At 35.4% G+C, this 72089-nt stretch overlaps 5 protein-coding genes across 7 annotated transcripts; 2 read left to right on the top strand and 3 right to left on the bottom strand.

Annotated features, from left to right (window-relative positions):
- Positions 1–12191: 12191 nt before the first annotated feature.
- LOC110442894 (melanoma-associated antigen C1-like) lies at positions 12192–13886 on the bottom strand. The gene is made up of 2 exons (XM_021486755.1): positions 13854–13886; positions 12192–13346 (listed from the first exon to the last, which is right to left on the bottom strand). The coding sequence occupies exons 1-2, from the start codon at positions 13884–13886 to the stop codon at positions 12192–12194; spliced, it is 1188 nt and encodes a 395-aa protein (XP_021342430.1).
- Positions 13887–15217: 1331 nt separating this feature from the next.
- Positions 15218–23449, top strand: LOC110442890 (guanylate kinase-like). Its single transcript, XM_021486750.1, has 8 exons — positions 15218–15294; positions 16603–16740; positions 17271–17312; positions 17916–18012; positions 18747–18885; positions 19689–19773; positions 20395–20480; positions 21392–23449. Exons 1-8 carry the CDS (start codon positions 15240–15242, stop codon positions 21419–21421), a joined length of 672 nt encoding a protein of 223 aa, XP_021342425.1. The 5' UTR covers positions 15218–15239; the 3' UTR covers positions 21422–23449.
- A 4374-nt stretch (positions 23450–27823) lies between these two features.
- Positions 27824–42867, bottom strand: LOC110442892 (elongation factor Ts, mitochondrial-like). Of its 3 annotated transcripts, none has more exons than XM_021486754.1 (6): positions 42796–42867; positions 41547–41707; positions 40473–40601; positions 38800–38910; positions 29920–30091; positions 27824–28701 (listed from the first exon to the last, which is right to left on the bottom strand). In XM_021486754.1, exons 1-6 carry the CDS (start codon positions 42803–42805, stop codon positions 28184–28186), a joined length of 1101 nt encoding a protein of 366 aa, XP_021342429.1. In that variant the 5' UTR covers positions 42806–42867; the 3' UTR covers positions 27824–28183. The 3 variants fall into 3 exon arrangements, with proteins under 3 accessions (XP_021342429.1, XP_021342427.1, XP_021342428.1); XM_021486752.1 differs by lacking the exons at positions 27824–28701; positions 29920–30091 and adding exons at positions 33761–34864; positions 35490–35763; XM_021486753.1 differs by lacking the exons at positions 27824–28701; positions 29920–30091; positions 42796–42867 and adding exons at positions 33761–34864; positions 35490–35763; positions 42533–42771.
- Positions 42868–42920: 53 nt separating this feature from the next.
- LOC110442891 (angio-associated migratory cell protein-like) lies at positions 42921–60568 on the top strand. The gene is made up of 11 exons (XM_021486751.1): positions 42921–43098; positions 44046–44177; positions 45784–45903; positions 51678–51817; positions 52423–52567; positions 53089–53172; positions 54211–54326; positions 54734–54807; positions 58539–58629; positions 58919–59073; positions 59987–60568. The coding sequence occupies exons 1-11, from the start codon at positions 42999–43001 to the stop codon at positions 60060–60062; spliced, it is 1233 nt and encodes a 410-aa protein (XP_021342426.1). The 5' UTR covers positions 42921–42998; the 3' UTR covers positions 60063–60568.
- Positions 60569–65164: 4596 nt separating this feature from the next.
- LOC110442896 (tripartite motif-containing protein 3-like) lies at positions 65165–67814 on the bottom strand. Its single transcript, XM_021486757.1, has one exon. It carries the CDS (start codon positions 67354–67356, stop codon positions 65791–65793), a length of 1566 nt encoding a protein of 521 aa, XP_021342432.1. The 5' UTR covers positions 67357–67814; the 3' UTR covers positions 65165–65790.
- Positions 67815–72089: the final 4275 nt, after the last annotated feature.

The raw sequence follows: 72089 nt of genomic DNA, 5'->3' as shown, positions 1-72089 counted from the left end.
TTAATTAAGCTTGAAAACACATGAATTACCTCCCTTTATCCCTCCTATCCCTGATGTCCCAGATTGCTAACAACTTGCAATGTTTTGTGATAACGCTATCTGATGGTACAGAATCTGAGGAACTGCTCATTACAGTGCACAAACTTCAGAGAAATCCCAGTATTGGTCAATTATCACTGTGATATGACTTACCCTCAAACAAGCTTACACTGAGGAATAAAGAATTGTATAAAACAAACAGGGCTGCACTAAGAGATAAAGAATTCTTAAAAATAAACGAGTCAGTATCCAGGAATAAAGCAGGATTTAAACTGAATTAGTCTGCATCAAGGAATAAAGAATTGTTTAAACAAGTCTGACTCAAGGAATAAAGAATTGTTTAAACAAGTCTGACCCAAGGAATGAAGAATTGTTTAAACAAGTCTGACCCAAGGAATAATGAATATTGTTCAAACAATTCTTCACCAATCCTCGAAACTCCAGGGTTTTACGCTCACTTTCACTCTCTGCACCCCTGGAATATGTCAGCTGACAGACAGCTGTTTGATTGGTCTCAGGTAAAATAACCTGACCAATTGCTAGGCACACAGCAATTATACAAAAACTGGAGAAGAAAAAAAAGATCTGGAGAAGAAAAGTCAAAGAAGTGGCCAATTTCATGTCTATAAGATTGTTTCATCATAATATGTTTCTCTGAGATGTAACTTTTACAACACATCATACACACTGCACTGTACACAGTGTTAAAATGAGTGCAATATTGTTTTATTTGCAAATAAAAGTGTCTTTTGACATCCTATTAAAGTCCTATAATGTAATTCTAGTGTGTGTTCGATACAGAGTCAAGACCTAGTTGTTCAAAGTCTGTGTAAAAGAAAAATGCACAGCCAGACTGGGATTTGAACACATGACCTCCAAACTCTGGACGGACTTCTAACCATTTGAGCTACTTATACTATGTAGCTACCAGTATAACTCTATATTCTAGTACAGCCAGTGACTCCCCTGTCCCCCTATCTCCCAACTCCATTGAATCACACCTGAACCCATGACCTACCTCCAACATCAAGGTTAAGACTACCAGGGATAAAGGACTTTCAGTATCGTAATTGTCACTGGTTATTTCTCACTTCCAAAATAAATTTTTGTTGTCAACATTTCATCTTAAGATTTTTCTTGTAAATTCTCGTCTTCAGATGAAATCCCGAATACTGTTGAGATATAGATATCAGCTTATCTGAAAATATTTCTGTCTTTGTCATTAATTCATCTCAATACTGAGGGTCGTATTGAGGGTCAGGTGTACTTTTATGCATCATGTGTGAAACATCACCCCTACCACCGAGCCATCATGTCTGATCACATGACCTCCAATGTCAAGGTGTGTAGTCCATTAGGCCCCATATGATTCAAAATATGGTTAGTTTGACAGGATTTTTCAATATTGAATACTTCCATCCTATTGAAATTCTTTATTAAATCTGCATATAGTAACATGATTTAGTTTGTACAATTTCAATTAACTTTATAATAAATTTTGAAAATTTGAATAACCAACAACCCAGCACATGTCTATTAATTAGTATAGGTCAGTTAAATTAATGCTTGTGACTACTTATTAAAACAGCTTTTTTAGCTTCACACATTGTAAACTATAAACAAAATTCATTTTTTTCTGGCAGATTGTGAAATGGCTAGATTACAATACCTGCTGAGTCTCTCTTGGATCAGGACTCCCAATCTTTCTTACTAATTTTCAACATATTGTAATTTGAAATCAACAATATTCTCTACATCTTGAATTCCTTGCATAAAAGAGCAAGTTTTTGTTTATTTAATTATAGCGTTTTACACTAAAATTTTGTCAAAGAATGGTGTAATTGCCTAACTTGGACAATTCTGGAAAAATAGGATAAGAAACACCAAAAAAACAGCAAGAAAAATGGTGGCTGGATTTCGGATATTTGACTGTGTAGCTCAAAGCTAACAAGGAGCTGGGACCATACTTAGACCTGATTAAGTCTATTGCAAACAGGCAATGAGAGAAACAGCCCCCTTCAAAATTCGTAGCTGCCAGGAGGCCAAACCTTAATGATAATTGGCTACAATTGACCATGTCCACATGATTTGTTCTAATACACTTACCATACATAGTTCTGAAATTGTTTCCTTCCTGCAGTTATAATTATATATATAGGTAATCTGTGCTGTGTGGGTTCCATTCTGTACAGTTCTAATTATATATAGGTAATCTGTGCTGTGTTGGTTCCATTCTGTAGTTCTAATTATATATAGGTAATCTGTGCTGTGTGGGTTCCATTCTGTACAGTTCTAATTATATTTAGGTAATCTGTGATGTGTGGGTTCCATTCTGTGCAGTTCTAATTATATATAGGTAATCTGTGCTGTGTGTGTTCCATTCTGTACAGTTCTAATTATATATAGGTAATCTGTGCTGTGTGTGTTCCATTCTGTACAGTTCTAATTATATATATAGGTAATCTGTGCTGTGTGGGTTCCATTCTGTAGTTCTAATTATATATAGGTAATCTGTGCTGTGCGGGTTCCATTCTGTACAGTTCTAATTATATATAGGTAATCTGTGCTGTGTGTGTTCCATTCTGTACAGTTCTAATTATATATAGGTAATCTGTGCTGTGTGTGTTCCATTCTGTACAGTTCTAATTATATATAGGTAATCTGTGCTGTGTGTGTTCCATTCTGTACAGTTCTAATTATATATAGGTAATCTGTGCTGTGTGTGTTCCATTCTGTACAGTTCTAATTATATATAGGTAATCTGTGCTGTGTGTGTTCCATTCTGTACAGTTCTAATTATATATAGGTAATCTGTGCTGTGTGTGTTCCATTCTGTACAGTTCTAATTATATATAGGTAATCTGTGCTGTGTGTGTTCCATTCTGTACAGTTCTAATTATATATAGGTAATCTGTGCTGTGTGTGTTCCATTCTGTACAGTTCTAATTATATATAGGTAATCTGTGCTGTGTGTGTTCCATTCTGTACAGTTCTAATTATATATAGGTAATCTGTGCTGTGTGTGTTCCATTCTGTACAGTTCTAATTATATATAGGTAATCTGTGCTGTGTGTGTTCCATTCTGTACAGTTCTAATTATATATAGGTAATCTGTGCTGTGTGTGTTCCATTCTGTACAGTTCTAATTATATATAGGTAATCTGTGCTGTGTGTGTTCCATTCTGTACAGTTCTAATTATATATAGGTAATCTGTGCTGTGTGTGTTCCATTCTGTACAGTTCTAATTATATATAGGTAATCTGTGCTGTGTGTGTTCCATTCTGTACAGTTCTAATTATATATAGGTAATCTGTGCTGTGTGTGTTCCATTCTGTACAGTTCTAATTATATATAGGTAATCTGTGCTGTGTGTGTTCCATTCTGTACAGTTCTAATTATATATAGGTAATCTGTGCTGTGTGTGTTCCATTCTGTACAGTTCTAATTATATATAGGTAATCTGTGCTGTGTGTGTTCCATTCTGTACAGTTCTAATTATATATAGGTAATCTGTGCTGTGTGTGTTCCATTCTGTACAGTTCTAATTATATATAGGTAATCTGTGCTGTGTGTGTTCCATTCTGTACAGTTCTAATTATATATAGGTAATCTGTGCTGTGTGTGTTCCATTCTGTACAGTTCTAATTATATATAGGTAATCTGTGCTGTGTGTGTTCCATTCTGTACAGTTCTAATTATATATAGGTAATCTGTGCTGTGTGTGTTCCATTCTGTACAGTTCTAATTATATATAGGTAATCTGTGCTGTGTGTGTTCCATTCTGTACAGTTCTAATTATATATAGGTAATCTGTGCTGTGTGTGTTCCATTCTGTACAGTTCTAATTATATATAGGTAATCTGTGCTGTGTGTGTTCCATTCTGTACAGTTCTAATTATATATAGGTAATCTGTGCTGTGTGTGTTCCATTCTGTACAGTTCTAATTATATATAGGTAATCTGTGCTGTGTGTGTTCCATTCTGTACAGTTCTAATTATATATAGGTAATCTGTGCTGTGTGGGTTCCATTCTGTACAGTTCTAATTATATATAGGTAATCTGTGCTGTGTGGGTTCCATTCTGTATAGTTCTAATTATTTATATAGGTAATCTGTCCTGTGTGGGTTCTATTCTGTACAGTTCTAATTATATATAGGTAATCTGTGCTGTGTGGGTTCCATTCTGTACAGTTATAATTATATATAGGTAATCTGTGCTGTGTGCCTTCCATTCTGTACAGTTGGGGGGGGGGGGGGACATTTTACATTTTAGATAGGGTATAAAAAGTATTCGGAGGTTGGGAAGTTGTAGAGGGGTTGGGTAATGACTATAACATAACTGTAAACATTTCTTCACGCCTACTGAAACCGTTTTGTTGCCAGTGATTGAAAATTATTGTTGCATAATTTCCTGGCCCTAGGAGAGAGAATTTCGTGGGTCAGGTGATTGACAAATATTCCCCTGTAATGTCCAGTTCAGGAATTCTGAACTCTTGAAATATTTGATTTTTCATAGGGGGGTTCTTTTTATACAAGGGGGGTGGGGGTTACTTTTTGGTAGGGGTATAAAAAGATACCTAACACTTGCTAGTTTGTATCAGTTCAAACTTTGTGGCTCTAGATTTGTTTCTACAATGTTATATATATCCTTTACCAACAAGAAATCTTGGAAAGACACCAAGTTGGCTGATGATATTTCCCCACCTTAGATACCACCTTTGCTCCGAACAAATCTAATTCTATATGACACGCTTTCAACAGCACAGCAGCACAGCCAGATAACTAGTTGCCAAATTTTTCAATAGTGATACCTTCATTCATCAATTAGGCTGTATACTGGTTATATATTGTGCCTCCTTTTAACTTTCTATATGGTCGTCAGGTTTCCCTGGATTCCTGATGAATTTTAACTTCGAAACAAACTACAAATGTAGCACCATCACATCTTCACATTCTTTTATCTGATTGATTCAGTTGTATCAGGTTCTGATTGAGTTGAATGACACAGCCTACAAAGAGAGTATCTAATTGATGACACAGCCTACAAAGAGAGTATCTAATTGATGACACAGCCTACAAAGAGAGTATCTAATTGATGACACAGCCTACAAAGAGAGTATCTAATTGATGACACAGCCTACAAAGAGAGTATCTAATTGATGACACAGCCTACAAAGAGAGTATCTAATTGATGACACAGCCTACAAAGAGAGTATCTAATTGATGACACAGCCTACAAAGAGAGTATCTAATTGATGACACAGCCTACAAAGAGAGTATCTAATTGATGACACAGCCTACAAAGAGAGTATCTAATTGATGACACAGCCTACAAAGAGAGTATCTAATTGATGACACAGCCTACAAAGAGAGTATCTAATTGATGACACAGCCTACAAAGAGAGTATCTAATTGATAACACAGCCTACAAAGAGAGACAATGACTACAGAAACTTAATGATGACACCGCAAGACATGACTTATAAAATTGATGCCACAGCCAAACGTTACTTGTTTCAATTTCATTGAACAAAGCCGAGCGTAACGTATTCAGTTCATGGCACAGCTAATGTTAATTAACTTGTTTCATTGATGACACAGCCTTTAGTAACTATTAATTGATGACACAGCCTATAGTAATTTATTATTTAATTGATGACACAGCCTATAGTAATTTATTATTTAATTGATGACACAGCCTATAGTAATTTATTATTTAATTGATTACACAGTCTATAGTAATTTATTATTTAATTGATGTCACAGCCTATGGTAACTTATTATTTAATTGATGACACAGCCTATGGTAACTTATTATGGAATTGATGACACAGCCTATAGTAATTTATTATTTAATTGATGCCCCAGCCTATAGTAATTTATTATTTAATTGATGCCCCAGCCTATAGTAATTTATTATTTAATTGATGGCACAGCCTATAGTAATTTATTATTTAATTGATGTCACAGCCTATAGTAATTTATTATTTAATTGATGCCCCAGCCTATAGTAATTTATTATTTAATTGATGCCCCAGCCTATAGTAATTTATTATTTAATTGATGGCACAGCCTATAGTAATTTATTATTTAATTGATGCCCCAGCCTATAGTAATTTATTATTTAATTGATGCCCCAGCCTATAGTAATTTATTATTTAATTGATGACACAGCCTTTAGTAACTATTAATTGATGACACAGCCTATGGTAACTTATTATGGAATTGATGACACAGCCTATAGTAATTTATTATTTAATTGATGCCCCAGCCTATAGTAATTTATTATTTAATTGATGACACAGCCTATAGCAATTTATTATTTAATTGATGACACAGAATATGGGAACTTATTATTTAATTGATGACACAGCCTATAGTAATTTGTTATTTAATTGATGACACAGCCTATGGTAACTTATGATTTAATTGATGACACAGCCTATAGTAATTTATCATTTAATTGATGACACATCCTATAGTAATTTATGATTTAATTGATGACACAGCCTATGGTAACTTATTATGGAATTGATGACACAGCCTATAGTAATTTATTATTTTAATGATGACACAGCCTATAGTAATTTATTATTTAAATGATGACACAGCCTATAGTAATTTATTATTTAATTGATGCCCCAGCCTATAGTAATTTATTATTTAATTGATGGCACAGCCTATAGTAATTTATTATTTAATTGATGGCACAGCCTATAGTAATTTATTATTTAATTGATGACACAGCCTATAGTAATTTATCATTTAATTGATGACACAGCCTATAGTAATTTTTTATTTAATTGATTACACAGTCTATAGTAATGTATTATTTAATTGATGTCACAGCCTATGGTAATTTATTATTTAATTGATGACACAGCCTTTAGTAACTATTAATTGATGACACAGCCTATAGTACTTTATTATTTAATTGATGACACAGCCTATAGCAATTTATTATTTAATTGATGACACAGAATATGGTAACTTATTATTTAATTGATGACACAGCCTTTAGTAACTATTAATTGATGACACAGCCTATGGTAACTTATTGTTTAATTGATGACACAGCCTATAGTAATTTATCATTTAATTGATGACACAGCCTATAGTAATTTATGATTTAATTGATGACACAGCCTATGGTAGCTTATTATTTAATTGATGACACAGCCTATGGTAACTTATTATTTAATTGATGACACAGCCTATAGTAATTTATGATTTAATTGATGACACAGCGTATGGTAGCTTATTATTTAATTGATGACACAGCCTATGGTAACTTATTTTTTAATTGATGACACAGCCTATAGTAATTTATCATTTAATTGATAACACAGCCTATAGTAATTTATTATTTAATTGATGGCACAGCCTATAGTAATTTATTATTTAATTGATGAAACAGCCTATAGTAATTTATTATTTAATTGATGAAACAGCCTATAGTAATTTATTATTTAATTGATGACACAGCCTATGGTAGCTTATTATTTAATTGATGACACAGCCTATGGTAACTTATCTAAATGATGATACATACTTTAGTAATTTAGTTGACGACATAGCTCTCAGTAACTTATTTAATTGATGACACAGCCTTCAATAACTTATTTCATTGATGACACAGACAATGGTTACTTATTTAAACAAGAGGCCCAATGGGCTACATCGCTCACCTGGTATTAATCTCACACTTGTCATCTTAAAAGTGGACTAAAATACAGCTACAGGCAGAATATCAGGGTTTGATTCATAAGAAGCTATTAAAAGAATTAAACATATGATGCCTGTGACCTTTAATGTTGAAAAAGGACATTAGGTTGGAAAGAGTTTATAGTCTTCCAACCCAGCATGCTTCTGGCAAAATATCATTACCCTGGACCTTTTGGTTATACAGAACAAATCATTTAAAGATTTAAACATATATTGACCACTGTGACCTTGAATATGGGTGAAGGTTATTCACTGTAGTCCTTCATCCCAGCATGTTAATATGGCCAAATATCATCACCCTTGGCCTTTTGCTTATTAAGAAGAAATCGTTTAAAGTTTTTTTAATATATTTGACCCCTGTGACCTTGAATATATGTCAAGGTCATTCATTTGAACACAAACTTGGTAGTCCTTCATCCCAGCATATTACTAGCATTCCTAGGCCTCTAGGTTATTCATCAGAAGTTGTTCAAAGGTTTAAAACATATTTGACCCCTGTGACCTTGAAAAAAGATGAAGGTCATTCATTTGAACAAATTTTATAGCCCTTCATCCCAGCATGCTACTAGCCAAATATCATCACCTTGTACCTCTTGCTTATTCAGAAGAAGTTGTTAAAAGGTTTTTTCATTTGGACAAACTCGGTAGTCCTTTATTCCAGCATGCTACTGGCGAAATATCACAATCATCCTAGGCATTTTGGTTATTCAGAAGAAGTTGTATTACAAGTTTTTAACATATTTGACCCCTGTGACCTTGAATATAAGTCAAGTTCATTCATTTGAACAAACTTGGTAGTCCTTCATCCTAGCATGTAACAGACCCAATATCAGTACCCTGGGCCTTCTGGTTATTGAGAAGTTGTCTGAAGATTTTAACATCTTTGACCCCTGTGACCTAGAAAGTTGGTCAAGGTAATTAATTTGAACAAACTTGGTAGTCCTTTATCCCAGCATGCTACAGGCCCAATTTCCGTACCCTTGGTCTTTTGGTTATTGAGAAGTGGTTTGAAGATTTTACGATATTTGACCCCTGTGACCTTTAAAGTTAGTCAAGGTCATTAATTTGAACAAACTTGTTAGTTTTTTATCCAAGCATACTACAGGCCAAATTTCAGTACCCTGGGCCTCTTGGTTATTGAGAAGAAGTTGTTTGAAGATTTAAGGACATTTGACCCCTGTGACCTTAAAAGTTGGTCGAGGTCATTCATTAGAACAAACTTGGTAGCCCTTCATCCCAGCATGCTACAGGCCCAATATCAGTACCCTGGGCCTTTGGGTTATTGAGAAGTTATTTTAAGATTTTAAGATATTTGACCCCTGTGACCTTTAAAGTGGGTCAAGGTCATTCATTTGTACAAACTTGTTAGTTTTTTATCCAAGCATACTACAGGCCCAATTTCAGTACCCTGGGCCTCTTGGTTATTGAGAAGAAGTTGTTTGAAGGTTTTAAGACATTTGACCCCTGTGACCTTAAAAGTGGGTCGAGGTCATATTAGAACAAACTTGGTAGCCCTTCATCCCAGCATGCTACAGGCCCAATATCAGTACCCTGGGCCTTTTGGTTATTGAGAAGAGGTTGTTTGAAGATTTTAACATATTTGATCCATGTGACCTTGAAAAAAGGTCAAGGTCATTCATTTTAACAAACTAGGTAGCCCTTCATCCTAGCATGATACAGGTTCAATATCAGTACCCTAGGCCTTTTGGTTATTTAGAAGAAGCTGTTAAAAGTAAAATTTTGCTCAAAATGACACAGCCTTCAGAACTTTATTTAAATGATGACACAGACTATGGTAACTTATTAAAATGGTCACACAGACTTCAGTTACTTATTTAATTAGTGACACATCCTTCAGTTACTTATTCAATTGATGACACGGCCTATGGAAACTTATTAAATTGATGACACAGACTTAAATATCTTAGTTAATTGATGGCACAGCCTTCAGTAACTTATTCAATTGATGACACACACTATGGTAACTTTTTTAATTGATGACACAGCATTCAGTTTTTTATCTAATTGAGGACACAGCCTTCAGTAACTTATATAAACGATAACACATACTATGGTTACCTATTTCATTGATGACACGTACAGCCGTCACTCACTTATTTCATTAATGACACCTCCTATGGTTACTTATTTAATTGATGACAGATTCATCAGTAACCTTTTCAATTGATGACACAGACTATGGTAAAAATAATAATTGATGACACAGCATTCAGTTTTTTTATTTAATTGATGACAGATTCATCAGTAACTTATTTAATTGATGACACAGACTATGGTTACTTTTTTAATTGATGACAAAGCATTCAGTTTTTTAATTTAATTGATGACACAGACTTCAGTAACTTATTTAATGACACAGCCTACAGTAACTTATTTAATTGATGACACAGACTATGGTAACTTATTTAAATGATGACACAGACTATCGTAACTTATTTCAATGATGGCACAGACTTTAGTAATTTATTTAGATGATGACACAGACTTCAGTCATTTATTTAATTGATGACACAGACTATGGTAACTTATTTAATTGTGACACAGGCTATGGTTACGTATTTAATTGATGACACAGCCTTCAGTAACTTATTCAATTGATGACACAGCCTATGGTTACTTATTAAAATGATGGCACAGACTATAGTAACTTATTTTATTGATGACATAGACTATATTTACTTTTTTAAATGATGACACAGCCTATGGTTACTTATTTGATTGATGAAATAGACTATGGCAACTTATTTAATTGTTGACACAGCCTATATTTACTTATTTAAATGATGACACAGCCTATATTTACTTACTTAAATGATGACACAGCCTATGGTTACTTACTTAATTGATGGCAATTATTGGTCATGTATTTACTTGTTTCAGTTTGCATGGCATTCTATTACTTTTGAAACATAAAACATTCATTTAACTATGATTGTTAATTTTTAATTATTTGACAGACCGGGAAACCTTATTTTGCTATATCTGCCTGAAAATTCTGAACAATGTATACCACAAAAGAAATTCCAGTTCGTCACATCTTTCTGTGTACAAAAGTGCACCATGAACTCTAGTCTTAGTTTTTTTCTCTCTTTTTTTGTTTGTTCATTATTTACTATCAACTATATACCACAACTCAAACTAGTATATAGATAAGGTAAACAAAACAACTTACCTGTACACTCGATCTCTGTTATTCAACTTATTGCACGGCAATATTTCCCCGGGCACAAAGTGAGGTTTAACTCAAAAGACACTTGGAGTACTGTTGCAATTCACGGAAGTTGAGTTTTCATACTTATTTAAAACAAAAACAAACAAAAACACGAGCACATGGAATTGGGACTGGCTAATCCATGGACGATATGGGGGAACACTCCCGAGATAGCAGGCGAGCAGACGACAGCTGATCACAGGGATGCACATAACAGTCACAGCCTGGGAAAGGTACACGGGAGTACTATATTTGGTAGAGCAACTACGCAGTCACAGTGTGGGACGCTATATCAGACTTCTTCATTTGCCTGATGTAGATGTAAAGTAAAACAATAGATGAAAAGGTGGAAAACAAGAGATGATGAGGAGGCAAAGAAGAAAATCATGGAGATCCATGATAAGTGAAAAATTGAGGATAAAGAAGAGGATAAAATAGAGTCAGAGAAGGAAGGTATAGACGTAGATAAAAAGAAGCAGGGGAGGGTGAGGACGGTAAGGAGGAGGATCAAAGCAGAGGACGGTGAGGAGGGGGATCGAAGCAGAGGACGGTGAGGAGGGGGATCGAAGGTGTGGATGAAGCTAGGAACATGGAGGACTGCATGGTAGGTGTAGAGGAAAATAAGGAGGAAGAGGACTGCATGGTAGATGAAGGTAGGAATGTAGAGGACTGGTAAGTGTAGAGGGAGATAGGGAGGCAGAGGACTGGAAGGTGTAGAGGAAGATCGGGAGGTTGAGGACTAGAGGGTGTAGAGGAAGATAAGGAGGTAGAGGACTGGAGGGTGTAGAGGAAAATAAGGAGGGAGAGGACTGGAAGGTGTAGATGAAGGTAGGGAGGTAGAGGACTGGAAGGTGTAGATGAAGATAGGGAAGTAGAGGACTGGAGGGTGTAGAGGAAAATAAGGAGTTAGAGGACTGGGGGGAGTGGAGGAAGATAGGGAGATAGAGGACTGGAGGGTGTAAATGAAGATAAGGAGGCAGATGACTTGAAAGTGTAGAGGAAGATAGGGAGGTAGAAGACTGGAAGGTGTAGATGAAGATAGGGAGGTAGAGGACTGGAAGGTGTAGAGGAAGATAAGGAGGCAGAGGACTGGAAGGTGCAGAGGAAGATAAGGAGGCAGAGGACTGGAAGGTGTTGATGAAGATAGGGAAGTAGAGGACTGGAAGGTGTAGAGGAAGATCGGGAGGGTGAGGACTAGAGGGTGTAGAGGAAGATAAGGAGGTAGAGGACGGGAAGGTGAAGAGGAAGGTAGGGAGGTATATGACTGGAAGGTGTAGAGGAAGATCGGGAGGCAGAGGACTGGAGGGTGTAGAGGAAAATAAGGAGGGAGAGGACTGGAAGGTGTAGATGAAGGTAGGGAGGTAGAGGACTGGAAGGTGTAGAGGAAAATAGGGAGGGAGAGGACTGGAAGGTGTAGAGGAAGATAGGGAGGTAGAGGACTGGTAGGTGTAGAGGAAGATAAGGAGGCAGAGGACTGGAGGGTGTAGAGGAAAATAAGGAGGTAGAGGACTGGAAGGTGTAGATGAAGGTAGGGAGGTTTATGACGGGAAGGTGTAGAGGAAGATTGGGATGAAGAGGACTGGAGGGTGTAGATGAAGATAGGGAGGTAGAGGACTGGAGGGTATAGAGGAAGATACGGAGGTAGAGGACTAGAGGGAGTGGAGGAAGATAGGGAGGTAGAGGACTGAAGGGTGTAGAGAAGATAGGGAAATAGAGGACTGGAGGATGTAGATGAAGATAGGGAGGTAGAGGACTGAAAGTGTAGAGGAAGATAAGGAGGTAGAGGACTGGAGGATGTAGAGGAAGATAAGGAGGTATCAGGACTGGAAGGTGTAGAGGGAGATAGGGAGGTAGAGGACTGGAAGGTGTAGAGGAAGATAGGGAGGTAGAGGACTGGAAGGTGTGGAGGAAGATAAGGAGGCAGAGGACTGGAAGGTGTAGATGAAGATAGGGAGGTAGAGGACTGGAGGGAGTGGAGGAAGATAGGGAGTTAGAGGACTGGAGGGTGTAGAGGAAGATAGGGAGGTAGAGGACTGGAGGGTATAGAGGAAGATAGGGAGGTAGAAGACTGGAAGGTGTAGATGAAGATAAGGAGGCAGATGACTTGAAAGTGTAGATGAAGATAGGAAGGCAGAGGACTGGAAGGTGTAGAGGAAGATAGGGAGGTAGAGGACTGGAAGGTGTAGAGGAAGATAGGGAGGTAGAGGACTGGAGGGTGTACAGGAAGATAGGGAGGTAAAGGGCTGGAGGATGTAGAGGAAGATAAGGAGGTATCAGGACTGGAAGGTGTAGAGGAAGATAAGGAGGTAGATGACTGGAGGGTGTAGAGGAAGATAGGGAGGTAAAGGGCTGGAGGATGTAGAGGAAGATAAGGAGGTATCAGGAGTGGAAGGTGTAGAGGAAGATAAGGAGGTAGAGTACTGGAAGGTGTCTGGAAGGTGTAGAGGAAGATGAGATAAGTAGAGAGATTGAGCTAAACGGAAAAAGGAAACCAGACAGACAGAAAAGGTGATGGAAGAGAATGCAGAAGAGGTCAGGGGTCAGACGAGCAAAGAAGAAGTGTTGTGGGAAGTGATGTGGAGGACAGAGAGGCAGAGGTACATCTGTATGCAGCGGTCACACCTGTCTTGTTCTTCTTAATTTGATAAATGGTATGATGTATTTAACTCAATTTGAAAAGTGAATTCGATCCAATTATATTTGGTAAACATAAGATCATTCCATTAGTGTTAAAGCATCTGGTTTTCTCTTTCTCATAGTTGTGGTTTTGCTGAAATATGACTTTCAGTAGCAGACTGCCCTCTTCCTTTTGGTACTGGTGTGTAAAACATGGATGCTCCCTTTTCTATCAATTACGAACCTCAACATTTGTGCCAGACTATTTAACATATTGACACATGGCTGTTAATGATCTATGTATTCAGGAAATAACAGGAAATTATCGGAACTGCACACATGCATGTAACCACAATGATATATTAAATACAAGGAATTTCAAGTCAGTCATTCAAGCAAGAGCCTGCTGTATGTCTTCAATCTTTTGAAGTTCTACAAGAATTTGAACTCATGCCTCAAACAGTTTATTGTGCTAAGCTTTGAAGATATGCAGTCTTCCTTCATTTGAAGTTGAAGCTTACAATGTTGTTATAACTCAAGTTAAAAGTCTATTTTGAGAGTTTTCTTTCCTTCAGAGCCTTAATACCCACTTCACAACTCATCACCTGAGAAATGCAGTGGTATGGGTGTCTGCCATGGACTTATGTCTAACATGGGGAACTGTATATATACCAATAAATACCCCTCTATCAGCTAAACATGAATTCTGACATGTCATGACCATACTCTAAGACTATTCGTTTCTTTGGTTATTTACGGTACCCTAACGTATAAACACCCCAACCATAGACTGTATGTCTGCCTGGTTATTTACCGTATCCTAACATTTAAACACCCTATAATAGACTGTATGTCTGTCTGGTTATCTACCGTACCCTTACATATAAACAGCCCACCATAGACTGTATGTCTGTCTGGTTATTTACTGTACCCTGACATATAAACACCCTCCCATAGACTGTATGTCTCTCTTGTTATCTACCGTACCGTTAGATATAAATACCCCACCATAGACTGTGTGTCTGTCTGGTTATTAACCATACCCTAACAAATAAACACCCCACCATTGACCGTGTACTGTCTGTCTGGTTATTTACTGTACCCTTACAAATAAACGCCCCACCATAGACTGTATGTGTGTCTAGTTATTTACCGTACCCTTACATATAAACACCCCACCATAGACTGTATGTCTGTCTGGTTATTTACTGTACCCTAACATATAAACACCCCACCATTGACTGTATGTCTTTCTGGTTATTTACTGTACCCTAACATATAAACACCCCACCATTGACCGTGTGTCTGTCTGGTTATTTACTGTACCCTTACAAATAAACGCCCCACCATAGACTGTATGTGTGTCTAGTTATTTACCGTACCCTAACATATATTACTCAATAAATATAACATGTTTGTTTCTATAAAGATAATAATATTTTTGATTTATTGTAAATTAAATTGTATCTGATAGTGTACCTTTTCCGGAATAAGTAACCCGATTTTGTGTATAGTTAGTGTTGCCTAGTCCTATGTGCCTAAAACGCTTACATTCAGCGACCCTTTGAGAACCGTTAAGCCGCAAGCGTTTAATTGATCGTGACTCCACCCACACAATCAACACCGATGAGCGTATTGTGTACAAGTTTGAGAGTGTGTCGCCTCCTCCCCCGCCTCCACCGTAAGTAGAATGTTTATGACGTTTTTTAGGCCTACGATATTTATTTTCACGGAATTGTTAATGAAGAAGGCGGATATGGTCTTTTTCTAATTTGTTCTGGAACAATCAGTTTAGTTGGTTATTTGCAAGTTGTTCGTAAAATCAAGAAGAAAATATTGAGCAATAGGCCTACTTGCTCTCGCTCAGATGATACGTGGCATATCATGCATGTGGATATTAGTGGCTAAATATGTGATAAGTTTCTAGCTTTACTATGACACTCACAGGGATAAGACCATGTATTAGTGCTCTCGGAGAGCCTGATTTTTTTTATAACACTTACGCGAAACCTTGTGCATTTTTAGAAAGCTAATCAATGTACTTTACCACCTTTCATTACCGAGTTACTGAAACATATCACCAAACACCACAATCGATAATTATAATGATCTGATGATAGACCTTGAGATCAGTTCCCATAGTTACAGTTTTCTGTTTCTATGGAGTCAGCATCGGGTGATTGCTGGTGGATAAGCGTGGATTATTGATTACCTATATATTTACACAGTAGCTATACCAGTATTGTCTCTGTAAAGCTTATATATGAACAGTAACGTGCAACATTGATTGGTGTAGTCCTAGAGGTTCTCTCACAAATCACAAAAATGTCCTGTCTCGGGACAGCCTTGAAAGTTATTGATTCTGGTAGACAAGTGTTGAGAGATTAAACAATCTACTCTGTGCTAATGATTAATTAAATGTGTGATGTTCTCATAACAGATTTAATTGACGAAACACAAAAGAGAAGAATAGTCAGGTGCTAATAATCTTTATTTAACATCGTGAACAACAAACACTCTGCAGGGCTTTTATTAAGACGACGCTAAGGGAACAAACATTGTATTCGTGCCAGGTGGAGGGGAAACCACTGTGCCATCGGAGAGATACCGACTAACACGTTCAGACACCACTCTCTTTTTCTGCCACCGCTGAGGAACAAACTGGAATTCTTGGGAGAGTGAGTGGCCTGATGCACACGCTTGATTGCACACAGTAAAAAGGACTGCATGTTAGCAAAATCACGGCTACTACCAAGGCACATTCATGATCTGGTCCCTGTAGAATGATCAGACTTGATAAGATGTCAAATGTCTGTGGTACTGTTTGTACATTTAGACAAACACAAAAAAAGTAATCAGGAAAACAGTTTGTTCAGAACCTTTGAAAGAGTTAACCTAACCACTTTGTTTTTTCAGACTTCTAATTACACGTATATGAATAGCTGCAGAGGAATACCTGAGTAATATTTGCTTGATTTACCTGTTACAGATTTTTTACCTCTGAGAACCATGGCATCCTCCCGGTACCGACCTTTAGTGGTCAGTGGCCCTTCAGGAAGTGGAAAGAGTACGCTCCTCAATAAAATGTTTGCAGAATTTCCCGACAGTTTCGCCTTTAGTGTATCACGTAAGTATATACTGTACAAATTGTGATTTCCTACCCATTACAACATCATAATTAAATATTATTATACACAGACACTGAGACAGCTAGAGATAAATTTCAAAATTTATGACGTGAAGACTCCAAACATATATAATAAGGAATAATCTAAATTTCATGTTAAAACCTTTAGGCTGTATTCCTTGTACGATATTAGGATTTTGCTTTCTTTAATATCTCCCATCAGCACATCATCATGGTTCAGGTCCTGTGTTCAGAAGATCAATTGAGCCCTGCCTTTCATGTTTAAATCAGGTTACTGATCATGTTTAGATAAGATTATTGAGCACAAACTACCCTTCTATTACAGAACAGAAATTTCACTGCTGAGGGGGAAAATGGATTGAATAACCACTTATTGTCTTTTGAGTGATTGATTTTACAAACATGGAGGTGATCAATATCACTGCTGCTGTATATAATACCTAGGTAGTTGAATATTTGTTGTTTGAATTGCTGATTGTTAAGTAAAACAAGTTTGTTCTTGTTTCCAGACACTACAAGAAATCCACGCCCAGGAGAGGTGGAAGGAAAAGGTACAATCTTAGGATTTTTCACAAAAATTTGCATTTTTCAAATAGTGTCCTTTTTTTTAAAATCTGACTTCCAATAGCATGGTGTTTGTCATGATCACAAGCGAATAGAAAATGCTTGAAGTAAAACGGTCAATAATATTTTGAATTTCAAATCAGCAAAAGAATATATGTTGTTTTCAGAAAGGTTTATAACAAATCATGGTTTATGATGCTATAAACAGAATCTTAAATTAGTGTCTGTTTCATACGAAACTTGTCACAAATCATTTGACATTTTTTAGTTTTAACAGATGCTCACTAAAATGAATAATTCTTAAGACTTGTTTCATGAATCTCATGAAATGGAACCTCATACATATATATGAGCCAAGTGTGACAGGGTAGATAACTCCACAAATTACACGATTTGATGTTAAAAACAAACTCATTTTATTCAAGGAAAAGGGTGACTGGATCAATTTTCTATGAATACAGAAAGAATACACATATATATGAGATAAACTATATTCATATCATGAATCAATGCCATGATTAGATTTGAATATTGCCCCAATTTAAAAAAAAATATATTGTTCCTCATTATTTAACATTGATTTCCCGCAGACTACCATTATGTACAACGAGAACAATTTGAAAAAATGATTGAGGATGGTGGGTTTTTAGAGCATGCTCAGTTCTCAGGAAACAGATATGGAACAAGGTATGTTTTACAAATCTATTTTCTTTGTCAATTTTTGTTCATCAGATGTGAGATTTCAGATTATTGAATAGGCCAGAGGGTAAATACTACTAAATAGTCTTTGTTCAAAATAGTAATGTATGATTAATTTTTTTGAAGCCCTTATAAATTTGCCAGTTTTGCAAGGTACACTGAAATTATACTGGGTGTCCCATATCAGTACATCAATGTTTTTACACTTTAGGAGATTAAAATGAAGATCGTTATAAAACCAAACATGTCTGAAAGTCAGTCTGCATTTTCACCAGACACATCAACAGAATGTCACATAATCATTTGTACCACGTCATATATAAAAAATCATAAAGTTGCAAAACCGAACATACTTTCAAAATGAAATTCTGAATTATAGTGGTGCATGGCACATCATACATAAACAACCAACGAATATCACTTTGAAAGGTTGATTAGAAATAGTAAATTATCTAGATATGCAATTAAAAGTGCAATGTATTACTTTTTGTTTTCATATAAAGCTTGTCTTTCCGTATAAATGAACATTGTGAAATATTAATAACCAGCGTTGAGTCTTGCATATTGCATCAAACTAAGGGAATTGTTACTTACAGATTCTCTATTTACAAGGAGCTAAATGACACCTCGGTATACACCCCAGTAGAATAGAGGATGCTAATGGTTTATGGGATGTCCACTGTAAAACTTTCTAATAATTTACGGAAAAAATCTTGTTTCAGCCAACAGGCGGTGTTGGACATTGAGAAAACCGGAAGGATTTGTATACTAGACGTGGAAATCAACGGTGTAAAGAACATCAAGAAAACAGACCTAAACCCTAGATATGTGTTCCTTAAGCCACCTAGTATGGAAGTTCTAGTAAGACCTTTTCTTAATGTTGATCTTAAACATTCCTAAAATTGAAATTGTATATCTTTAAAGTGATTTTTTTTGCTCAGTTTTACTGCCGAATACAGACTGTTTCCCCTAGCTAAAAAGTGCCTTATTTTCCCAAAATGACCAAAAAACTGGGGAATTTATTCCCAATTTCAATAAAATTAATCCTACCTGTATATTTTCCCAATTAATAAAGGAACAGGCTATTGTAAAATGTAGGTGACAAAAACACTGCTTGAACAGTAAGACTACCAGTACCTGGCAGTCTTGCTATGTACATTGTATAGTTCCAGTCAGAGCAAGGTGCGTGATTAGCCTAATAAGGCTTTACCTGATGTTCAATTCTTTATTTCGAAGGCGGGGCTAATTATCAAGCATGGGCTTATTAAAGGTAATATAGGATAGTGATAAACAATGGGATGGAGTTGATTTATTACTTTTACAAATTCATGTGTAGCGGAACTGGACTGGGTTGATCGCCTGCAACCAAGTAACTCAATTGGTTAGAGCGTCCGTTTAGAGTTCCGAGGGTCCCGGGTTCAAACCCCGGTCTGGCTGTGTATTTCTTTTTCACCTGTTACAATATTAAAGCATGAAATGGAAAGTTTGTTTGATACAAAATCTCATCTAACATATAAATAAAGTAAAGCACCAGTTTTATAGGTGTATTGATATCCTTATAAACATTTTTTGAAAAGCAGGTATTATTTTGAACTTCCTATACATGTAAATGTTTCACAGCAGGAGAGATTGAAGGTACAACACTAAAGTCATTGTGTTTACAGAAGGAGAGATTAAAGGGAAGAGGTACAGAATCTGACGAGAGTCTACAACGGAGGCTGGATACAGCGAAGGAGGCACTCGACTATGGTTTGTATATAGGGCTGGAATAAAAGATAGAAACATAGTATTCCATACAGATTCCAACGGTATGATATCTGTATGTTGTCTTGGGCACAACATTTGTATCTGATGATTTGATGTAAATTTCATGTTACAGTTTGTATTATCCCATTGTGATGCAGTGGTAGGGGGAGCATATTGTTCTGTTCTGACAAAGTTTCACGTTTTGTGAAGTGTGACTGTCAGTTCATAATACTGCCTTTTGATGATATTGGGGATATAGTGCTCTCTTCTCTAGCAGTATTTTATCGAGGTTGATATAAAATTAAATCAACCTCATCAAAATGCTATAATTGTACCGGTATTACATAATCTATTGCTAAAATGTGAGATAACGTAACATATTAAAGTAGTAGGGGTATAAGTAGGATATGAAACTTGAAATGATAAAAGCATCTGTCACAATCTGTTTGTACTTTCCTAAAGTTTTAGGTGACAGAGTGGCATAGGGGAAATTTTCATTACTGCTTCTCATTTAGAAACTCTTCTGTTTAAAATACATAGAAGCAGAAACTCTCTCTGCAGGTATTCCATTTTGATAGAGTATTATTCTCATTTGAAGTACATGTATTGTCACTTTCCTTTCAGCCGATGAGGAGGGTGCATATGATTATGTGATAGTAAACGACAACATAGATACAGCTTACGAGCAGCTGAGGGCAGTAGTGAAAGATGTAAGTATCAATGTAGGTTTCATCATATTCCAACTCCAGTTACTCTCAAAGTAATTCTCTAAACTGTTGACTCAATAATTTTGATAACTTGTGTGGGTTTTTAATTGTCAGAAGATCTAGCACTGTCTTCCAGCTTGTGAATGTGTGAATGTGTGTGTGTGTGGATAATTTATCCCACTTATGAGAGGGAAATTTCTCCATGTTTGGTGTTTTAAAAGACATGTTTAAAGTGTGTTATCTATATTATGTTGATGGTTTTCTTTTATTTAGAGATCCCTGTCCCACTGCACTGCAGTTTTTAGTATGTACAGTAACCTCCCCTTAATTTCATTTTGGATATAACTGTAGCACTGAGGTCCAGGGTTCGAATCCAAGTCTGGCTCTGCTAAATTTAACACTATCAGAACATTAATGTTGATTATATTTTGTTCATTTCATTTTGATTATTTTTCATTAAACTCCCACAAGGTATGGTTTTATTTTCATAATTGATTTATCAAAGTTGTAGCCATGCTATAAAATCTGTTTCTATTGAATAGTTGCAGTTTTGGGCTGTGGTACGGGGATCCTTAACATATTAAATCATGTCAGTCATGTCTTTTACCTTCATATGCATTTTCTCATAGTTACTCTAGCGTTACATACTCTACACACACACATTTTTTTATTTCTTCACTCATTCAACCCTGAATTTTGTAATGAACTATTCCAACTTTTGAATTGGAAGAGTTCAAATGTGTTTTCGGGTGTGAATGTGTTAAATAATACAGAGGTCTTTTAAGTTTATCCTTACCAAAAATCATAAAAATCAGCCACAAATACCCTGGTTATCATGAAAGAGACCAAAAAGTTTTGGACACAATGGTCCTGAATTATGTTTTTTATTTAACAGTGTCATTATTTACTTGCAGGATGTTGAGAAGATGAGAAAGGAAAGATGAAAACCTGGGATGTAGATTAATCTATAGATGTTGTCAAGATGAAAACGGAATGACTGACGGCTAATATTTAAAGCATATAGTACTATTTTAATTAAGACTTTTTATAAGATTGAATTCTGGCAGGCAAGAATTTTGGACATTTCCTGGTCTGGGCTGTTTTATTTTCCTATCAGTTTATCTTTTGTTATAGTTTATTTGTTAACATTTGTATATGTTTCAAATTTTATAAGGTCTGGCTTATTTTCAGCATTTGCTCTAAGCTTTTCTTAATCTGTTCCAGCTGAATCTTACAGTTGTAATATTTGTAATGAAATTATTTTAGAGAAACATTATACCAAAAAATGAAATTAACCCAACTAAAAAAAAAAAAAAAATGCATCCTAACTTTCACATTTCTATTTTGGCCCCAAAATAAATACATGTTAATAAACTTAATTGAACAGAATCTCCTGTGGATATATATCACAACTAGTGTGGAAAACATGTCGGAACGTTGTGAATCATTCATTATATTAAATCATAATTAATATTCAAATTTTGTTACAAATGATATTGATTTTTTCATCACCTTGACAGTGTGCGTTTCAGAAGATAAATGCCACCCACTGACTTAAAAATATATTTTGTTGCATAACATATTGATAAACTTAAGCAAATATATTCAAAAGTTATAAAATATAAATATGTAATGCATTTCTTATTGATTGCTCTATATGACCCTACAAAAATACATGGAAAATCTGTGTCTAGTTTATATTTTTTTTGTTTTGGAGCCATTGAAAATTCAGCAGCTATTTTTTTCTTTAAATATACAGTTGAATCTAGATTAAAACTTAGATATTTAGGATACCCTGGCAGATAATTTCTTCTATGTATTTTAGATATGACTTACCCTTATTTTTCAACATATCTGTCTAGGAGTTTTGTTGACAATCAATTCAAAGATGATCTCATCAAGTCTCAGAAGTCCTTCACCTCACTGACAGTAATAGATTATATTATTCTTCTCTTTATCTTCAATATATTTCATTTTACAACGAGAACATGTCTGATGTTGGATTTAGGTGCTTACTCAGGAATTTTCTTTATATTCTCCTGTCATCATCAATATCATCAATATGATCATACCAGTTGTGGTAGTTGTTCCGCTATATACATGTATTTGTCTTGGTAAATATTCACCATCCGTTTAAAGTCACAAACACTGCCTTTCCATATGAAAACTGTATATTTTGTTGGATCTTTGTTAGCTCCGATACTTTTAATTTTTGGAGATAAAAATATAGCCTGAAACAACGATTATCTGTTCCTAAGTGAAGGGGAGTCTGACAGAAAGGAGTTATAAGGGTTGTATAGTTATTACTTACACTCCCTATCTGTGAGAGTGGTGGCCATGCTTTCTTTACTTGAATGTGAAAAGCATTTTCATAGGAGGTTTTTTTTGTTGAAAAAAATTGTCAAAATATTTTGTGATGTCATATTTAAATTAAAATGTCATTGTGACATCTTGATTCACAGAGAATTTCTTCTCTGTCAGAACTTTGGAACCAAGAGTAATAAACTGCATTCCTGATACACATGTATTACTAGTAGTAAAATCAGATTCCCCAATGAGTAGCGGTTGGTTATCATGTTCAACAAACCATCCTAAAGTTATTTTTCAAATTGTGAAAAAGACGTTTGGTGAACGTTGTGCATGTATTCATTTGAATATTAACTAACTCAAATTAGATAAACATGATAATCAACCACCACTCATCCGGGAACTTCTTTAGACCTATGAACATGTATGTGCATAGAAGTGAAGCAATCTTTATATTTTTTTCATATATTTATGTATATGTATTTGTGCATGCAACGCTCATGCAAAATTTCAGTGGATTTCCCAGATATCTTTTAATATCGCCCATTATAATTTACTGGTCTCTGTTCGGTGGAACATGGTATGTGACTTTTGAAATGTACAAAATTATGAAACAAAATATCAATTTGTGTTAATATTTTTTTTATATATTTTTTTTTTTTTAACAAGTGGTTTGTTAAAATATTGACTACCTAATTTCTAATTTTTAGTGCTATATATATATATACATGATGTATTACCTAACGGAAAGATAGCCATGATGTAGGATCTGGGTGTTTCCCACTATATCCCTATTGAGGACACATGCATTTCAAATATCCCAACTATATCCCTAGTCAGGACACATTTTGAACATCCCCACTATATCCCTAGTGAGGACACATTTTGAACATCCCCACTATATCCCTAGTGAGGACACATTTTGAGTATCCCCACTCATGTCCCTAGGGAGGACACGTTTTGAATATCCTCTCTCCATCATCGCCTTGCCTGATATACATTTGTGGACAATTTGACATGAATTGTTACTTTGTTGTGTTGAACAATCTACTCTGCTCAATTTTAAAACAGATATTACCTTTTTCAGAATTTTTACCGCAACAGGATTAAATAGCTATATTTGTATAATTTACCATTTATTCCTAGGTAAACTGACTTTAACCCAGCATGATAGTATTTACACTCCATGGACACAGATGTTATACAACATTATCATATTGTCCTACACATTTTTGTACGATACCATTAGTTTGACATACCATACAGATGTTGTGATGAAATGTTAATCAATATGATGCAAAGCTTTCTGTATTTTGAACAATTTTGTCCTGCAGTTTTCTTCCCCTATTTGATGTATTTGATTAAATCGTAGATCATGTACATTTAACCTAATTTACCATGGAACCTTGGATGTCTATTTACTTGATAATGTACGGGATAATTTGGTTTGTATTATGATGGAACCACAATTTTTCTACCTCAGGGCGACAAAATTATAGCAATTTTTGACATGCTATGCCTCAGAGAGTTTATGTTACCGTGTATAATCTGGTATCTATTTTGAAAGTTCTATCGAAATAAAGATTAACTGCAGTCTGTAGTGGCTGGGATATCAAGGAGTTTTTAACTCATTGACCCCTGAAGTTTCATAATGAATTATTCCAACCTTTGAATTGGAAGGGTTCAAATGTGTCTTCAGGGGTGAAGTAGTTAAAGGTCCTGCTCTTCCTCCCAGAGATGTCATTATTCATAAACAAGAAATATCTCTTAAGGACAGACGGCATTTTTTGGTTTATGAGAATTTAGATCTTGCACTTTAAAATGTCATTTCATATTTTGTGTTCCCGTTCCAATGTTCAAATCACTTCAATTTATACAATAATGCTCCTCAATATCTCCGTAAATGTCAGTATGATGCATACTGTACACCGATGTTTTATTTAAAATCTGGAAAGTAGAATATCTTGAGCTGTTCTTTAATCTGAAATGTACTGAGACTCATATTGTGATATAATATATGGAATACATGATAATTTATCAGATTAAGCCCATGTTTGGTTTAATGTACTTTTTTTTTACCATTTTTGGAAATAAGCTTGTGTGTATTTTTTATAGTCAAATTCATTAGAATCTGGTTGCAATATTTCAAACATTTTTATTGAGTTTGAATTTAAATCTTGTGTTGAGACTGTGGGAGATTAAGTGGTCTCAATGTCAATGAGAGATTAAGTTTGAGCTGAGTCTCATATCTTTGGGAAATTAAGTGTGAGGTAAGTCCCTGTTTTAAGTCTATGGGATATTCAGTTAGATCTTCAGTTTCTTTTTTAAGTCTGTGGAAGATTGAGTTTGAGGTAAATCTATAGATGTTTAAGCCAAGTCTATGTTGAGTTTAAATGTGAGTCTGTGTAAAGTCTATAAGTGATTTAGTTTGGTTTGACCTCGGCTACCGACTCCTAGTGTTGGCGATATTGGGGTCAGTACCAGTACTTTCTAAGAACAAAGCCTGAAGGGTTTATCACGTGTATAGTAACGACTTGTAAGTGGTTAGAAAACAATAGACTGACAGTAGTGTAGTTACTTGGTTGTTGGTATGATGGCCAGATTTCACTCAACATTTCATAGAAATGGCAATTGCAATATTATCCGTTTTGTGCATTTACTGATATTGACTTTTACAAAATGCATTTGATTCCATTTCATTGCTCCATATATCTTCAGATATGTCTGTTGTGATTTTGTTTAGAGGCTAATTAAGAATTGCTTATAGAAGTCATATATATGTATTGCATTTAGTAGTATATCAAGTATATCATTCTAAATTATCCAAAAAGAAAGTGTTTTTTTTTAATGTACTCAAAGAGGAATCAATTAATGAAATGGATATGATACATAAACTGGTGTGGACTGCGATATTTAGCCTACAACTAGTTACGGAATAATATTTACAAACATTCAGGACAACAAAATGTCCCAGGAAGTGTATTGTACCTTACTTTTATCGATGTGTATAAAATCTTCAAAATTTCCACCAATCAATACCAGTATTGATAAGACCAAACCCTCAAGTGGATGTCTCAAATTCTAGTATTAATAATTTTGAAACATGATTTCTTTGAAAGTATTTGCTTTTTCGGGCCGAACGTAACATTTCAGTTTAATTTTTGTATTGCCTTTGAAGTAACTGTGTATAATTTAGTTTATTTTTTTATGAAGTATATCCAACAATAAATAACATAATGTTATTATACTTTATGCATTCTGCTTGTACAACTGTTAAATCTATCGTAGTTACTTATGTATTTATACTTATAAATGTGGTGGTCCTGTTTAATAAACTATATGATCATCAAATGAGTGTTTTTTTATCCATCATTTAAATAGCCTTCTCCCATCTCTATGTATGAAAGATTAATAAAATCTTTTACCTGTAACTGAGCAAGATCGGGTTATCTCAGTCGAGGGTTAAAATTCTGTAACAAAATCCCAACCGAGGTGTAAGCCAGAATCTTAGTACGAGGTGGGAATAACCCGATCTAGCTCAGTTGCAGGTAAAAAAAATATTCTCGCACCTTTTAGTTCGAAAAGAACTATTCAATTTTGCTAAAAACTACAAGTATTCCGCCTTGGGCCTCAAATGATAATGACCTCTTCACTACTAAAGCTACATTTGAATGCTTCCGCGTAAAAATGTAGTCCATCCTTAAATATATTATAGAACAACGTATTTTACAGTGTAGATTATATTTTATCTACAACATCAAATATCTAACAACATCAAAACTATACATATAACGACAAAACAGAACATTTATAATGCAAATTGTCAATTTCAAGCAGTTAACACGTAGATGAATACATCGCAGTGTAAAATTTCCGCGAAATGACGCGTAAAGGTACCAGACAGATCGGACGAGATAGAAAAATCTAGCATGGGGTATGACGTTGGATATCTCTGTCTGAGGTGCGAGAAACATGTGTCCCATGTGAAACAACCCTGTTGGATTAATAGAATTACTCAACCCCTTGGGGCTGAGATAGTGGATTCTCTCATTTCCGTGTGTGTCGGATAGAGCTGTCCAGGGCAAGAAAGGGGTGTAAGCAAATTTCTATCTTACACCCCATTTCACGTGACATGACGTCACAATGTCTCAACAATGATGTGACGTCACAAACTTGAAAACTCTGATGCCGCAATCTGGAAATTGGCGACATGATGAAATTAAAAACTTTACGATATATTTATTGTACATGTTAGAAAGATGAGATAAATTTTTCTGCGCAATATTTGTTTGCAGTTTTGTTAAAAATTTATTTGTTTAAAATGTAGCCAGTGCAAATGCATTTTCATGGTTTTTGAGTTTATACAGGTAGTTGGAATGAGAAAAAAAACCTCTTTCATGCCCAGGGGTGTAGGATAGGGAAATTCCACCCTCGGAATTTAAAAATTTGACAAAACCCCTGACAAAGCCTAAGGTTTTACCAAATTTGAAAACCCCTCGGGTGGAATTTCTCTATCCTACACCCCTGGACATGAACAAGAGTCTTATATTCTCAACCCACGGGGGAAGATTCTTAAGTTGTCATTGTATTGTTGACGTGATGTCAAACAATGGTGATGATTAGGAGATATCCTGTCTCAACTCTAGAGCGAGACTAATAGAATCATTCACCCCCTTGGGGGTGAGACAGGGTAACCTCAACCCGAGGGTTGAGATCACACTGTCTCACTCCCAAGGGGGTGAATGATTTTTTTCTCTTACCCTGTTTACCCTTGTATTTTATATAGACATTACATCAATGCAAGACAATGTTGATGTGATGCGGCTGAATTGTCGACGTGACGCCATTGTATTGTTGCCGTGACGTCATGGTATTGTTGCTATGACATCATACAATTGTTGAGAACGTGCAAAGAACACGTCAAGCTTGTCTCAACCCTAGGGTGAGATAAGAAAATCTCACACCGGTAAAATGGTGGATATCCCTGTCCAGGGTAAGAGAAAAGGATATCTTTCACCTGGAAAAGTGTGAACTATTTGTTGCCTTGTAATTCTACTGTGTTTTGTGATGAAGCTTCCTTCACATTAGTTAACATCAACCCCCAGCAGACATTAACAGTGAAGGCCGGACAAATTCATGACTATTTATTCACAAAGTGATCATTATATTATACAAAGGAATATTGGTCTATTCCATTAGTCCACATCCAACATGTTTATACTGATAGGTACCTGGTAACTACTTAGATTGTTTACTTCACACACAAAACGTAGTCTTATCACACATGAATGTTTTTATGTAAACTGATCTTATCACAAACTGTCTCCTTACTTACACTTTATCATCCATATAGTAATTTCTTTCGCTGCAAACACTAGAGACTATAAAGATATAGGTAATCAGCTCTCTGTAGAACGCTCCTCTCCACATTCAAAGCGTGCAAACTTGTTCACTGTGGCCCTGTTTTCTTTTAGGAACTCTCCAACTACCATTTCTGGGTTGTAGAGGAATTCCTGAAACACGAGTCTAGTTTCGTCCTCATTAATTTTACTAGACGTTTCTTCCAAGTCATTTTCATAATCACTGTCATCGCTTTCATTGTCGGAGTCTTTTGGAGAATTATCCTCTTTGTCTGCTTGAAGTTTGTCATCAGTATCAGCTAGAGGTTTGTTTTCTGCATCTGCTTGAAGCTTGTCATCTGTAGCACCTAGAGACTTGACTTCTTCAGAGTATCCAAGTGGCTTGTCATTTTCAAAGTCACCTACTGTGCTTGGTTTTAGCCCCAAGATGTGTTGACATAACTGCTTTGCCATGGTTTCCATGGCTACGACCTCCTCCGACCCGTCAGTGTTCTGACTAATGTCCAATAAAACAGCATACTTCCCCATCCTACAACCATCTACCTCAACATTCGAACCTACAAAACAAAAACGTATCACAAGCATCATCGTAACACATCCAAGTATACAAAACACTAAAGCAAAACGTTTACAAACATCAGCCTAGCAAAATAAGCATACAAACCTCAAAAGGAGATACTAAAATCATCAAATCCAAACCTCAACATTCAACCAACAATATGCGAAAAAACAAAATCTGCTTTATTATATTGTATTCAATCCAAGACATGGATGAAGGTAAACTCAATCATTTTTCTATAAGGAAGGACTTCAACACATACTTGCATGCTAAAGCTAGCTGCATAAGTATCACATCTTTGCAGATTTTGGACAAGAGACCAATGAACCTACATACATGTGTCCTTCCTTCTGTTTTGATTGAAATTAAGTTAAACGTACAGTTACATGTATGTCTAGCAACAGAATTGAGCTGAATGCACAGTTAATGAAGTAGAAAACATAGGTCACAGTGACCTACATTTGATATACTGATGTATATAGGTCACAGTAACTTACATTTGATATGCTGATGTATATAGGTCACCGTGACCTACATTTGATACACTGATGTATATAGGTCACAGTGACCTACATTTGATGTGCTGATGCATATAAGTCACAGTGACCTACATATGCCATACTGATGTTCTCAAGATGTATCTATACATGAAGTTTGTCGGACTTCTTGTATTTGCGTAATGGAGCTGAACTCAAAGACTAACAAAGACGTTATAAGGACAGATGGACTGACAAATATGGCAACCATTTCATACTCCTCCGGCAATGTTGCGGAGCTATAATGAAATTTTAGGAGTTGTCAGATAAAACTTTACCAATATCAATCTTACTGGGCACCACTCCTCCAGGGGTCAACCTCTTCATCAAAAACTCAACCCCCTTGACATTGGTATGCTTCCTGTCAAGGATGTGCATTAGACAGAGTGTCAAAGTTGCCTTACTAATTCCAGCTAGAGAAAATTTTCCTTTTGCTCAGCTGGAGATCAGAAAATCTGGGGTCACAGGTTCTGAATGCACATATTCTTTTCACTACTTCCTTCCCATTAATTTAACCTAAGATCTGTCTACCAATTTATCAAGAGTGGTATGTGTACTGGGCCACCTTGATCTCTGTCCCAGAGTAAATGCCAGCCTTACTGATGCATGAATCTTGAATATCAAAAGGCCAATAGACACAGGATACAGAGAAGCTCAAGGTTACTATTACTTATGATTACCTGTTGAGTGAACGTAGGTTTCCAGGTGTGAGTTGGGTGTCACGCCTACGTGAGTGACAGTACGTGCTGACAAATTCTCCCCAACATTGCCGACCATCAATGCAACCAAGTCAGACACACTCTGGCTGTTACCAACATCAAGGGCATCAAGCTTGTCTTTAGGGAGGCATATCTATACAATACAAAAAATAATTCATCTTAAAAAGACACCTATTACAGAATAGAAAAGTCTCCACTTATTAGCCAATTTGCATACTGAATTTGCATTGAACTTACTTGACCTTTGACCTAGAGGTGAACGTCAAATTGGCCTAAATACAGGGCACTGTACACATTCTGCGAGTAATGCAATTTTTATTAAAGTTTCTTCAAGATGTCATCAAACCTTTCAAATTTACACCAAAGACAAGATTTTACTGAAACTTTTGCACTTAGTTGACCTAACATGTATTTGACCTTTGACCTAGCAGTAAAGGCCATGGTGACCAATAAAGACTAGTGTAAACCTCTGGGGGATTCATACACACTGAAAGTATCATCAAAATATCTGTAATGGTTTAAAGGTTACAGCTCAGAGAAGATTTCACTGCAAAATATAATTATGTGACCTTTGACCTTTGATGAAGGCCACTGGGACGTACATTCCATGTGCTAGATACTTTGTATGGGTGATGTAGGTATACTTCAAGTTTCATCAAGATATCTTTTAAGAGTTTAGAAGATACAGCCCAGACAAGTGCTTTAAGTGAAAATATATCACTGCTGATTATATTCTTCAATACTCCTTTAATCAAGAACACCTTTATCTCAAATATTAATCCCAAATACATATTTTCTCAAATACTCAGTTTCTTTTAAAGACTGCTTTACCCAATTCACAAATACTCCTTTATCTTAAGATCACCTTTTTTCTCAAATAATCCCCAATACATATCATCTCAAATAATCCCAAATACATATCACCTCAAATAATCCCCAAAACAAATTTTTCAAGCAATCCCCAAAACACCTTTATCTTAAATAATCCCAAATACAGATGTTTTAAATAATCCCCAAAATACTTTTTATCTCAAATAATCTGAAAAAAATACCTTTATCTCAAATAATCAAAACACAACTCTTTATCTCAAAATCAATTTATTGCAATACTCTTTTATCTCAAATACTCAATTAATATCAAACTTTTTCCATGGTCTGAACCACTCTGACATGAGGTTTGACTATATTATATCCGTGGAAATTTAAAATCCATGGAATTCCACCAATTTCCATGGAAAGTTTATAGTGCCTATAAAGAGGTTTGATGGTTCATGCGAAGTAAACAAAAATAACTACAGTAAATTATGCTGTTTATTTTTATTTATAATAGAAACATAAAAATGAAACACTTGCACATATTAATAAGCACCTGTATTTTAGACACATCACCGACGGGGTACATTCCCCTTGTATTAATGCCCCTCACTTAACTTGCATTCTCAATCATTGGCAATGTAATGTCTATCAAATCATTTGCATTCTCACTTATTGTCAGTATAATGTCCATCAATTCAGTTGCATTCTCACTTATTGTCAGTATAATGTCCATCAATCATTTGCATTCTCACCTATTGTCAGTATAATGTCCATCAATCATTTGCATTCTCACTTATTGTCAGTATAATGTCCATCAATCATTTGCATTCTCACTTATTGTCAGTATAATGTCCATCAATCATTTGCATTCTCACTAATTGTCAGTATAATGTCCATCAATCATTTGCATTCTCACTAATTGTCAGTATAATGTCCATCAATCATTTGCATTCTCACCTATTGTCAGTATAATGTCCATCAATCATTTGCATTCTCACCTATTGTCAGTATAATGTCCATCAATCATTTGCATTCTCACTTATTGTCAGTATAATGTCCATCAATCATTTGCATTCTCACTAATTGTCAGTATAATGTCCATCAATCATTTGCATTCTCACTAATTGTCAGTATAATGTCCATCAATCATTTGCATTCTCACTTATTGTCAGTATAATGTCCATCAATCATTTGCATTCTCACTTATTGTCAGTATAATGTCCATCAATCATTTGCATTCTCACTAATTGTCAGTATAATGTCCATCAATCATTTGCATTCTCACTAATTGTCAGTATAATGTCCATCAATTCAGTTGCATTCTCACTTATTGTCAGTATAATGTCCATCAATCATTTGCATTCTCACTAATTGTCAGTATAATGTCCATCAATCATTTGCATTCTCACTAATTGTCAGTATAATGTCCATCAATCATTTGCATTCTCACCTATTGTCAGTATAATGTCCATCAATCATTTGCATTCTCACCTATTGTCAGTATAATGTCCATCAATCATTTGCATTCTCACCTATTGTCAGTATAATGTCCATCAATCATTTGCATTCTCACCTATTGTCAGTATAATGTCCATCAATCATTTGCATTCTCACCTATTGTCAGTATAATGTCCATCAATCATTTGCATTCTCACCTATTGTCAGTATAATGTCCATCAATCATTTGCATTCTCACCTATTGTCAGTATAATGTCCATCAATCATTTGCATTCTCACCTATTGTCAGTATAATGTCCATCAATCATTTGCATTCTCACCTATTGTCAGTATAATGTCCATCAATCATTTGCATTCTCACCTATTGTCAGTATAATGTCCATCAATCATTTGCATTCTCACCTATTGTCAGTATAATGTCCATCAATCATTTGCATTCTCACCTATTGTCAGTATAATGTCCATCAATCATTTGCATTCTCACCTATTGTCAGTATAATGTCCATCAATCATTTGCATTCTCACCTATTGTCAGTATAATGTCCATCAATCATTTGCATTCTCACCTATTGTCAGTATAATGTCCATCAATCATTTGCATTCTCACCTATTGTCAGTATAATGTCCATCAATCATTTGCATTCTCACCTATTGTCAGTATAATGTCCATCAATCATTTGCATTCTCACCTATTGTCAGTATAATGTCCATCAGTCATTTTCATTCTCACCTATTGTCAGTATAATGTCCATCAATTCATTTGCCACCTCTCTTACTGCCTGTATTATGCCCCAGTTTCACACTACAATATGAACACCTATATCAAATCATCATCAGTTACCAACAGCCACGAAAACCAGCTGGAAACTGATCTCGTGAAATACAATGTACATGATATCAGAAAGATTTTTTTTTATAAAATCTTAAAACTGTGAATAGCAATAACAGTATTTTCTATTACAAGAAAATATAGGCATTTTGACTTTTTTTTCATCCCCAATTAAAGATACTAAAATCAAACTATTATTTTGCAATAATCTGCAACTTTGATATATGAATCAGGCTCTCGGACGGCAGTGTGCAAATATTATGTCAATACAAGCATAATAGGAGTTTGAATCAGACTACTGAGTTATATACGATTTAATTATATTTTATGGTCAACCTTTCAAAAAAATAATGAGGATGATAAGCTACTATCATATGGAATGGAGGCACGGTAGTCTAGTGGTAGGACGGACGCCAGGCTCGTGACCGAAGGGTTGAGGGTTCGAGTCACGTCACGGCACTGTGTTGTATCTTTGAGCAAGATACTTTACTCCGCTTGTTCCAGTCTACTCAGCTGTAAATGAGTACATGGTTGGGCAGGGCTAGAATTGTTGAATGCTAGCTGTGAGCGTTGAAATGGCAGCACCGGCTGTATGCTCCCCAGGGAGTTGAGAAAGATATTGGCTGGGTGAATTTCAAAGGCCCTGTAACCACGGATAATAATTTGTGAACCGCTTTGAGAGGACCTATGAACTAGATTGTGATAGAGAGGTATATAAGAACCTCAAATTATTTTAATTATTATTATTAATGGATAACTGATCAGCTAAGTTCATGAAAATATACACTTTTGTCTTTGTCACTATCAAAACTGTGAACACTGTGTAAAAAGTATCTGTGTATATATCGTACCTTTGAACACGTGATAAAATAGCATCCACCTCTCTTGTAGATTTCCGGAGAAAAACGTCTTTTCTTTTTCTAACGCAAAATGATTTCCTGTGTGAAGATCTTGTGAAAACCTTGTGAAGATCTTATCAAGGTGGAATATATCCTGATAAAGACATAAGGACAAAACAGATAAGTCATCTCCTAGATTTCTGAAGGTAAGCAGCAACATTGTTTATCATTTTTTTGTCTTCAAGCTTTCCTTGCGACGTTTCGGTGAAGAGTTTGTGTATGCCCTGTGCACCAGCTTGACTGTGCACAAACTCTAAGTGATGCAGACCCAATCCTGTCCTGGCAATCTTGTCTGCAAGATGTTTTGTCAACAAATCTGCCTGAATCAATGGTTGTAGACTTACTTTACATTTGTCAGTCTGCTTTTTGTAAGCTACATAATCCTGGATATAGGAAAAAGTATAACTTGACTGGCACATCAGTGCGTCGGTTATCTTTTCCGATTTCACCAGTTTCTGAAGTACTTCCGCATCCTGGTTTGCGTCGTGTGCTTGGTACACAATGCCTAGAAGATCAGTGACAAGAGACTCTAGATTGTGACGTGTTCGATTCGGGAGCACTTGCCTGAAAATTCGCAGAGTGTCTACAAAACCATCAACAATGCGTGAAACTTCTTGATCTTTGATTCCTGAAAGGCAGTTACACAAAACGAGGGCATCAAATAGAGCGTTGTGTGCTACCAGCACTGGAGAATGGAAGTGACTGAGCCAGTCTGCGAAGTCTGTCATACACTCGGTCGCCGAAACAGCTTGAACAGGTCTTTCATTTTTATATAGTTTTCCTTTTACAAAAGTAATTCCCGTCATCTGTGAGGCAACTTCATTGATGGGTTTGCCAGGAATAACATATCGGGTGAACAACTGATCGCCTGCCCTCGCCGACAGCTGGGTAATATCGGAGAATCCTGTAAAATCAACACAAATCCATGTGATACATTGATTTGTTAACTATGTACAACGATTTCATCATCAACTGTATTTTAGCCTTACAGTAAGTGATATTCATAATCGGCCAAATACAAACATGTATCTTACTTTATCTGACACCTATCTGGAAAGGTCGAAGACTTCTTCTGCTTAACTCCTGTTAGTATCTAGCAGTGACATAGGCTTAAAATCATGAATGACTCTGTCCAATTTAAAACTCCATGATATCCCAAACTAAAATTGATCATGAATTCTGTAGTCGATTAATCAGTTTACTAAACAAACAAACCAAAAGTTGACAAAGTTGACTAATCGGAACATCATTACTGTATTTAGCTTTTCTTTTCAGCCAATGTTATTTTCACGTACAAATTAAATTCATCTTTCCACTTCTAGTTTCTTTTATGACTGTGCTTAATTAATTACTTCCAGTGTGTAATTAATATATGTTTGTAGATTTTTTTGCATAGAAATTTTTCATTTCATGTTTAATTCATAAATTCAGTGTTAAAATTGCCAACAAAAGCTAGGTTGTCTGCAGAATTAACCTTCCATACCATTATCGGCTTTATACTTGATTGACACTGTTGTCTTTGCACTTACCTAGTCCAGTGGTTTCCAGATCAAAATATATCCAGGTATAGGCCCCATCAGGGAGCTTCTCCACTGTTGGTTTCGCAGTAACCTTCAGAATGTCGTTGTAATGAGACAAGAAACTACAAGAGTTCCCTCCCTTCTCACTGGGTTTCACCTTTGTATAATTGCTAGCTTGACTTGCTGCTTTTGACTTCCCTAAACATGGTCTCATGGTACTAAAATGTCTCCGCTCACAGGGAACACAGTAAGAGCCCATAGAAAGAAATATTTTCTTGTTCACCTATAGAAAATATAAGATGTTTCATTGTCAGCGATGTATCTGTATCTAATGTTGTATTTGTGGTTCATTTTTGAAAATTAAAATTGTTGCCTGATCAAAATTTCAAGACATCAATTATTTCAGTATTTACGTAATATTCCATAGGTGAACAAGGCTATATTTTTTTCTCAGAATCTATTTATTCATTAAACCTCAAAGACTTTTACAAGTTTTGAACACAACGGAAATATTCCCCGCAGTACTAGGTCTATACAATGCACAAACATTGTGGGTCAGATTTTGGTGGTTTTACACCTGGAAGCAGTGTTCGAACTTAACGGTACACCCATAGACAACCACCATGAAAATCACTTAAGGTCTATTGGAATCGTTTACTTCATAGACCAAGTCGTCTAGGAAGTTATTTTTTCTATGGTGCATTTAATTCAATGATAGATATAGTGGACAAATCCTTGTGAAATAACTTGTTTTCATTTATTATGACTCATATTTTCTATATTTCATGTTATTGAACACAGAAATATATATAATTAAAAATGTTAGGGTCAATTAAGGTCTGGTCTATCAAAAGTTCAACATGTTTACAAGAAATATGTATCTCATAGAAATATTTATCACATACCTGTTGAATCTTGATATAGTAATACAAGCAGTTTTCAGATCATGAAATACATCGTTCTGTTTTGCACATGTGTAATACGGAATGTTGTATTTACCTACTAGCCGGGACTACTTTTTATGGGAATCCCCTTGTCATGGAGAACTGAAAAGTTCCCGGTTTTGCAAAAAATATCAAAGTTTATAAAATCTTTGTATCGATCTCTACCAAATACGGAAGGTATGTGATAAAATGATTAAAAATTTCACGGTCAAGGTCTGGTCTATCAAAAGTTCAACATGTTTACAAGAAATATGTATCTCATAGAAATATGTATCTCATATCTCATAGAAATATGTATCTCATAGAAATATGTATCTCATAGAAATATGTATCTCATAGACCTATGAATCTCATAGAAATCTCATAGAAATATGTATCTCATAGAAATACGTATCTCATAGAAATATGGTCTATGATGTGTAAATCCTAAATTCTAAGACTGCTAGAAGATATTTGCAGGATTTATTTTTTTACAGGACACCATTGATATCAAATAGTCCCCACTTACTCATCAGAAGTTATTGTCAATAGTCCTGACTAGATTTATATCATTAGTAAATAATCAGTAAGTCTATCTAATTTTCTATCAGAAGGGCAATTACTTTTATTTTTGTGTTTAAACAAATTTGCCAGAAATCTAAAGGTTTATATATTTTTGGCAAATTTGTTTTAAACACAGGTTAACAACGATAATGGATTTTCAGACTGAAAACTAATCGTACTGAAATTACAAGGGCCTACAATTGTAAAAGATCAGTACTTGAAATAGTACTAAATTATTTCCTTCATGGTGATTAGGTACGTAACTTGACTCATCTTAATACATCAATGTATAACCACTCCTGTCAAAATTGTTTATCGTTTAAAAACATTAACTGAGCTTTGAAAGTTAAACAAATCCTACACCATATATACTCAGTAACCTATAAAGCATCGAACATGTGACCTCAACCGCATGATTTCATTGGATGATTCACATTCATAATCATATGTAAATTTAATCAGATGGCCGTTTGTTAAACTTTAGCATCAAGGAAGTGTGTTGGTGAAAACCGCCGAAAGGTTGTCTCGTCAAAGCTGAAGTTTGGTAGCAATTTTGTACAATAAAAAAGAATGAAAAGTGAACACCTTTACCAATGCTTTCTCACAACTTCTAAAGCAAAACAGCAGTTATTCAATTTGATGATATATTTTCTTGATTTAACAATCAGCATGTTTTCACATCAAAACTCCAGTGAAAATTTTTTGATTTTTTTTACATGCTCTAAAAGTTCTGAATTGTTTATGTTAGTAAAATTTAACAAGAGGCCCAAAGGGTCTGTATCGCTCGCCTGGATATTTGAGCAATCATAGGAAAATGTTCTCCATAAAAATATTTTTTGCAAATATTTCCATATGTTGAGTCTCCTTAAGTTAAGAATGTTCCAAACTAAACAAAACTGTATACTACTCTATCCCAGCATGCTACTGGTCATGATCAAATATCATCACCCTGGGCCTCCTGGTTATTCAGAAGATGATATTTTTTAAATTTTCTAAATATTTGACTCCTGTGACCTTGAACATAAGTCAAGGTCATTTATTTGAGAGAAGAAGTTGTTTAAATGTTTTTAACATGTTTGACCCGACCTTTGTACCTACATTGTACTTGCCAAATATGATGGCCCTAGGTCTTCCAGTTCTTAAGAAGATGTCCTTCAAACAACACATCATACCATAAGCTCAACTGGCACTTCATATAATATTTTAAACTTAAACCTTTATCTTAATGTGAAATAACTTGTACTAGATGGTGAAATAGTCTACCTGAGTACTAGTCAGTGAAATAGCCGACCCGAGTATGTACTAGTCACAGAAATAGTCTACCTCAGTACTAGTCAGTAAAATAGCCTACCTGAGTACTAGTCAGTGAAATGGCCTACCTCAGTACTAGTCAGTGAAATAGCCTACCTACATGAGTACTAGTCAGTGTCAGAAATAGCCTACCTGAGTACTAGTCAGTGAAATAGCCTACCTGAGTACTAGTCAGTGTCAGAAATAGCCTCCCTGAGTACTAGTCAGTGAAATAGCCTACCTGCATGAGTATTAGTCAGTGAAAAAGCCTACCTGCATGAGTACTAGTCAGTGTCAGAAATAGCCTACCTGAGTACTAGTCAGTGAAATAGCCTACTTGAGTACTAGTCAGTGAAATAGCCTACCTGCACGAGTACTAGTCAGTGAACTTAGCCTACCTGAGTACTAGTCGGTGTCAGAAATAGCCTACTTGAGTACTAGTCAGTGAAATAGTCTACCTGAGTACCAGTCAGTGAAATAGCCTACCTGAGTACTAGTCAGTGAAATAGCCTACCTGAGTACTAATCAGTGAAATAGCCTACCTGAGTACTAGTCGGTGCAGCCATGAAGTATCTGTGACAGCCTGAAGCTACTTTGGATACAAGATCTTGAAACTTCTCATTTTTGGAGACAAAATCGGTTTCACAGTTGATCTGTAAAGGAAGAAATTTAACAGCTACAACATATGTTTACTGGCTTCAATCGAAAAATACAATCTATACTGCTGACAAGAACCTTCCACATAATTATCAAAATATCTGACAGTGTAAGGTTTTGCATTCATTGACAATACTTTTAACAATCCTCCTCTACATAGCTGTCAAACCTCCCTCATTTTGACTAAAATTTAACTATCTCCCTCAAACCTCCCTCATTTTGACTGAAATTTAACTATCTCCCTCAAACCTCCCTCATTTTGACTAAAATTTAACTATCTCCCTCAAACCTCCCTCATTCTGACTAAAATTTAACTATCTCCCTCAAAACTCCCTCATTCAAGTCCAAACTCACACAAACTCAAAAACTACATGCTGTTGTCAAATGATCTCCTAGTTACTGCAGGATGTATTTAATTGTCACAACAGGTGTGTCTAAATGAATGCTTTTTGGAGTTATTTTGATACATAACAAGCCATTCGGATTGATGTGTCTCACCTATGCCCCCCTTTGACCATCAATGCACATATCAGAGAAACTAAGTTAAACGCAAAAACTTAATAAGTTAATGTTCATTGAAATGCTTACAAAAACTTAATAAGTTCATGCTCATTGCAATGCTGACAAAGTCAATGGACCATGAAAGGTATGCCGCATCCAGCATTTGATGCATGGGTTGAGATGTACTACCTAAGATGCATCTATGGTCTAAGTTTGGTTGGTGTAGCACTTATACTTTCAGAGAAACTAACTTAAACACAAAAACTGAATGTTGACGCGGCTGCCTGAAAAGCAACACCAAATTCTTGCTTCCACTTCGTTGCGGCGAGACAAAAAAGGAAAGATAAATTGAGCAAAGGAGTTTCAGTCGCATTTCACGCACTTTCTCCCTCATTGGAAATGTGGAACGAGACCAGGGAGATCTCTTTCATTGGAGGTTTCAGAGGTTGACACCTATGAATACAGATCCAATTAATTACAGATCATTTTGGTTTCTTAAATTTCTCCTAAGTAGAAAACTCTTGATTCTGAAGGGCGTCCCAATAGGCCATATCTGTCGCCTCTAATGATAACATGCTGTAGGATACATAGGTCTATTCTTTCCTCAAACCTGCTGGGTAGTCAGAAAACCTGTTACAATCTACAGCTTACATACCTATATATATATAGTTATTCAATCCTAGTAACATTCATTGTGTTGTGGCAGATTTTTAATTGTACATAGGATTACGGCAAGTTTTCCCTTTAGCCCAGTGGTAGAGCGTCCGACCAGGAACATGGAGATCAAGGGTTCCTGTTACAAATGGTGCCACGACCAGGATTGTGGTGTTCCTGTTACAAATGGTGCCACGACCAGGATTGTGGTGTTCCTGTTACAAATGGTGCCACGACCAGGATTTTGGTGTTCCTGTTACAAATGGTGCCACGACCAGGATTTTGGTGTTCCTGTTACAAATGGTGCCACGACCAGGATTGTGGTGTTCCTGTTACAAATGGTGCCACGACCAGGATTGTGGTGTCCCTGTTACAGGACAACTTTATAGAACCGTAAACTCACCTCAACCACTGTTGCTCGCTGATTGTCAGACACCACCCCGACTAATCCCTGTGACATTGGACGACCTTGTAACTTCGTCGCTTTGGCCCATCCCTCCTTCTGGGCTTCTTTCAACAACCACTGCTCTGCCTGTAAAATGCAGTGTCACTTTAACTGTTACCAAGGCAGGTACATAACGTAGATCTCAAATACACTTGTAAAGTCAATTATTGATCCACTGAAACACATGTCTAAACACATATTGTCTGGGATAATTATATGACCATGAAGTATCCGACATACCGGGTATTTATAATGTCAGGGAAAGTTCATCTACACATGGACTCATCTTTAAAATTTACAAATCACATTCAAGATTAATTATAAGAAAATGTTCCTGTTATACACAGAGAACTGTTGATATATGGAACAATCATTCGTCTAATGTTGTGAATTAAAGCACAGTTAAACAACTTGAATATAAATTAGATGAACACTAGCAAAATCAAGTGCAGAAATAAAGTTTTAAAGAAAAAAGTTGAAATCTAAACGTTGCAACTTTTAAAATGTTTTTATTTTATTATTTTTATTTCAGAGCTGACTGTCAAAGGATTGTGAAATCCTGAATTTGTCAGAATAAAATCTTTGTATCTTTATGTATATAATTTTAACTTCCTCATCCATTACTTATGAAGACTTTTCAAAATAAAAACAGTGCATCTTTAGTTAAGTAGGGACAGAATATAGAGATTGGTTCATCACATTGGAGACTTCCTGGTTTTGATTTTCATTGGTGGCTTAATTGTTCTAGGAACAAAAGGCTGACATTGGCCTAGCCTGTTTTCTCATGCTATTCATTTCTTAATATCAATTCTAAGATTGAGATGATTAATCCAGACTTTTGCCAAGAACACTAAATAAATCAAACTGAAAGTCCCTGTTTGGACAATTTATTGAGGATCTTATTCAGGGCTGGAAAAACACTATAACGGTTTGATCCATTACACATACAGTATCAGTATACACTCAGTTTTTTTTCACTTTTGGCAAATAAAAATGAATTCCAGTAGGGACCACATATCTGAAACAAATTACCTTGTCAATGTCATTATCAAACTTCTCTAAAGCTTTCCTGCAATTCATGAATGCAATCCCTGTTTTCTTCCTGAGCTTGCTGAGACTGGCTTTGTCCACTGCTGTTGTGTAGCTCCTGATGATGCCCAGGAACTGCTGGTTATAGCAAGGTTTGAGTATATCTACAAACATAAAAGTTGTGTACAACTGTCATCAGTCTGAAATATCCAATCATAATTAAGTGTTGAGATATATAAGGCAAAACCTGAAGTCCAAAAAACATGTATGTTTCAGATACCCCGACCGACTTTTACCTCCAACCCCAATCTGATTAAAACCAGATCTTTGATTCCACTCCCGATACTCTACGTTCCAGTCTCTCTTTGACTTGAATGTAGAGTATCGGGAGTGGAATCAAAGATCTGGTTTTAATCAGATTGCTCCAACCTTAACAAAGAACTTAATTATAAACAACTCATTTGAATGCACCGAAAATCATAATAATTTTTATGACACCTCTCTATTTTATTGGCAGGTATCAAAACTAAATTTAAATCCCATATCATTATTTAAAGGACCTTAGTTAAAAATATCATGAAAAATTAATACCATTGGTCTAGATCTGAATACACTTTTTTTATAGTGAATACAATTCTGCCCGGGCACATAGTTATACCTATATATATATACAGTGATCAATCTACATTTCATTTTCCATTGTATTGTTGAAAACTATATGGACCCTATAATATTAAAATTTCAGCGAGATATCATGTACTAATATAATATGTCCTGCATCAAAAATCTGTGAGTCTAGGACACAGGTGCTCGGGTTCCGGAATATCTGTGATATAGTATGATTTATAAGCGGGTGCGATATCTAGTGGGTGCGATTATATCACATATATTCCGGAACCCGAGCACCTGTGGTCTAGGACTCTATACTGGTATAGGTAAGGAAATCAGCAAATTAGTTATCAATAATTATAGACTCTTTAGACTCATACATGGTCATTCCAGAACCCGAGCACCTGTGGTTTTCCAGCCTTCGTCGTATACTCAAATGTCACCTATGTGTCAGTGCACATGTACACGGCCACATATATATGTACCGGGTAGACAGGCCTACCGGTTGACCGGTCCCTCCCTCATCCCATTTTTATCTCAATTACGGTAAGATTTATGCACCATTTGCAAAATTTAAAACTTGGGATTGAAATATGCAAAACGTACAATCGATCTACGAGTAAGTCGTCATTTACACACTTACTTCGTATCATGATGATTTTCAATCTTGCAGCAACTCTCAAAAACGTGTTTCCGGTTTCTTATGCAAGATCTTGGTCACATCAACCCTTAGATTTAAAGAATGACTTATTAGAGCGTTGAATTGACATTGAGCTGAAACCACGTTTCGCTGTCATCGTTCAAGAACTATTTTCTTTAAATAATTTTGTATTGTTTACAGGCAGTATGGAAGATGAAAATACAAATCATGATAATGTCGAAGACGAGTTTTCCCTCAATCCTGATGATATCGTTGAAGTAATCGAGCTTGAAGATGAAGACGAAGGTAAGAGTTGCACTTGATTGTGAAACAGATGCATGATGAGATGATATACTGTATTATAGCTAGGCCTATATCGATGTCGATTTTGTAGTAAATGTGTTATGTGTGTTTGTGAATTTGTCTGCGTATCATTTTCCTATAACAACAAACTATCAATTCACGGTACTGTCATTAAAAGGATTGGAATTCTTTACAGTAAGTTTGAGTAGCTCTCATGATCAGGTCCAGTACACTCTGCCGATTCCCCGCTATAAAGACCTATAAATTATAGCTGTATTGAGCTATATTTTCTCGGATTTCAATTTTCATTAAATTAAAGCAAAGTCGCATAAAACAATAAGGTTTATGGTAATGTTGACTTCAAAAAGCATACATTTAGATGTTTAATGTAAAATTTCCGATTTTTTATACATCATTATTTTTTTAAAGGAATACTTATATTTAATGTCTTTTGTTATCAAAATAATGATAAAATCTTCTTTCTAAAGCGACTTTGTTTCGTTTTCCTTAAAAAAGAAAATCACACGAAAATAGTTCAAAAGACCTATTTCAGATAGCTTATAATTATAGGTCATTAGAGCTCGTTTTGGTCTTTACAGCTAAATTAAGCTCATTCGGCAAAGTGTACTGGACCTCAGTGACTGAAGCTGCGATAATGTAGCTACATGACGACGAGATTTTTTTTTATATATTGAGAGGAGGCCGTTAGTACTAGGCTATAGCTCATGCATTATGTCAATACCATTTATGATGTTTCAGAAATAATTTATGATGTATCATAGGCTTACATGTAAATCAAGTTAACATCTGCTCACTTGAATATCCACAGCAGTATATATATGTTTGACGACAAGGGAAATTATTGAATGAACCACAGACTTATATATAGATAGCATTCAATCTGATTCCGTGAGCGAATTGAAATTAACACACTTTTCTATACTAAACAGATGTTTCTCATGCTGTTAATGAGATGGATCTCCAAAATGAGGAGGAAGCTGACGAGTTTGAGGATGAGTTAGAAGCTAGGGGAGGCAGTCAAGTGAAAGATGATGCAAGTGTTGTCTTCTCCAATCATACAGGTAAAGCAGGAAAATACACGGCCATACAGGGGTTTGAATCCTTGACCTTCCGAACTCTAGACAGACGCTCTTCCAATTGTCATACCATATGCATCGTCGCTGACGATCGCCCCAGTCCAGTTTCATTAAATTCCTACCTGTTTTTTCTAAGTCTTTGCCTTCGAAAATAACACTATTTACAATCCATATTCAGATATCCTGTTGTCAAGCGATTATTTCACCCAGTACTTAAAAAGGGTTGGTCACAAGCACCAAATGTGATAGGAGAGGAAAAAGCATGACCAACCCAGCTAGGTTTGAACCAGTGATCCTCAAAACTCTAGTCGGACACTCTACTAGTTGAACTACCTGGTCTCTGAGTATCGACCGATTCCAGTTCCGCTACAGTTGAATTTCAAAACATACAGGTGTTAGAACTACATGTACAAGGTGCTTTATAGCTGGTAAGACTAAGATATAATGCAAAATATACAAGTGGTAAGGAGCGATACATTACTCAACGTTCAGTGAAGTTAAGATTTAGCCATACAATTATAGCTCCATCCAGATATAAATATGTATATTTAAATAGAACTCTCAACAATGTAAATAGAATCTGCAACCAGATGTATACAAATATGAAAATGGATTGCCTAACAATAAGAGTTGAATTCACTCAAACCAAATTTGTATTAATACACCTCAGCTTAAAGTTGAGATTCATGGCAGGGCTCACCATGGACCTAAAAAATCAGTAGCCAAAAAAATAGCCATGTTTGAATTTCAGTAGCCAAATTTTTTAAACAGTGGCCATACTTTCTCGGCCTCCAACCATTACGGATGGGCACCAAAAGGATGGGTTTTTTTCAGGGGCCAAAATTAAAAGAGCTTTCTCAGGAATGTTTTATGTTGATTGTCAAAATGTATTGGGTTTTATTGCTACAGGAGGTTGACATGTGGTAGGTTGTACGTATGATTACCACTGCCTTTTACCTTTACTCTAGAGCGATCGAATTACGAAACAAAAAGTTAGTGTCAAACCATGAAATTATAGGTACCGGTATGTGCTTCTCTAATCCTAATGTACATTTGATAATAAATCACAGTGGGTGGTCTGGTGGTGCAGTGGTTGGCACTCTCACCTTTCATCAAGACACCCAGGGTTCGATTCCTTGATCGGACAGGAAATGATATTGAGTTGCCATTAATTATATATTTATATTTATTTGTTACGGAAAGGATGTAAGAAAAAAATTGAAATAACTTTTGTCCAATCCATTTATATTTTGTTACAATAAAATTGATTTAAACTAAAAGTTGCCTGCATGCATGCTTGTATGAACATGTGGGTTTTCTCCAGGTACTCTGGTTTCCTCCCACATTAAGACCCTCTGTATGCTAATTACATCCAGGCCAACAAGAGTCATTCATATCAGTTTATATGATTTGTTTCATAATTATTGTAAAATAAATAAAGTTTATATTCACTCTTTAAACAAACGCCTAAATAACACAGGTAAATTCAATTTCCATCCATTTTCCATAATTTCCATAATTTAATATTCAGTCAATAAGAATGTGCTTGAATTTAACAGTTGTATTTTACTCTAACTAGTTTTTGTTTCAGATGCTGTGTTTAGTGTAGGCATTGATCCACATGAAGGAAAAATGGTGGTGACTGGTGGTCAAGATGACAAGGCTTACATTTGGTCAGCGACAGATGGGGAATGCATCATGGAGTGTGGAGGTGATTTATATATGTAATAAATAAACACTTACTTGAATCTTAAAATAATCTATGAAATAATTTTATCGACCTGCAAAAATTTGCTTCATAAAACAATTTTATTGGCAGTTCTTATTTCAGAATAATTTCATGAACAAAAAGTCAAAAACACAGGGTGCAGAGAGCGATAAAGTGAGCAAAACCCCTGGATATCAAGGATGTATTTCATCGTGACAATGCAATTATTGCCACTTCATGTGGATTGTCTACACAATTAGATATGGATAGAAATCTACACCAGCAAAAATATGGATAGAAATCTCCTGTACTGCAGATGAATATGTCCACAGTTCTATTGTACAAAGGTTTCCAGATTATGCAGTGAATACTAATCAGAATAAGATTCATCAGTTTGGTATGAAAAACAAGGCCAAGTTTATTTTGAACACAAATAGGAAATGAAAACTAAAATTGCGAACTTTCGTAAACATCTGTTGATGATTGCAAATGGCCAGTGCCAAATAAGTTTTCAGTTCCTGTTTGTGTTAAAAACAAACTTAGCTTTTATCATTGGATACTAGTTTTCTGATTGTTTATCAGTGGTTCTAGTTTTATGATTGTTTATCAGTGGATACTAATTTTATGATTGTTTATCAGTGGATACTAATTTTATGATTGTCTATCAGTGGATACTAGTTTTCTTATTGTTTATCAGTGGATACTGGTTTTCTGATTGTTTATCATTGGATACTAGTTTTCTGATTGTTTATCAGTGGATACTAGTTTTCTGATTGTTTATCAGTGGATACTAATTTTATGATTGTTTATCAGAGGATACTTGTTTTCTGATTGTCTATCAGTGGATACTAGTTTTCTGATCGTTTATCAGTGGATACTAATTTTATGATTGTCTATCAGTGGATACTGGTTTTCTGATTGTTTATCAGTGGATACTGGTTTTCTGATTGTTTATCAGTGGATACTAGTTTTCTGATTGTCTATCAGTGGATACTAGTTTTCTGATTGTCTATCAGTGGATATTTGTTTTCTGATTGTTTATCAGTGGATACTAGTTTTCTGATTGTTTATCAGTGGATACTAGTTTCCTGATTGTTTAACAGTGGATACTAGTTTTATGATTGTTTATCAGTGGATACTAGTTTTCTGATTATTTATCAGTTGATACTTGTTTTCTGATTGTTTATCAGTGGATACTGGTTTTCTGATTGTTTATCAGTGGATACAAGTTTTCTGATTGTCTATCAGTGGATACTAGTTTTATGATTGTTTATCAGTAGATACTAGTTTTCTGATTGTTTATCAGTAGATACTAGTTTTCTGATTGTTTATCAGTGGATACTAGTTTTCTGATTGTTTATCAGTGGATACTAGTTTTCTGATTGTTTATCAGTGGATACTAGTTTTCTGATTGTTTATCAGTGGATACTAGTTTTCTGATTGTTTATCAGTGGATACTAGTTTTCTGATTGTTTATCAGTGGATACTAGTTTTCTGATTGTTTATCAGTGGATACTAGTTTTCTGATTGTTTATCAGTGGATACTAGTTTTCTGATTGTTTATCAGTGGATACTAGTTTTCTGATTGTTTATCAGTGGATACTAGTTTTCTGATTGTTTATCAGTGGATACTAGTTTTCTGATTGTTTATCAGTGGATACTAGTTTTCTGATTGTTTATCAGTGGATACTAGTTTTCTGATTGTTTATCAGTGGATACTAGTTTTCTGATTGTTTATCAGTGGATACTAGTTTTCTGATTGTTTATCAGTGGATACTAGTTTTCTGATTGTTTATCAGTGGATACTAGTTTTCTGATTGTTTATCAGTGGATACTAGTTTTCTGATTGTTTATCAGTGGATACTAGTTTTCTGATTGTTTATCAGTGGATACTAGTTTTCTGATTGTTTATCAGTGGATACTAGTTTTCTGATTGTTTATCAGTGGATACTAGTTTTCTGATTGTTTATCAGTGGATACTAGTTTTCTGATTGTTTATCAGTGGATACTAGTTTTCTGATTGTTTATCAGTAGATACTAGTTTTCTGATTGTTTATCAGTGGATACTAGTTTTCTGATTGTTTATCAGTGGATACTAGTTTTCTGATTGTTTATCAGTGGATACTAGTTTTCTGATTGTTTATCAGTGGATACTAGTTTTCTGATTGTTTATCAGTGGATACTAGTTTTCTGATTGTTTATCAGTGGATACTAGTTTTCTGATTGTTTATCAGTGGATACTAGTTTTCTGATTGTTTATCAGTGGATACTAGTTTTCTGATTGTTTATCAGTGGATACTAGTTTTCTGATTGTTTATCAGTGGATACTAGTTTTCTGATTGTTTATCAGTGGATACTAGTTTTCTGATTGTTTATCAGTGGATACTAGTTTTCTGATTGTTTATCAGTGGATACTAGTTTTCTGATTGTTTATCAGTGGATACTAGTTTTCTGATTGTTTATCAGTGGATACTAGTTTTCTGATTGTTTATCAGTGGATACTAGTTTTCTGATTGTTTATCAGTGGATACTAGTTTTCTGATTGTTTATCAGTGGATACTAGTTTTCTGATTGTTTATCAGTGGATACTAGTTTTCTGATTGTTTATCAGTGGATACTAGTTTTCTGATTGTTTATCAGTGGATACTAGTTTTCTGATTGTTTATCAGTGGATACTAGTTTTCTGATTGTTTATCAGTGGATACTAGTTTTCTGATTGTTTATCAGTGGATACTAGTTTTCTGATTGTTTATCAGTAGATACTAGTTTTCTGATTGTTTATCAGTGGATACTAGTTTTCTGATTGTTTATCAGTGGATACTAGTTTTCTGATTGTTTATCAGTGGATACTAGTTTTCTGATTGTTTATCAGTGGATACTAGTTTTCTGATTGTTTATCAGTGGATACTAGTTTTCTGATTGTTTATCAGTGGATACTAGTTTTCTGATTGTTTATCAGTGGATACTAGTTTTCTGATTGTTTATCAGTGGATACTAGTTTTCTGATTGTTTATCAGTGGATACTAGTTTTCTGATTGTTTATCAGTGGATACTAGTTTTCTGATTGTTTATCAGTGGATACTAGTTTTCTGATTGTTTATCAGTGGATACTAGTTTTCTGATTGTTTATCAGTGGATACTAGTTTTCTGATTGTTTATCAGTGGATACTAGTTTTCTGATTGTTTATCAGTGGATACTAGTTTTCTGATTGTTTATCAGTGGATACTAGTTTTCTGATTGTTTATCAGTGGATACTAGTTTTCTGATTGTTTATCAGTGGATACTAGTTTTCTGATTGTTTATCAGTGGATACTAGTTTTCTGATTGTTTATCAGTGGATACTAGTTTTCTGATTGTTTATCAGTGGATACTAGTTTTCTGATTGTTTATCAGTGGATACTAGTTTTCTGATTGTTTATCAGTGGATACTAGTTTTCTGATTGTTTATCAGTGGATACTAGTTTTCTGATTGTTTATCAGTAGATACTAGTTTTCTGATTGTTTATCAGTGGATACTAGTTTTCTGATTGTTTATCAGTGGATACTAGTTTTCTGATTGTTTATCAGTGGATACTAGTTTTCTGATTGTTTATCAGTGGATACTAGTTTTCTGATTGTTTATCAGTGGATACTAGTTTTCTGATTGTTTATCAGTGGATACTAGTTTTCTGATTGTTTATCAGTGGATACTAGTTTTCTGATTGTTTATCAGTGGATACTAGTTTTCTGATTGTTTATCAGTGGATACTAGTTTTCTGATTGTTTATCAGTGGATACTAGTTTTCTGATTGTTTATCAGTGGATACTAGTTTTCTGATTGTTTATCAGTGGATACTAGTTTTCTGATTGTTTATCAGTGGATACTAGTTTTCTGATTGTTTATCAGTGGATACTAGTTTTCTGATTGTTTATCAGTGGATACTAGTTTTCTGATTGTTTATCAGTGGATACTAGTTTTCTGATTGTTTATCAGTGGATACTAGTTTTCTGATTGTTTATCAGTGGATACTAGTTTTCTGATTGTTTATCAGTGGATACTAGTTTTCTGATTGTTTATCAGTGGATACTAGTTTTCTGATTGTTTATCAGTGGATACTAGTTTTCTGATTGTTTATCAGTGGATACTAGTTTTCTGATTGTTTATCAGTGGATACTAGTTTTCTGATTGTTTATCAGTGGATACTAGTTTTCTGATTGTTTATCAGTAGATACTAGTTTTCTGATTGTTTATCAGTGGATACTAGTTTTCTGATTGTTTATCAGTGGATACTAGTTTTCTGATTGTTTATCAGTGGATACTAGTTTTCTGATTGTTTATCAGTGGATACTAGTTTTCTGATTGTTTATCAGTGGATACTAGTTTTCTGATTGTTTATCAGTGGATACTAGTTTTCTGATTGTTTATCAGTGGATACTAGTTTTCTGATTGTTTATCAGTGGATACTAGTTTTCTGATTGTTTATCAGTGGATACTAGTTTTCTGATTGTTTATCAGTGGATACTAGTTTTCTGATTGTTTATCAGTGGATACTAGTTTTCTGATTGTTTATCAGTGGATACTAGTTTTCTGATTGTTTATCAGTGGATACTAGTTTTCTGATTGTTTATCAGTGGATACTAGTTTTCTGATTGTTTATCAGTGGATACTAGTTTTCTGATTGTTTATCAGTGGATACTAGTTTTCTGATTGTTTATCAGTGGATACTAGTTTTCTGATTGTTTATCAGTGGATACTAGTTTTCTGATTGTTTATCAGTGGATACTAGTTTTCTGATTGTTTATCAGTGGATACTAGTTTTCTGATTGTTTATCAGTGGATACTAGTTTTCTGATTGTTTATCAGTGGATACTAGTTTTCTGATTGTTTATCAGTGGATACTAGTTTTCTGATTGTTTATCAGTGGATACTAGTTTTCTGATTGTTTATCAGTGGATACTAGTTTTCTGATTGTTTATCAGTGGATACTAGTTTTCTGATTGTTTATCAGTGGATACTAGTTTTCTGATTGTTTATCAGTGGATACTAGTTTTCTGATTGTTTATCAGTAGATACTAGTTTTCTGATTGTTTATCAGTGGATACTAGTTTTCTGATTGTTTATCAGTGGATACTAGTTTTCTGATTGTTTATCAGTGGATACTAGTTTTCTGATTGTTTATCAGTGGATACTAGTTTTCTGATTGTTTATCAGTGGATACTAGTTTTCTGATTGTTTATCAGTGGATACTAGTTTTCTGATTGTTTATCAGTGGATACTAGTTTTCTGATTGTTTATCAGTGGATACTAGTTTTCTGATTGTTTATCAGTGGATACTAGTTTTCTGATTGTTTATCAGTGGATACTAGTTTTCTGATTGTTTATCAGTGGATACTAGTTTTCTGATTGTTTATCAGTGGATACTAGTTTTCTGATTGTTTATCAGTGGATACTAGTTTTCTGATTGTTTATCAGTGGATACTAGTTTTCTGATTGTTTATCAGTGGATACTAGTTTTCTGATTGTTTATCAGTGGATACTAGTTTTCTGATTGTTTATCAGTGGATACTAGTTTTCTGATTGTTTATCAGTGGATACAAGTTTTCTGATTGTCTATCAGTGGATATTTGTTTTCTGATTGTTTATCAGTGGATACTAGTTTTATGATTGTTTATCAGTGGATACTAGTTTTCTGATTGTTTTCCAGTGGATACTAGTTTTCTGGTTGTTTATCAGTAGATTCTAGTTTTCTGATTGTCTATCAGTGGATACTAGTTTTGTTATTGTTTTCCTCGGCAGGACACAAAGACTCTGTGACCTCTGTAGGATTTAGTTTTAACGGGGTATACGCGGCCACAGCTGACCTCAGTGGACTGGTCAAGGTGTGGAAAGTGGAGACGAAGGCTGAAGTGTGGTCATTTGAGTGTTCAGACATAGAGGTGAGTAAAATTGAATAAAATGAAGATATGATGGGGTAAATTCCCATGTTAGTTACCATTGTCTCTTGCTGTTTTCATTGAAAGGTTTATAAATATGTCTAGTTGGGTTGGGGGATGCATATTTCATCTTAAAAACAGATGGACCTATAGTCAGTTTGATAAGGTATATCCCATGATTTATAAACATGCGAACCCCACACATATCAACTGTTGTTGACTGTCTCATTCATGTAGAGGATATCTTAACTCTCAACTTCTGTCTACCAGCATGTTTCCTGTTCTTCAGTTGGATAAAGTAATATGTCAGGAACAAAGGATGTAACTTGCTTCAGACTTTTATTACATTTATATACATTTGTATTACCGTGGCACTTAATCCTTTTTGTTACCATACGTTACCATGGCTCCGTCACTTTTACTGTCTTTAGATTACCATGACAACCTAATATGCTTGGACTGATTCACCCCTGCAGTTTCACAATGAACTATTCCAACCTATGAATTAGAAGAGTTCAAATGAGTCTTTAGGGGTGAATGAGTTAAAGTGACACCCTCACTTCCTAGTTACCTTGGTTACGATGTCAGTGCCATTCTTTGTTTACCAGTGGTTACAGTGGCACCCACTGGCACCAGTGTTGTTGTCGGGCACCGTGGATGGTGATGTGTGGATGTGGAAGATTCCTGACGGTGATTGTAAGACGTTTCAGGGCCACGGCTGTACAGCAGGCGTGGGACGGATCCTACCTGATGGTATTTAAGACTTTTGTATATTTTTTTTAATTTCTCTTTGTGTGTGATCACAGAAATTAACTGAATTTTTCATCATGGTTCCTTACTCTGTGATCTTCTGTTTTCAAGGTCACACAATTGTGTCTTATTCACTCAAAGAATGTGTAACTCTGCCAACTCCTATTGTGGTCGACGTCACAAAAATATTTCTGTGGTTCTTTTTATTAGTAAGAATAAACATTAAGTTACCATAGATCTGGTGTATTTCATACACCTATACAATTTACAACGGTAAAAGTTTGAGCTAGAAAATAAAGGGGCCTAAACAATTACCCTAAAACATGAATTTCGTGTTGTGATAATTTTTGAAAGCCCATTCCATATTTCAACAAATAAAATTGCAAGAATCAAATATAAAATTAAATGTGACCTTACTGTCATATGTGTTTGTACAGGTTTGCATCATCATAAAGGCAGGTAATTTTTTTTCAATAATTTGTCTATAACATAGATTTCAACAGACTTCGCTTTGTATTTTCCAGGGAAGCGTGTATGTGTCGGATACGATGATGGTGCCATCAAGGTTTGGAACATGAAAACAGCTGACATGATGAAGACCATATCTGGTAGGTCTTATATATAGTACCTAACTTTGTATTAGTCGAGTTTTATCATTAAAACAGCTGACATGATGAAGACCATATCTGGTAGGTCTTATATATAGTACCTAACTTTGTATAAGTCTAGTTTGAACATGAAAACAGCTGACATGATGAAGACCATATCTGGTAGGTCTTAAATATAGTACCTAACTTTGTATAAGTCTAGTTTGATCATTAAAATAGCATAAGCAGATCTGAAATTTGCTTTTTACCATTAACTCATTCACCCCTGAAAGTTTATGATGAACTATTCCCACCTTTGAATTGGAAGAGTTCAAATGTGTCTTCAGGGGTAAAAAAATGAGTTAAAATGAGATTATCTCCCCTGCACTTCAGACCTCAAGGCAATATGCAGATGTGTAAAGTTGGGGCTCCCTCCTTTTCAGAAATTCTTCATCAATCACTTCATAATACAAAATGTAACACAATTGTATAATAAGAATGCAGAAAACAAATTCTGATTTGAATAATGACCTTTTTTTTGCCACCAAATTTCAAATATAGAGTTTAATGATGTTGTATTATCTGAAGGTAATTATTTTAAATCAGAGAATGATTTTGTTAACATCTGAAAACTAATTTAGGGTTATTCCAGGGGAATATATAACCCACCCCATCATATTTGAGATACGGTCACCACCTATTCAACTTGTGATCTAGTAGGCAAGTGATTTTATTTTTATGTCCATGAGCAGGGTAAATATTTAAATGGAATATTCCATGTCACCTTGCAAGTAAGATGTTTAATGCTCAGTCATGAAAAATTAATGTCTATAAAAATTAAGTAGTTGGCATTGTGCATTTTTTTTTATTTATTAAGAAATAAGTGTTTGATAAACCTGAAATTTAGATGTTGGTGATTTGACAGAGGTTTAGTTGAATTAACTCATTTACCCCTGCATATTTAAACTGGACTTGCCTAGTCTTTGATTTGGTAAGGTTCAAACATGACTTTAGGGGTGAACGGGTTAATGCTATGACATCACTCCATGTTGTTTGTAGGTCGAGACGGCCACTCCTCAACGGTGGTGTGTATGGATTGTCACCATGACAACTCGATGGTGATGACAGGGTCAACTGATGTCACGTCCAAGGTCGTTAACACCAGTACGGGGAAGGTTGGTACATAAATAATGGAGAAATAACAAAACAAGCCTCACAATCACGTCACAGACATTTTCCTTGTTGGGAAGCATTGTACTTTTGTGGTATCTCTTAAAGCTGGTCAGATATAAACCGTAAAACCTTGTTATACTGTCCAGTGAAAGTTTAGAGTTTCAAAACCTTGTTATACTGTCCAGTGAAAGTTTAGAGTTTCAAAACCTTGTTATACTGTCCAGTAAAAGGTTAGAGTTATATAGGGATTTGGCGATAAATTGAAGAAATTATACAAAGGAATACTTCAGAAAAAGAGAAAAGGGACCTTGTAATATGCTGGGGAAGCAAGGTGTCAAATGTCAGATGATGCATTATATATATTATATTGAGATTTTACTGTATTTGAAGATAAATGTTTTCCTTGTAGGTTCTGTCAACATTTAAATGTGAGTCAATGAAGGAAGGAGAAAACTCTGTAGAGGCCTGTGGTTTCTGTAAACAGTAAGTATTGATACCTCTGTAGAGGTCTGTGGTTTCTGTAGACAGTAGGTATTGATAACTCTGTAGAGGCCTGTGGTTTCTGTAAACAGTAGGTATTGATAACTCTGGAGAGGTCTGTGGTTTCTGTATAGAATAAGTATTGATAACTCTGTAGAGGCCTGTGGTTTCTGTAGACAGTATGTATCGATACCTCTGTAGAGGTCTGTGGTTTCTGTAGACAGTATGTATCGATACCTCTGTAGAGGACTGTGGTTTCTGTAGCCAGTAAGTATTGATATCTCTGTAGAGGCCTGTGAGTTCTGTATACAGTAAGTATTGATAAATCTGTAGAGGCCTGTGAGTTCTGTATACAGTAAGAATTGATACCTCTGTAAAGGTCTGTGGTTTCTGTAAACAGTAAGTATTGATAGCTCTGTAGAGGCCTGTGGGTTCTGTAGACAGTAACTATTGATAACTCAACAGCCCTGTTCTTTCTGTAGACAGTAGGTGTTGATAACTCTGTAGACGTCTGTGGTTTCTGTAAACAGTAAGTATTGATCCCTCTGTAGAGGCCTGTGGTTTCGGTAGACAGTATGTATCGATACCTCTGTAGAGGACTGTGGTTTCTGTAGCCAGTAAGTATTGATATCTCTGTAGAGGCCTGTGGCTTCTGTAGAAAGTAAGTATTGATAAATCTGTAGAGGCCTGTGGGGGGGGTAGACAGTATGTATTGATAACTCTGAGAGGCCTGTGGTTTCTCTAGACAGTAAGTATTGAGAACTCTGTAGAAGTCTGTGGATTCTGTAGACAGTAGGAATTGAAACATAAATTGAGGTCTGTGGTTTCTTTAGACAGTAAGTATTTATAACTCTGTAGAGGCATGTGGTTTCTGTACACAGTAAGTATTGATAACTCTGTAGAGGCCTGCAGTTTCTGTAGACAGTAAGTATTGATAACTCAACAGACCTGTTGTTTCTGTAGACAGTAAGTATTGATACCTCTGTAGAGGCCTGTGGTTTCTCTAGACAGTAAGTATTGATAACTCTGAGAGGCCTGTGGTTTCTGTAGACAGTAAGTTTTGAAAACTCTGTAGAGGCATGTGGTTTTTGTAGACAGTAAGTATTGATACATCTGTAGAGGTCTGTGGTTTCTGTAGACAATAAGTATTGATAACTCTGTAGAGGCCTGTGATTTCTGTAGACAGTAAGTATTGATAACTCTGTAGAGGCCTGTGAGTTCTGTATACAGTAAGTATTGATAACTCTGTAGAGATCTGCAGATTTATTTTAGAATATTCTAGTGTGATTCACCATTCTGTCTTAACTCCACAGCTTTTTGGCTCACCTATTCCGAAGGACTGGTGAGCTTATGCCAAGGCACGGCGTCCGTCGTCCGTCCGTCAACTTTTCCTTTAAAACACTACTAGTCCCAAACAGGCCAATAGATTTTGACTTTATTTGGTCTGAAGCACCCTTAGGTCAAGGGCAGTTACTTTTGTAGAAATGGTGTATGTGGCCTTCCTGGGGGCAGAGGGGCGGGCCCAATAGGGGAAATAGAGGTAAAATCTTGAAATGCCTTCTTCTACCATAGGAATGAAGGGATTTTATCCTTATTTAGTCTGGAGCATCCTTGGCCCAAGGCGACTAAATTTTGTACAAATTGTGGGTGTGGACCCCCTGGGGGCAGAGGGGTGGGTCCAAATAGGGGAAATAGAGGTAAAACCTTTAAAATCCTTCACCTACCTTAGGGATTAATGGATTTCATCCCAATTTGGTCTGGAGCATCTTAAGGCCAAGGGGACTTAATTTTGTATAAACAGTGATTTCGGACCCCTTGGGGGCAGAGGGGCAGGTCCAATGGGGGAAAATGGGGTAAAATCTTTCATATTCTTCTCCTACCATAGGGATAAATGGGTTTTATCCTAATTTGGCCTTGAGCATCCTTTGGCCAAGATGACTCAATTTTGTATAAACTGTGGGTGTGGCCTCTTTGGGTGCAGAGGGGCAGGGCTCAAAAGAGGAATTTGAGGTTTAAATCTTTAAAATCCTTCTTCTTACATGTACCATTTAGGTTTGACCTGGAGCATCCTTGGGCAAAGGCAACTGAAAAGTTTAATATGTAATGAAGGGAAAAGTTGTATTGGTTGCCTGTTTTTCAGAGATTATGCTAATATGTGAAATTTAAGTATTAAGTGGTCCTGGCCGTAACTGATGTATCAAAATGTGAGTGTGAACCACTGGTTGTGGCAGTACACACAGATGATGGGATTATGATAGCATAACCTTTTACAGATAACGTAACCTCTGGTTTATCATGACTTTCTAGGGACTTATAGAGTTTGGTAGAGAGCATACAGTAGCTGGCTATAGCATATTTCAGTGTAAACAAACATCTTCAAATAAGAAAGGTAGACTTGGGCCATTACAAATGAAGTTTAGCAAAACATATTCATTTTTAGCTCACCTGCCCAAAGGGCAAGTGAGCTTATGCCATGGTGCGGCGTCCGTCGTCCGGCATCCGTCTGTCCGGCATCAACTTTTTACTTAAACAACTTCTCTTCATTAACCAAAAGGCCTAGGATGATGATATTTGGCCAGTAGCATCCTGGAATCAAGCGCTACCAAGTTTGTTCAAATGAATGACCTTCATCTATTTTCAAGGTCACAGGGTTCAAACATGTTAAAAACCTTTGAACAACTTATTCTCAATAATCAAAATGCCTTGGATGATGATATTTGGCCAGTAACATGCTTGGATGAAGGGCTACCAAGTTTGTTCAAATGAATGACCTTCATCTATTTTCAAGGTCACAGGGGTCAAATATGTTAAATACCTTTGAACAACTTATTCTCAGTAACTGAAAGGCTAAGGGTGTTGATATTTGGCCAGTATCATGATTGGATGAAGGGCTACAAAGTTTGTTCAAACAAAAGACCTTCACCCATTTTCAAGTTCACAGGGGTCAAATATGTTTAAAACTACTTCTTTTCAATAACCAAGAGGCTGAGGGTTATAATATTTGGCCTGTAGCATGCTGGGATGAAGCACTACCAAGTTTGTTAATATGAATGACCTTGACAATTATTCAAGGTCACAATGGTCAAATATGTTTAAAACCTTTAAACAACATCTTTTCAATAATAAAGTCCTTGGATGATGCTGTTTGGCCAGTACCATGCTTAGATGAAGGACTACCAAGTTTATTCAAACGAATGACCTCAACATATATTGAAGGTCACTGGGGTCAAATATGTTTAAAACCTTTGTTTGTTTAAACGACCTCTTCTCAATAAGCAAAAGGCTAAGGGTGATGATATTTGGCCATTAACATGCTGGGATTAAGGACTACCGGGTTTTTTCAAATGAATGACCTTCACCCATATGCACGGTCACAGTGGTCAATATATGTTTAAATCTTTAAATGACTTGTTCTGTATAACCAAAAGGTCCAGGGTAATGATATTTTGCCAGAAGCATGCTTGGTTGGACGACTATAAACTCTGTTCAACCTTACGTCCTTGTTCGACATTCAAGGTCACAAGCGTCATATGTTTAAATCTTTTAATAGTTTCTTATGAGTCAAACACTGATATTCTGCCTGTAGCTGTATTTTAGTCCACTTTAAAGATTATTTGTGAGATTAATACCAGGTGAGCTATTCAAGCCCATTGGGCCTCTTGTTATTTTGTGTTTTTGTAACTTAAACAAGTAAAATTCTTGCTGTAAAAACACTGTTTTGCTTGTTGTTCCAGACAGACATGGGCAGCCACTGGAACACTACAGGGTACCCTCTGTATATGGGACCTGCCAACACAGATTGTTCGAAGCAACTGTCAACATGAGGTACGGCACCAAGTCTTAGAGAAAATTATTTTTCAACACAATTTTAATATATTTTAAAATATAATTTATGAGAGAAAAAATGTTTGTGATAGTTTTAATTAATAGCTTTGGACCTTGACTCTTCAATTCCTATATGGAACTGCCTTTTTACAAACAGGGACATTGCCTACCCTCCAAGTACATTTCAAATGAGATCAAATTATTTTTGTATGAAAACTTCATTCTCAGATGTTTTATGTCTTTAGTATACATGCAGGCATGTTTGTGTATACAAATATCTGTGTTATAGGCAGGTGTAGTCAGACTTAAGTGGGATCCCACTGCCCCCCTGGTATACACTGCGTGTCTGGACGGTGTTGTGCGTCTGTGGGACGGTCGCAATGGTCAGTGTGTCAACCAGTGGTCCGGTCACACAGACTCCATACTGGACCTGGACTTGTCAAGGTAATGTATACATGCTTGTATTTAATAAAACCTCTCCAGGCACACGATCATGTGATCGCTATAATACGCATCCCAGGTTCATGAAACAATTTTGGACTCAAAACCAAATTTTAAATGTCAATAAGATACAGAGGATATTCTAGGTTTCAATGTTAATAACAGGTACGGTATATACATGTAGTTCACGTCTGGGTCAAGCATTTTGGTGTTTAGTGAGAGTGAAAAATATTGTCTCTCAGATTTTGCATTCTTCCTATCATATGATGACTTAAATTCAAGATAGAAACAATAAGATATAAGAGTTACTTTAAAATTGTGACTCTGACATTTGGATACATGATAGTCTCTCTTACCAAATTTCTGTGAAAAGTTTTGGAAGTTATTTACAATACGTATGAAATAGAACTAGTGTAATCTAAAACCTTTTTAATCCTGTTTTATGTCACTGTACATATATAGTTAATCCTGTGTAATCTGACTCCTGGGTATTCCGACAAACTGTCATGTCTGACATATACTATAATCTCACGTATTAAAGTTTAACTTTATACACAAACATTGTGCTAATCAAGTGTGTCGCAATGTTTCAAGACTGACTGGTCCCAAACAATCTTATTTAAAATAATATAATCTCATGTATAAAAATTGTCAAATAAAACCTGTCTATTCTGACCAGCCAGTTTGCTGGATATGACGGTGTCAGATTACACAAGTTTCACTGTAAATTCATATACAGACTATTGTAAATACCCTCTTTTGAATTTTCATCTGATTGGTAAAAGAAAATCTTTTGTATTGAACCGCATCGTTCAGAAATAGGTTTAAGACTGTTTTATTTGAAGTCAAAGTATTGAAATTGTGACAAATAATCAACACTTTTATTGATTTGACAGATTTTTTTTGATCTTTTCAGAGATGGGGAAACCATGGTAACCGTGTCAGATGATAAAACAGCAAGAGTTTTCTCCCTTCACACACCAGATCGATGAGACAGACAGAACTCGGAACATGTTAACTTACGCCTTTAAAAATGTCACCTCTAGAGAGGTGAACAGACTGGTCACAATTATATCAGTGAACAGAGACGGACAGATAATTCGCCATTGTGTCTAAACGACTACTGGAGACAGAGCTACTTCTTACACTTGTACAGATCACAGTGAACTATGTATACTGGAGACAGAGCTACTACTTACACTTGTGGTGATCACAGTGAACTATGTATACTGCCATTTTAACTACACATTTCAAGGTCACAGGGGTCAAATATGTTTAAAACTTTAAACGACTTCTCCTGAAAATCCATAAGGTATAGAATGTTGATATCTGACCAGTAGCATGCTTGGATGAAGGGCTATCAAGCTGTTTTTAATTTGAATGACCTTGACCCACTTTAAAGGTCATTTTTATGCTGAGATTGATGAAGGGCTATAACGTTTGTTCAACGTAATGACCTTGTTCGACTTTCAAGGTCACAGGGGTCAAATGTTTTTAAAAATAGTCATAAATACTGATACTTTGCCTGTAGTTTTATTTTAGATCACTTTTAAGGTTACAAGTGTGAGTTAAATATCGGGTGAGGGATGCAGGCCCATTGGGCCTTTGTTGTACAAACGGTTAGTGTAGCCCCCCTGGGGGCAGAGGAAGGGAGCCCAATAAGGGATATAGAGGTAAAACCTTAAAAACCCTTCTACCGTTGAATTTTAGATTTTTTTATTGTCCCTGAGATTTGACAGGTAATGATGCCAAATAAAAATTAAACAGTTTCTGTCTGTATCTAGTTATAAATCTGCATGCGTTGTGAAAAAGTAATATGTTGCTAAAAAAGGGCATTAAACTCGTGTTGGTGGTCCTTCCTTCCGATGAAGGTCGACTGAGTATGACATGTTTGTGACGTCACAGTATGATAATCCCTGAACGAAGTTTCATGCATGTTAATTAGTATCGCATTCATTTTTATGTGATGGACTTTTTATCACTCAGAATGTATATTAGTTATCATCAAAAACTGAAAATGTAGAAATATAGCAACAATTCTGTTTACACTTATATTCTGTTTCTTTAGTCTCATTCTCTCGAGGATACGTCAAAGGAGAATTTCTACTTCAGATTTCCTATTGATTTGTTTCTCTGAATAAAAGCGTAATAAAAACGTGGAGATATTTACTATATGTAGTACATGTACATGCTGAAACATAATTGTCTTTGCTTCAAGGATGCACTTCTAGTATCCACATCGGACAGCTTCCCTCGGACGAAAATAATTCAGGGCAATGTATAAAAGGGAAGCAACCCTTACAGAGCTACGCTCTTATAACAAAAATAACGAAGAGGATAGATAAGATATAAATGACTTTTTATTACACACATCAAACTTTATTAAAGGGCTGTACACAAGGCAATACAATCAACTGTTAATCACTGACATTACAGGTAAAAGGAATTTAAGTCTATTTACATACAAATCTGTCAATACATTGAATACATTGTAAATGTAGTGTATTTACTGTGACAGTGTATTACACTTATAATAGTTGTATAATTACTGTGACAATGTAATACACTTGTAAATGTAGTATATTTACTGTGACAGTGTTATACACTTATACATGTAGTATATTTACTGTGACAGTGAAATACCTATAAATGTAGCATATTTACTGTGACAGTGTAATACACTTATAAATATAGTATATTTACTGTGACAGTGTAATACACTTATATATGTAGTAAATTTACTGTGACAGTGTAATACACTTATAAATGTAGTATATTTACTGTGACAGTGTATATACACTTATCAATAAAGTATATTTACTGTGACAGTGTAATACACTTATAAATGTAGTATATTTACTGTGATAGCTAGTGTATATACACTTATCAATATAGTATATTTACTGTGACAGTGTAATACACTTAGTCATAAAGCATATTCACAAAAAATATAAAATAATTTTCAGTGAAAAGTGAAGATTATAATTTGTGTTTTCAACATATTGTTACTATAATGTAACATACTTGTATACCTTAGATATTATACATTATTACAAAATATTACTACATTGTATTACAATGCAATAGGCGTGCATACATTAAATTGTAAATACCTTAAGTTGTGTACACTAATAACAAATATAACGTTTACATTATTTCATTGGAAACCAAAATATGTTCACATACAATAAATATTCAGTCATTTTCATGGTTCTCAATTTTCACATAATTTTTTTACATGGATGAAAATTTCTAATATTTTTTTGTAATAATTTCTCCCCAAGTGTCAACTGTCAAATATGTGTCCAAACTACCAAACAGGTGAAGGAATTTTATCACAAATTGTTCTGGAGAAGCCTTTGGCCTCGGGGACATTCAGTAAAAACAATTACAGCAAACAGTTTACTTTAATAAAATGTTACAAGACGGTTCCAGGGTCAAAGGCAAAACAAAATCACGAGTTCCATGTATATCCATCTATACCTGCAGGGATTGGGCCAAATTGGCTAAAATTTATACAATCGTCCTCTTCAGACCCGGATATGTTGAGATCAAATACTCTTTAGAGATAAAAGGGTATTATGGTGCTTTATCAAAATTATTAATTTCTATACCCTTGGAGACGGGGTCAATTATACTACAGTTTATAAAGAGAAATAACACTTTTGGTGTATTTTTTATATTTTCAGTTGGCAAGAATTAAAATTTGGTTAGTATTATCATCATGTCAACATGTGAATGGAGTTTGATGATATCAAAATTAAGATCCTGACAGGGATATGTCACCCAAAAGGGGTTGAATTGCCAAACTATTCAACACTCTTCTTCTTCAGAACCAGGTATACATGAATCAAATATTCATCATGGATGGAAGGTCTTGAGGTGCCTTATCAAAATGATGAATTTCACTACCCTAAGTCACCCATTTCTCCCTGGGGAGGGGGTAAATTTGACGATATTACATGGTTTTATCTTTTCATGTGTTTTTTCCTGAAAACTGCCAGCTATACATATGATATATGTTAGTCACTCCCCAAGATCATTTTGTCAAGGAAACCATCATAAAAAAATATATATTTGGATATATTGATACTATTTGATTTTGTCACATACCAACCACGAATAACAATTGTATTTCAACTCCGGTGACCATTAAGGTTACAATCAGATATATCGTCAAACGTTGATGTTTTAAAGCATTGACTCACAAATATTAAACATTGAACATCATCTGTACCTATATAAGACCTAACGTGATTGTGAAGGATCCCCGTACCACTGTCAAAAGCTGTACTTACACATTGAAATCCTGTACCTATATAAGACCTAACGTGATTGTGNGTGATTGTGAAGGATCCCCATACCACTGTCACGAGCTGTACTTACACATTGGGAACTGTTTTTCTCAACATTACTATATGTTTGATAAATCACTTCAGAAAAGAAACCATATCTTGCCAAACTTTATAGAAATAATAATGAAGATGAAATAATCAGAATATTATCAACAATGTTCTGAGTGTAAAAAGTTACCGAGGTTCGAACCCTGAACTTCAGGTTGTAATACTATTGCTCTAACCGATTGAGTTACTTGATCAACTGAAGCGTCCTGGACCAACTGTGCTACCGTTGTATCAAAACGAAACTAAGGGGAGGTCACTCTATATGTAATAAAACACAGTGCAGTGGGACAGGAATCCTTAAATGACGAAGTGAAGGCTCGGAAATTTAATTTAAAATCGAGCAATATTGGATTTAAAGTAATAAGAATAGCATGTTTATTTAACACACTGTAGTTTCCATGGTGATCTGATCAAATCCAACACTTCTCTGTTCATCAATTAAATTTCAGTAGCCTGTGCCAATGTTAACGGACGGGCTATTTTTTATCACTTTGATTTATCAGTTGTAATTTTCAATGTTTTTATAATGAACAGAACTTGATTGTACTTCAAAACAGCAAAAGTTTGACTCTAAAATGTTTGATTCATGTAATGTACAGAATATTTGTAGTGTTAAATCCAGACTTTACCGTAAGTTTGACAAATTGACTTTGAAGTTTGACTGTATGTCCCGTAAATTAACAGAAACATCATCCCAGCAAAATAACCTGATAAACGGTTAATAATTTCATCATAATTAAAAAAGTGTTATTACAATGTTTATACATTATAACAAAAATGGTATTAAAAAGTTATTGTATTGCCTATATTGTGTGAGGTCATTAGAACCTGGCATCAAATATTACGCTTCTCATTCCCGCACATTTTCGATACAACTATATTTTCATCATTTCGTCATTTTGCTTTTAAAAATCTAACTTACCACGGTATAGAAAATAAACTGGTTTTCCCATTGAAATATCACATATATTTCACTTGTATACCAGCATTGTGTAATACTCGTCATACTCGTAAAACATTCAGTGAGAAACAATTAAATATCCTCCACATATAGGTCACAGTGACCTTCACTTCTAGGTCAAAGGTCAAATAAGTACAAAGCAAATATGTATATTGAACTTATCAGCCAATATTCACAAAAATAATAATGTTAATTATTCACAAATTTAAGTTGGTTATCTACTACAGTAGAGAGCCGATTATCTAAACATTACAGGATAGATCTTCAATATAGATAAGTGGTCGTTCAGATAACCATTCACACAGTTTTAAAGCTATTTATTTATCATAGGACACGACTGAGCTTTGTTAAGAAGCTTATGTTTAGGTAAAAAGGTTAGGTACAAGATATATCATACACTATATAGTAACATCAACTTCTAGACTTGACTAGATTTTTGGACATTGCCAAGGTCAAAGGTCACATTTGAACACTTTTGAAGTAAAAGTTGGTGGACTATAGATATATCCTGAACCCCTCATTACAGATTTTGTTTATATTGACACCATAGTATAGTATCTCGACTATTTCCTGATTGGCGTCTGTGAAGTTTATCTGACTTTGTCTCTATCCCCCAACTGTTGGAAGTTAAATCAAGTCTGGTAGTTGTCCACTATCTGTTACCAGCTTTATTCCTTCTTAAAGTAAAATTATAAATAAAATTGTATAATCTTCTGGGGAAAAAACCCACATTGCTTTTTCTAGTGACACCTAAAGATACATAGGATAAAATAATAATACCCTACTCATAACAGTTCTAATGTACATACCATCTTCTATCTAACCACCATCGTCCAACTATCCAGCCATCAATAATCTTGTTGTCATATTATCCAGCCACCATTAGTCCTGTTGTCTCATACTCCAGCCACCGTTAGTCCAGTTGTCTCATACTCCAGCCATCATTAGTCCAGTTGCCTCGCAGTCCTGCCACCATTGTTTGTCCCACATTCCAGCCGCCGTTAGTCCAGTTGTAGCATTTCCAAACAAATGACCATCACATACACGGTGCAAGTTGTGGCAATCTCTCAAAAGAGCATCGAAGCAATTGGTATGACATAGGGCGATAATTGCTGCATTGATGAAGCAAACATTATTGCCGCTGTTCATGAGACCTTTAAATGTTTCTCTATTGACTGGTTTTTCTCTGATTATCATAATAACAAAAAATCACTAGAATGTTGAATAGATTTTCTCCAGTGATTATGATGATGTACAATCAGGGTAGAATGTTGACTGGTTGTTTATTGTGGTCAGTTTTGTTGGTCTGGTTCTGTGTTGTCATGGTAACTATACCTACTCGTTATGTCACAGGAGTCACACACTGCTGTACTGTAGTAGTTTAACATTCATCCCAAACACTGCCCACAGGACATCCTCCCTGTCTACACCTGCAGCACATGTCCAGTCTGTGTCTGTGTGTATGATCCTGAGGAACTTACCACCTCCACTGATGAGTAGGACTCTGTGGTTGTTCCAGTCCCCTATGATAATGTTCCCCACACTGTCATACACCACACCATAGGGGTCAAATGGTTTAGCTCCTTTATGTGATGATTGCTTATTTGTACTGGGGATGTCACCTCTATATACAAACAGTTCCTTGAAATCAGTGTCCATAACAACAAGATGTCGTATCCGATCACCACCATCGACCTTATCATTCCTATCAACCACTGCGACATTGTGAGTGACAGGACACTCTGAGATCCTCCGTGGTGAACACACTAATGGCTTCCCAGTCCCTCTAACACTTGTAGTGAGTACCATCTGACCTTGTGTGGTAAATTTGGAGATGTTGTTGGTCAACCCCACAATGACATGGTTACTGGCAGTAACAAAGATACACCTGGGTTCCTCCTTGGTGCTGAATCTGTGTTTTAGTTGACCTGATACCAGCTCCATGATGTTGTTTTCTATATCACAGACCCATAGCGTGTGTGTTATTGGTGACAGACTTATGTCTTTGATGCTAGTTTTGTGTTTGACCTGCTGTATGGCTTTCCCTTTACTGTCCAGGAGAGTTAATGTGTCCCTGCAACAGGTCCACACCTGACCATCAGTGGTGGGGCATATGGAATAATTAACAACAGGAGACCTCCAGTCCTCCAACACTTTGGTCTGTGGCAGTAGTTTGTACATAGTCACTGCCTTCTTTCCTTCTGGTTCTGACTGTTGTGATGTAGAGGATGGGTTCTGACCACCATATGTCATGACTGACCCATCCTGGTCAGTTGAATCTTGACCTTGAGCTAAGGTGCCAATTTTCCCTAAGGCCAGTTCTAGGTGATGTTGAGGGGTTTTGTTTGGAGTGAAACTGGCAGTACCCAGGACAGGTTTTACAGGGAGACTTATTTGGGAATGAATTTCACATCCTGTGTCGTAGATTTCTATGTGAGAACCATGCTGGAGTGCTTCTTTGCATTCCTGAATTTGTTGTCCTAGTTGCTTGTTATACATTTCAAGGTCCTGTTTGTATTTCTGTATAAGCTTAATATTATCCTCCTCCATTTTGTGGTAAAAAGAGAGTGTCTGTGCTGTTAGCAAGTCGAGATCTTGTTTTAATTTTTCTGTTTGCTTTTTCAACTTGTGAGAAAGATTCTCAAAGTTGCTGGTGTTGTCTTTAAGTAGAGTATCAGTAGACGTGATGTATTCCCTAAGTTGTACAAGGTCATTTTGTTCAGTTCTGTCAATAAAGTTTTGAATGTCTTGTTTCTTTGTAGGAGTAATATCGCTGAGTTCACAAACATCATGGCCTTTGTGAGTAGATAAATGACATTTTAGACAAACAAGTTTATCACATTTCTCACAGTAAAGTTCCAGTGGTCTCCCCTTGTGTTCAGTACAGGTACGGAGAGGGATTTGACCTGTGGGTGTTGCCATGTTGATGAAAAGGTTGTGGAGGAGACAATGAAGTTTATAAATAGACCCAAACAGCTTGTCTATTATATATTTAACTGATATTGAATAACAGTCACAAAATAGACTTTATTCTATGTCTCTAAATCTTGACTATACACCGAGCTCCAATCCAGGCACATGTGTTCATAAAACATAATTGTAAAGACACTAAATCATAACTACCTGATGCTCACGGATGTGGGTTACTAGGAATAGAAATCCAGGTTTTCCATTCCAAGCCTCAGAATGTCAACGTCAAGTAAACACAGGTACATATTGTAGTTGTTCATATCCCCAGTATTTGATTCATTGTCGAGGTAAACATCCAATATCTTATTTGTGTGAATTAGTTATTTGTTTCCTGGTTTAGAATTACGTTAAATGGTCAGTTACAAAGTCCAAACTGAATACGCCTTCAGAAAATATTACTTCCTTGTTTAGCGAGGTTGCCGATAGATTTTCCAAGAGGGTCAAGGTAGGTCATGTATATATAGACCGTGGTATTTGGTGTGTATAAAACCTACATGTTCATTGAAATGTTATGTGATTTTTTTTTTTTAAAGTTGTCAACATTTTTTCACATTCCATTAAAAACTTATTACTGTTTAAATATATCTTATGAATAATAAAAATAGTAGGATCCAAGGTGCAGGACCACGGAATTAGATTATCCAGAGACGTATAAAAGATTTCACAAAGTGATTAATTTATAATTGCTTGTTTTACTGAAAAGAGCAGACCAGGAAATTAAAATTACAATGTAAAAAAATGATATAATATTAAATATTTTCTCCAATGTATTTTTCACTTGATGGTTGTTATCTCCCCCTTTTTCTACAGTTACGTCTGTTACAGGCCTGTGCACGCCATCCCCGGCGCCCTTTCATGGTCATGTGAACATGATTGGCCATGGAAAGGGATTAGGTGTGCAGTGGACTGTGGCAGCAAGTGATTTATTACCCACACTTTTCCATTATGAGAGGTGGAAGTATGTAAAGATTATTGCATGGTTTTCGAGTAACAAGGGATTCATTACACCCGAGCGAAGCGAGGGTGTAATAAGTTCCGAGTGACGAGAAATCATGCAATAACTGGCTTACCGCATGCTTCCCAACTCGAACAAAACAGAAAAATTGGACAATCTTTTTACCTACCCTACACTGCAGATAATTTACATGTACCTGTGTGAGTGAGTACTAATCAGAACCAGGTAAGTTTGTCTTTATTCTCAATAGCCAAGTCTGAGTCTATCCTTCATAATGGATACAAGTGTTTTTGGATTACTATCCAGCTCCAGTGTCAGGGAAGGTAATTAAGGAGTGTCTGTTCAACAATTAGAACAAAATACTGGAAACAATGTTGAATTTCTGACTACAATTTCTGTTTAATTTTCAAGATGTGGCAAAGGTACAGGATATTGAAACCATTTTCATATATACAACGTAAGGGTTTATCAATCCCTAATGAATTCCAGTTTTTTCAATGAATGGTATATTTGAATGTACATTTTTGTATAAAGAAATAGCTCCTAAAGATTATAAACCTTTCCAGGAAATGCTTATCCTCTCAGGTGATAAGGAAATCAAAAACGCTGCAAACTCAGTAATTTTTATTGTTGGTTTTAATAATGAAATTACCATTTTTGACTTATTTTTTTTTTCTTATTTTAAATGTGTCAACTAAGTTTATTCTGTCCACTTAATCTGTTCATTCTGTAATTTAACCTCAAGAAAATTGCAACAGAATATTTTACGACTATTTCCTTTTAGTTGCTTGTATTTGAGTTTGTATTAAAAAGTCTACCAAAATCAACCTTCGGGAAAATAGTTAATTCCCGCATCAAAAAAGATAAATACCAACGAGTAGAATATGGCACCCACGGGCCGCCGTACATCAAGAAGAGCTCGCAAAGCATGCTAGTGCCTTTGAAAATATTCAGAAACAAATCGACGATAACGGAGCCATATTATTTCATGGTAAGTTGACAAATGCACATTTATTTAAAAATGTAATTTATAATGATGAAAATAATAGCAGTTGCCTTCCAATATACGTTTAACATGCCCATCAACCATACATTGTGTAGCGTCGTCTGCTATGTAACTACGGCCGCACCAGCAGAGAACATGTGTGTTAAACACGACCGATAACCATATTCCTGTCTTTAATAAATTTATCCAACATTGTTACAATATTATTAGAAACATAATTATGTGAAAATTATATCGAAAAGTGGAAAATAAATAAAAACCTTGGACCCTCCTTGATGAAATAGAAAATGTATGGAAGCCCATGTATGACGTGATGTATAATCATTTGCGTAATGCGTACGCAATTTGCAATTCATTACATTCATTACGTTTTACAGCCAATCTTGCGATATTGATATCGAAACAAGTTACCTATTTCTAAAACACCCGATATTGACATTTCTCGTCTTGATTTCATTAGTTTTACTGTTTAAAGTCACAAAATTAACTCTTTTAACCGGCTTGTAACTTTTTTTTTGTCTGGGGAATTGGTGAAAAACGGAGAAGTAACTGTGCACTCGTTACTTACTTATANGAACCAGGAAAATTCAGCAAATGCAGATGTAATTACTTGAAATATATAGGAATTTAAACAACNTCTCCCATATGGTCAAGCATATTAAAAAATGTACATTATATACAACAATGATAAAATAGTACTATGAATAGTTAAAGGGACATCACGTGAAGAGCCATATTTTTTTTAATGAATGTATGTATTGTATGCACTTCCACTTATGTTACCTCGCTATCCCCATATTCATAGTCCGTTCCAAATGTCCAGTTTGACCACTTGAATTGTTCGGGAAAGCCCTGCTAAAAATAGCGGCGATAACGTCACCTGACTAGGCATCGAAACGGTTTCCAAAGGGGCCCCCAGAGAGGGGCCGTAAGGCAACTCGCACTATGAAACCAAGTAATATGATTTTTAAGTCCGTATTCAAACTTATTGAACAGTAATTATTCATCATCAGAAGTTCATTGCACACTTGCCAATATTCAGAATTTAAATTTATTTAGCTTTAAACATATTTGTTGCCAATAAAATTAAACAAGGGATAGGGCACAAGTTTTTACAATTTATCACAGCCTTCTCCCGTCATACATTTACAATTAAATGTCAACAATGATAATAGTCATAAACATAAATTAGATATATATAAATATATATTGAATTTATTACCTAAACCAAAGTAAACTCTCTCCGATACATGCCCATTAACATATTAAACTAAGTTCAACTGTGTTCAAACTCAGACTAAGATACTAGCGAGGTTAATAGTTTTAGATATTTATTCATAACATAAACAGCGATAGCAGTCATGTCGATTCCATTTCAGCTTAAGGTGGCTCCACCCTTTCGCAATTAGCCATCAGAATTCAATGAAAGTTTCACATGATGGTTATGTCACTATGTAGAGATGATTTTATGAAAATCTAAGCATTCCGATAAACTGGGGATTTATTTGTAAAAAATACCGAAAAATTGAATTTTTGTCAAATTCAACACTTTCACATTTTTTGAGCATGTGGCATTGTTCAAAACTATTACAACAATAAAATAATGAAAAGAAACATTGCTAATCAACCCTACAAATATTTTATTTATCATAAAATATCTACAACATGTTACAAAAAGCGTTTTTTATTGAAACTATATGGATAAAAGTTACTAAATACAAGCCAAAATCAAACAGGACACATAGTTACATACAAAAAGAGTGAAAAATTGAACCAAATACACACAAAGTCTTTATAATTAATTTATTTTACATTTTACAATTATTTTGATCCTGATGAGAGTTGTCTACCTTGAAAAAAATCGGAACTTTTTGCAGAGGGATAGAATTTATACAATGACACTTATTTTATTTAATATACCAAAAACGACGGAAATAAATTAAATTACTATATTTATTTGTCAATTTACTGTTCTTTTATGGAACAAAATTACTCTCAATCATGTACACTTTGGACATCATTCCATAGCCTGCTTACGCATGGTATATTAACATGTCAGGTACATATGTAACCATAGGCTATCGCATGGTATGCCGTTATTACGTGCACGCACATGCACTTGCATTTTATAGGGATCTTGATATTTTACAAACCACTATTTTCACAGAGTTATTGTAATTGCATTTGTGAACCGATTTATCTGACAGAGCGTAACTCGCTCGACAACAAAAGTCGTAGCGACCAAGAGCTTGTGAACTACTGTTAGCACGTGATACGTACAGGTGAGGTCGGTAAACAAAACACATCAGTCTGCATTCCAGGCGCCTCATATACGACCTTCTTGAAGTCGTCTGATCGTATGTCAGTGTTTTCCCGTGAGTTAATTAATGTCTTTGTATCATAAGCTTTATTTCTGAAGTACGTGTGATTACACATTTCCAAGTTAAGTCTAGATATCGGGTGTTGACATATCACGTCACGCACGTGTACTATTGTTTATCCGGTGTTACTATAATTTACACTACGGTAATGGAATGCCCGATACGCAATACGACAAGAAAAACATGTGTATTACGAAGGGTGGAAACTCCTTAACCAGCTATCCGTAAGAATACATGCACCGTACTAACTGCTAGGGCAGTTATTTTCTCCTTTGAATACTTCCCACCTGCAATAATGATTCCGAAACGTGCTCCTTGCGCTATATTTTGACCATTTGGCAAC

Source organism: Mizuhopecten yessoensis, unplaced genomic scaffold, assembly GCF_002113885.1.
Source record: "Mizuhopecten yessoensis strain PY_sf001 unplaced genomic scaffold, ASM211388v2 scaffold716309, whole genome shotgun sequence".
Lineage (NCBI taxonomy): Eukaryota > Metazoa > Mollusca > Bivalvia > Pectinida > Pectinidae > Mizuhopecten > Mizuhopecten yessoensis.
This window is presented reverse-complemented; position numbering and strand designations above follow the sequence as displayed.

Excerpts from the sequence above, each read along its gene's own strand:
- LOC110442896 (XM_021486757.1), bottom strand. The coding sequence starts at position 67,356 with ATGGCAACACCCACAGGTCAAATCCCTCTCCGTACCTGTACTGAACAC.
- LOC110442891 (XM_021486751.1), top strand. The coding sequence starts at position 42,999 with ATGGAAGATGAAAATACAAATCATGATAATGTCGAAGACGAGTTTTCC. Across the intron at positions 43,099-44,045 it reads GCTTGAAGATGAAGACGAAG|ATGTTTCTCATGCTGTTAAT; the intron begins GTAAGAGTTGCA and ends TATACTAAACAG. Across the intron at positions 52,568-53,088 it reads GGGACGGATCCTACCTGATG|GGAAGCGTGTATGTGTCGGA; the intron begins GTATTTAAGACT and ends TGTATTTTCCAG.
- LOC110442892 (XM_021486752.1), bottom strand. Across the intron at positions 38,911-40,472 it reads AGCGAGCAACAGTGGTTGAG|ATCAACTGTGAAACCGATTT; the intron begins GTGAGTTTACGG and ends CTTCCTTTACAG. Across the intron at positions 35,764-38,799 it reads CTGCACCGACTAGTACTCAG|GTGAACAAGAAAATATTTCT; the intron begins GTAGGCTATTTC and ends TATTTTCTATAG.
- LOC110442894 (XM_021486755.1), bottom strand. The coding sequence starts at position 13,886 with ATGTTAAATAGTCTGGCACAAATGTTGAGGTTC. Across the intron at positions 13,347-13,853 it reads TGGCACAAATGTTGAGGTTC|CCCTTTACCTCCCTATCTTC; the intron begins GTAATTGATAGA and ends TACATCCTCCAG.
- LOC110442890 (XM_021486750.1), top strand. The coding sequence starts at position 15,240 with ATGAGCGTATTGTGTACAAGTTTGAGAGTGTGTCGCCTCCTCCCCCGC. Across the intron at positions 17,313-17,915 it reads AGGAGAGGTGGAAGGAAAAG|ACTACCATTATGTACAACGA; the intron begins GTACAATCTTAG and ends GATTTCCCGCAG. Across the intron at positions 18,013-18,746 it reads GGAAACAGATATGGAACAAG|CCAACAGGCGGTGTTGGACA; the intron begins GTATGTTTTACA and ends ATCTTGTTTCAG.